This window comes from Eschscholzia californica, unplaced genomic scaffold (assembly GCF_041429995.1).
Source record: "Eschscholzia californica isolate CP2 unplaced genomic scaffold, dmEscCali1.0.p SCAF_1, whole genome shotgun sequence".
NCBI classification, from domain to species: domain Eukaryota; kingdom Viridiplantae; phylum Streptophyta; class Magnoliopsida; order Ranunculales; family Papaveraceae; genus Eschscholzia; species Eschscholzia californica.
In genome coordinates this window covers 20,612,307-20,663,515 of record NW_028238198.1, presented here as the reverse complement: position 1 = coordinate 20,663,515, position 51,209 = coordinate 20,612,307, and the positions used below count along the sequence as shown (strand labels likewise).

Genomic DNA, 51,209 nt, shown 5'->3' with positions numbered 1-51,209 from the left:
GGGAGGATAAGAGAAAGAATATAGAGAGATGAGAGATAGAGAGTTTTTTTTTTTGAGAATAAGAGAGAAATGTGATAAAGAGAGAGAGAGAGTTTTTTTTTTTGAGAATTAGTATGCATGCCCATGCATAGCGCTCGAGACCCATGATTCAAGACATTAGGGTTTTCAAACAACCCATTGTGTTAAAAGCATTGAGGGCTTTGTATATCCATCAACAATTAGCATATAGAGTTGATCAATCATGTTTGACTTAGGAAATGTTTTGAGTAAAAAATCAACTTGTTTATTTTACATCTCATAAAATTCATCTTCACCCCTTACCTTTGACCACCACTGTAACTTCTAACTACACCATTTTCTTTATCTTTCACTTTACTTCTATTCCCACACATACTCTCTCTCTACTTGTTGAGGGGAGGGTGCTGTCCACTGGAAGAACCGATTTGGTTTGGGAAGAAAACTCCAAATCTATATCAACTTTTAGTTTGTTGGGTTTCCACAAAATCGATGAAACTCCCCTCCCTTCACTACAAGTGAGAGCGAGAAAAGGAGGAGAGAGAGAGAGGGGGGAGGGGGAGGGGGGGGGGGGGGGGGTAAAATCGCTAGTGGTGATTAGAGGTGGTGGGTGATGTTCAGCAGTAGTGGTAGTGATGGATATATTGTTGAAATCGGAGCTGATTTAGGATTGGTTCAAATCGTCAAACTCAGAAACAGAGCATTCCATTCTGTTCTCTCGTCGAGCTCTTAATCTTAGAGCTAATAATCATTCAAATCCAATTCCGGATGAATGAGATATTCAAGTCTGAAGTGTGGACGAAAAATTGTTAAGTTAGGGACCAAATAACAATAAGGAAATATTGGGTTGGGGGCCATTTGCGCAAAGAGAATAAGCCCAGATCGGACGAATCACGTCCTGTCTGCGCAAAAGGCTATCCAATGGATGTCGTTAAGCCCACGTTAGGCACAGAGTGGGATCATCCCGAAACCCATCTAACGGTCATCTGAACTTCTGGTGGGCCAATTTCGACCGATATTAAGCTAGATCTAACGTAGGGCGTTCTTCCCGAGATTTTGGGTTAGATGTAAAGGCCCAAATAGAAACCGACAAGTAATTGTTGGAACTAAGTGATCCGTCACTTTTTTTCCCTCAATAGAAGTGTCGCTAAATCCAACAGACATGTCCCTAATGAATGTGTCTATTCGAAACCTATTTATAGAACCCAAATGAACTCAAAAATTCATTCTGTTTTTGCCAGAGTATCAAGCATTATTAGAAGATCATATTAGAGTGTCTAAGAAGAAGATTTAGCAAAGTTTTCAAGGAGTTTCATAAAAAAGAAGTTTGGTCCATTTGCATTAGGTCAGAGGTTAGTATACTTTCAAGTTCGAATGCTTTCTGATTCGAAGTACCATTGAATCGAAAGGTTAATTGTTGTATCATGGAAGACAAATGATGATAACTGTGTGGTACTACTATACATGGCGTCAATTGTCTTAAGGAAAGAGGAATACCTCGCCATGATTAAAAATATTCTTCCTCTTATCCTTCGATTTGTTTTTTTTAGTTTATCTGATTTCTTACTCAAAGACATTATGATTTTTTTTACATCAGAAGTGTGTTGATTTTAAAGTAATAAATAAGAAAACACTAAAGGAATACAATTCTTCTTTCCGATCTTAAATAGATAGTGAGCTTCGACGACGAATTATATATTCGGGATAATAGAAATGATCGTTTAGAAATACTAAATATATTGAGTTGTTCTCTTCCTTAGGCTTTGTCCTTAATTTTGGAATGAAAGTGTATTGATTGATTTACAAATAAAATTAAAGTAGTAACTACTTTCACGAGTGAGGTTAGAGGCTCGCTGAGTCAACTCGTTAAATCGATACACCAAGATCCAACATGTACAACATGATTTCAGATGCTTGCTTCTCTATTCTTGTCAATGGAAAGGGTTCGGGCTTTTTTCTTAATGATAGGGGTCTTTGTGAAGGAGTCCCCCTATCCCCTTTTCTCGTTCTCGTCACTGGGGAAGATTTCTCTATCCTTCTGAAGCAAGATGCATCATTAAATCTTATTTCAGGTTTCTCAATGGGCATGAATTGTGATCAAATGACTCATTTACAATTTGCAGATGATACTGTAGTTTTTCTAAAAGTTGAACTTACTCAAGTCCAAAAACTTTTTAAAGTGTTGGATTCATTTTCCTTTTTTTTACAGGTCTCAAAATTAATGTTACAAAGTGTTCCATTATTGACATTTTAGATGTGGAGAATGTGGCTACTCAAGCAGCTCATCCGATGCTCTACTTCCTCTTTGGCTCTCTTACCTAGGTTTAATTGCAAGGTACGCGTCTTTTTGGACCCCGACCCGTGAGAAAATTACTAGGAGACTAACTCCCTCGAAGAAGAATGTTTTATCTAAAAGTGGCACTCTCATCTTGATTAAGAGTATCCTTGCTTCTATTCCTCTCTATCTTCTTTTCTATCTTGTCAATTCTTGTTAGTATTGCAAAGGAAATGGAAAAATTATTTTGTGATTTCTTTGGGGGATGGTCCTAATAGAAAGAAACTTCATTGGAGAAGATGGAGTAAAGTGTCTGTAGCTACTAAGGCTTTGATATCGTTAAACAAGTGAATGTGGCTTTCCTTAGTAAACGACTTTGGCGTTATGGTAATGAGCCGAAGGCTTTATGGACTAAGATTACGTTGAAGTCTTCCTTTCTAGATTTGTGGAAGAAATAAAAATCCAAGAATATTTTTCTTGGGGAGGTAATACTTAAACATCCTACTTATTTTGATTGGAACTTAGATGATGACAAACAATCTTTCGCCCACTTAAGCCATATCAGCTTCTGATCTGCTTCTACATTTAAATGCTTTAAGCTCCCCACTATTCAATTCGGCTAGCACAAGAGTATGGACTTCATCGGACAATGATCTCTTTTCCTCTAACTCGTTGTATAAACACTTAATTATAACAACAAATTTCTCCTTCTAACTCCTCTACAATATTTCCGAAAGGTTAAATTGGGAACAAACTATTTTTTAGAATGCCCATATACACAGAAAATGTGATCCAGTCTTTGTGGTAATCTCACAAACTATTAGATCATCACTTGGCACGGTCCCTATGTCCCAGGGATCTTACAGTCATATATGCTCTGTTTCTTTCGAGGATTAAGCCCAATAATGTTTGTTGATGCCCATAAAATAAGTACGAGTAATGGTCTGACTTCTGACCAAAAATCCCACCTTGTTTATCCCGCGACTCGCGATTTCAACCTATTGCCTTCACCGTCGTCAACTTTCATGAACCTCCACTAGTAGAGGTTCAATACAAATGTTAAAAAGTAAACGAAAAAATAAAATCTAATCAACTACACTAGGAATTAGGAAGTGGTCCTAATCCTCATTAGGTGCACAACTTTTCATCTTTTTCGTAAACGTTCAGCGTGCCTCGAACTTTTGACCTCTAAGATAGAAGTCTATACCTCTTACCGCTCCAATCAAGGGTTGTTGGCACAACTTTTTGTCTTCTACGACACCACGTTTCCAAAAACCACACATAACTAGTACTATTGTGAGGATTATATAACCCGCCTCCCATGTTGCTATCTGTATTGCCTACTTTATCCATTTTAAAGGTGGCCAATACATGGACAACCAATTATCTTACGTGGATAACTATTTTATGTGGACAACTTGAAAAATTAAAATTTTTATACGAACAATAATTTTTAAGGGGACATAACTCAATTATATCTTTCTCAACAAAAAAAAAAACAAAAGAAAAAACTCAATTATTTCTCACTCATGTCCTCTAAGAATTAAAAGTTGGGAGATTTTAAAAGGCCTCCCCGTTTTTGTTAAAAGGCCTCCCCATGGTTTCGTTGACTTAGTAAAAAACCTTTGACTTAGCTTGGTTAAAGGCCCCCTCTTTGAATGGGTGAATAAAACCCCCTTTAAAGGTGTATTTCACCCACATCATTTGACCACGCCACATCATCATCTTCTCCGGCAGGGTCGCCGGCCGGCCAAACTTCCGGCCGGCGACCTTCAAAAATATATTTTTTTTTATTCTCTCTTCTCTCTCTATCTCTAAAAACAAAAAAGAAATTTTTTTTTTTAAACTCTCTCTCTCTACAGATCTAGAGAGGGAGAGCAGATCCATAGGGTCTGCGAACAGACCCTTTCAAGGTCTGTTCGCAGACCTCTAATGGGTCTGCGAACAGACCTTCAAAGGGTCTGTTCGCAGACCCTTTGGATCTGCTCTCTCTCTCTCTAGATCTGTAGAGAGAGAGAGAGTTTAAAAAAAAAGAAAATTTTTTTTTTTGAAGGTCGCCGGCCGGAAGTTTGGCTGGCCGGCGACCCTGCCGGAGAAGATGATGATGTGGCGTGGTCAACATGACCGGTCTTGGGTTAAGTTTGACCTAACGGCGTTAACTTTGCCGTTAGGTCAAATATCGATGAAGGAGGTGCTCTTTTGTAGAGAGGGCCCTATAACCAAATGTGTTATAATGAGGGGCGCTTTTAGCGGGGAGGCCTTTTAACAAAAAATGGGGGGGCCTTTTAAAATTTCCCTTAAAAGTTTTATTTTAAGTTCTCCCTCTTTCTTCAATAAACCCTAGACTTTATTCCACTTCTTCCATAAACCCTAGAAAATTGAGTTTGGTACCAAAATATCAAGCAAAACACTTCTTTGGTTCGTCAGTTTAAACTCACGAACAGTAGCAATCTACTGTTCGTGATTGCTAACATTGACTTCTTTGCCCTAGACGTTGAAATCCGTGGTAAAATTCAGGAGCCATGAAAATCACCAATATCATTCCATGGTTGTAAGTGTACAGAAAGATCAAACCCATCGCAAAAATGGCACCAGTTAATGCAACAGAGCCCGAATTTCTTCTGCAGATAAGAATTTAGGAAAAACCCATCTTCTCCTATTCAAATTAATGTGTTCAATCACATTGATTTTGGAAGTTACATTGAAAACAAAACAGAAAGCTTCTTCCTTTATTCCCCAATTTTCATCCATTAATTATTTCAACCCTCCATAGAATTAATGGATTAGTTTTCACTAATTAATTTTACCTTATTCAACTATTAAACGCTGAACACTTCAATTTGTCATACACTTCAACTTGGCGTTTTTTCATGATTGAGGGAATTATCTTTTCTTTACCCACATCATATTAAAATCATCAACAAAAAGAGAGACAAAGGTATTGTTCTTATAAATGGGTGGATAGAGAGAGAAATAAAGTCAATAAGTCATGTTTCTATATTGAGCGAAGAGATAAGTAGTAGAAGGTTTCTTAAGGTAGAGAAAGAGAAAAGTAAAAGATTGAACTGAATTAGATAGACAGAGAAGATGAAGAAGAAGAATGGTCCTTAGGTTGACAATATATGAAGATAAAGAAGAAGATAAAGAATGTGAAGAAGAAGAATGGTCTTTAGGTTTTCAATATAATCTATTATATTTGTTTGTGGTCCTCCGATCATTAGTGTTTTAATATTTAAAGCCTTTTGGAGTTGTCCCCTTATTAAATTAAAGTCAACAAAGTCAAACACAATTGACTTATACCGGATCCAAAAATAGTTGTCATAATTGGTTGTCCATATATTGGCCACCATTTTAAAACCAGGAAATTGGGCTGGAGACCCAATTTTTTGTTTTTTTTGTCAAAAAGACAAGTTATCTTTTTTTCCTTCTAGGCACCATGAAAAGTTTGGAAATAGGCTTGAAGGACAATTCTAAAAATCCCTTAATTTTGTATACCTGAATTGACCTTTGTATAAAGGAAAATTTTAGAAACACCCTCAGATTTTCCAAAAACCCTCACATTTTATATAATCTTACTTCTTAGTTACTTATTTTGTTAGGGTTTGATTTTGCGAAGCTTTGCAAACTAGTTTGCAAACTGATTTGCAAACTGGTTTGCACTACTTTGCAAATTGGTTTGCAATCTGGTTTGCCTTGCAGAGCTTTGCAAACTGATTTGCAAACTGGTTTGCAATCTGGTTTGCCTTGCAAAGCTTTGCAAACTGATTTGCAAACTGGTTTGCAAACTGGTTTGCACTAGTTTGCAATCTGGTTTGCCTTGCAAACTAGTTTGCACTGCTTTGCAAATTGGTTTGCAAACTGGTTTGCAAACTAGTTTGCAATAAGGTCAGTTTTGTCTTTTCCCTATATTAGATAATTTACAAAAATGCCACAGGGAGCTGAAGCCCATAAAAAATTGTCCAATCCTTTTTAACCAAAGGCCAAAGTTTTTAGGGAGTTTTGGCCAAATTTCCCTTTTAAAACATGCCACTGCATTAGGTGTCAAACGAGAGTTCGCATATTTATTGAAGTCTTATTGAGACTGAGGGCCTAAAGTCCATCAAGCTACTTTATTACACCCAAGTTCAATAATTTTGTAGTTGGAATTCAATAATTTTGTAGTTGATGAACTACCAACTGAGCTACCAAAATTTGAGGGTCTCAAAATTTGGGCATTTTCCATGTAAAGGCAAACTAAAATGATCACCAAGGATGAAATCTCCTTACCTTCACTTTTCTTATAAATTATATGAAAAAATAATAATCATAAAATACTTATTGTGAGGACTCCAAATTTGTAATTAGCTTTAGACCTTGTGAAATGTACGACCCCTGATTACCAACTGACTACCCGTTTATATTGGTTAACAACAAAAACATAAATATTTTGGATCGGGACAAGCAGTCTAACCAAAGATTTAAAATCCTCGTCCTCTTTCGGGTGTTTTCCGCTCTCGGTCTTTCATATACAATGATAGAGAGCGCGACATCCCAAATAGACCCTGGCGAGATTTCTGAATTGGGGAACTGAAATCTCTCGGGGCGGCACCTGCCAAGTCAAATAAGTCATTGAATTATAGATTAGAGGATTAGGTTTGGCCAGCGCTTTGGGGAAAGCTAAATAGTTTTCGGGGTGTGAAATTTTAAAGGGAATATGTATAATTTTAGAGATTTTCCGGGAAAATAAATTTTAAGGGGAAATAAAAAAAAACACTCCACCTCACCTCAATCTATCTCCACCTCACCTCACTCTATCTCCACCTCACCTCACTCTCTCTCCACCTCACCTCACTCTCTCTCCACCTCACCTCTTTGTCTTCTCCGATTTGGTCGCCGGCCGGAAAATTTTCCGGCCGGCGACCATTAAAAAAAAAAAAAAATAATTTTTTTTTCACTCTCTCTCTCTCTCTAGAAACTCCGGCGAAGGGGTTTCCCTTCGCCGGAGTTCCGGTCTGTTGAAGAACAGACCGGGACTCCGGCGAAGGGAAACCCCTTCGCCGGAGTTTAGAGAGAGAGAGTGGATTTTTTTTTTTAATGGTCGCCGGCCGGAAAATTGTCAAACAAATTTGACCAATTTTTGACCAAGTCTTCACACCCCGGAAACTTTTTAGCTTTCCCCAAAGCGCTGGCCTTAGGTTTTAGGGGTTAGTTTTTTTTTTTTTTTTTTGAAAGCCATTAAAACCAATAAGGTACCATTACAATGTTCAGTCCCCAATATTAACTATAAGTTAAAATAGGGACGAGATTGAAACTGATTTAACAACATAAGGGCTAAATGTTAATAATTTAAAAGACGTTGGATAGAACCGAAGCAGCCAATAAGTGGGCGTCCTCATTCTGAATTCTTGGACAATACTTTACATCCAACGGTCTATTAGCTATTCTTGCTCGGATGCCATTGATCTGAGCTGATATCCTCCATGGGATCTCTGGATTGACGGCCACGATTAGTTCTAGCAAAACCCTAGCGTCCCCCTCGATTATAAAAGAGGAAAGTTGCATCTCCTCTGCTAGGGTTAACCCAAGCTCCAAGCCGGCGATTTCACTTCTGATCGGAGAGATGGGTTCCGTTAAGGTTGCTCGAGATGCTATCGTTACTCCATCTGAGTTACGAATTAAAGCTGCACATGAGGCTTGTGTATCCCGAAAGGATCCATCGAAATTAATCTTCAGGACTCCTTCCGGTGGTGGACACCATCGATTTTCCTGCATTTGAAGGTTAGTTGTTAATGGAGGGTTTGAAAATACTACATACCTGAGGGCTTCTGTTATATTCCAGTAACATCTGTTCAGATCCGGTTGTCTCTCTTGAAAATGGAATTCATTCCTGGTTTTCCACCAAAACCACATGAGATAAGTAACTCTATACCAATATGCTTCCCTATTTTGTTTATCCTTTATCACCGAGTCCAGAGCTTTAATTGGATCTGTTTGAATGTGTTGTAGATGGGCTAATCCAGCCTTTTGAAGGAGACTTTTGTACAAAGAACATGATCCGAATAGATGAGTTATACTTTCCAACTCCTCTGTACCACACAAATTACAAGTCTGATCGATGTAAGAAACCCTAGCTCCGATATTGGTAAGTACTGGAATCCCGTTTTGAATTAGTTTCCATATAAAATTTTGAATCTTCGGTTGAGCTTGATTCATCTTCCAAAATTGAGTCCATGCAAATTCTTGAACTTGGATTGGTAGCTCTGGGTTAACCTTAATTTCTGCATAAAATGATTTTGATGTGAATTTCCCGTTTTCGTTGGGACACCAAATTAATTCATCCTTACTGTTAGTGGTGTGAATTGTTATATTAAGTATGTTATGAGCATCTTCTTCATTGAACCATCCTCGAACTAATTCCTCATTCCAAGTTAAATTTTCCTGCATAATTAGTTCCGACACAAAAACTATTTCTTGTGGTAAATTAGTAATATCTGCAGGAATATTGTGATAGCTATTGTTAGGAATCCATGGGTCTGATCGAATTTTAATAGAAACACCATTATGGATGTGCCAAATGCTTTTCTCCCTAATTATGTTCTTAGTATTGTTAATAGCTTTCCAAAGATGGGAAGAGCTACTAGAAGAAGTATGAGACCAAAATTCACCATCTTTGACATATTTAGCCTGAAGGAGTCTGACCCATATATCATTCTTTTTGGTGATAAAGTTCCAAGTCATCTTGGCAATTAGAGATGAATTAATCTCAACAATGGACCTAATGCCTAAACCCCCTTTATGCTTAGGGGCAGTAATAATGTTCGAATTAATAAAGTGTATTTTTCTCTCTAAAGGGGAGTGACCCCACCAAAAACTTCTCTCGATCTTTTCTAGACTATTGGCCACTGCCTTAGGCATTACTTGATAACTACAAGCATAAGTGCAAAATGAAGATAGTATGGATTTAATAAGAATTGACCTACCTGCTTGGGTGGTGAATTTGTGTTTCCATCCAGCTAATGATTTATTAAATTTCTCAATGAGCCAGTTATAACTCTCGATTCTGTGATCTTTTTTGAGCACTAATGCTCCCAGATATTTATCTCTATCAGTCATCAAGGGGGCGTTGAGGGTTTGAACAAATTGCATAGTTATGTTTGAAGGAACTCTTTTACTAAAGTACAGAGAAGATTTGGAGTAATTTACATATTGCCCCGAGAATCTTCCGTATTCCTCCATTATCTGCATCACTGTATTTAAATTCTCTTGTGTTGCCTTTCCAAATACAATCAGATCATCAGCAAATAGGAGATGTGTAATGTTATGTTAGGGGCTGCTTGATTGATCTGATATCCTATAAATGTACCTTGATTCTCATAATAATTGAAAAGGAGAGAGAGAGAGACTGTGAGGTAAGGATAAAAAGATAGGGCGATAACGGACAGCCCTGTCTAAGACCTCTAGTAGCTGTGAAATCACCCACAGTACCCCCATTAAGTTGAATATTAAATCTGGAAGTGGTGATGCAAGACATGATAAGAGAAAGAATACGGCCAGATAGGCCTGTTGCTTTTAGAACACTTTCTAGAAATTCCCAACTGACTCGGTCATAGGCTTTAGCCATGTCCATTTTCAAAGAAAAAATACCCTTTTTTGCTTTAGAGCCATGCATTGAGTGAAGCAGCTCCTTTGTGATAACAATGTTATCCATTATTGCCTATTAGGTACAAAGGCGTTTTGGGTCCACATGATGCCATCTTCCAAATAAGGCCTAATTCTGTTTGCTATTAGTTTTGTGATGAATTTATAGACCGAGTTGCAAAGGGCAATCGGTCTAAACTGCAAGGCCGTACTCGGATTCCGAGTCTTAGGAATTAAAGCGATAGTAGTATAATTTAAATGGGGTTCGATTAAACCTGAAGAAAAAGCTGATTGAATATGTCCCAGTTGTGTTGGAAGAAATAACATGGTAGCCCATCTGGTCCCGGACTCTTAATCGACCCCATTTTCATAACTACATCTTTAATTTCCTCGGGAGACGGAATTCTGGAGATATCGGCCAGCTGTTCGATCGAAAAAACCTTGTATGCATTAATTATCTCGGTCGGCGGATCACTCACCGGTTCTGCCTTGAATAGACTCTGAAAATGCTCAATAAACTCTTGCGAAATACTGTTCATATCTGAAGTTGTCTGGCCATTTGATAATGTAATTTGATGAATTTTGTTCTTCTGTCTCCTGGTAGTCATAGCAATATGAAAAGCCTTCGTATTTCGATCCCCATTTTGTACCCATTTTACTCTTGATCTCTGTTCTGCTTTTGTTCGTTCAATGTTTTCCAAAAATAACAGTTCCTCTTGTATTTTGCTCTCCATTTCCAAAAGTGTTGTTGTAGACTGTAATTTTTGCAGATCACCTAGTCTTTTTCTTAAGATAGTCAATCGGTTTTTAATAATTCCAAATGCTCTTCTACTCCAACCTTTAATAGAGTCTTTTACTTGGTTTAATCTCTCTAAGAAACTACCTTCTGACTGAACCCATTTGTCTTCGAAAATCCGTTTATACTCTCCATGTTTAGTCCAGAATATCTCGAATTTTGTAATTGTTTTAATTGGTTGACCTTCTACCTTTAGTTTCAGCAAAATGGGAGCGTGATCGCTATTATATCGTGGTAGATGAAAAATCCCTGCTTCTGGGAACCGCATTAGCCAAGTCGCATCACTAAGACCTCTGTCGAGTCGTTCTTTGGTTAAGTGATGTATCGCTTTATTATTAGTCCATGTGAAGGCCGGACCGTTGAAACCCAAGTCAACCAAGTTAGCATCTCGAACAAACTGTTTAAAAGAAGACATAAATGGTATATTAGATTGGCCTCCCCATTTATCTTTTTGGTCTAACAGAGCATTCATATCTCCTATACAACAGTAAGGATTCGTAACATTATTAATACGGGATAATAAACTAGTCCAGAATCTAGGTCTATCCCTAACATTAGGCGGACCATAAATAAAAAAGATATCCCAAGGTTCGGCAAAAGGAAAAGTAACAGTAGCATGAATAAGATTAGAGGAATAAAAGTGAATATTCATATTTATATCAGCATTCCAGTACAAAAGGAGTCCACCGCTACGACCTATGGAGGGAACAGTAATAAACTCCGTAAGATAGTTTTTATTAAAACACATAAGAGGCATATAATTAATTAATTTGGTTTCAGAGAGAAAAACCACAGCCGGTTTAGTCGCTCTTAGGAACTGAGACAAAGTTTCTTTTGTCGGGGCGTTCCCTAACCCACGACAATTCCACGCCAGAATACTCATGGCGATTTCGGCATTGGGGATGCCGGCACCCTTTCATTACATAATACAATCGAGTGAGAGGATCGTTTATAATATTTAGGAGATCTATCATTGACAATATGCATTTCTTCATCGACATATCCTTGAACTCCTTGTTCTGCAGTCTGTTTTGGAACTGATGACGACGTTTCTCCCGAATACAGAGCATTTGAATATAATCCAGTAGATCCATACATGGTGTGAACTCCTCTCTTTTTGGTTTGACACAATCAGGACAACAAATCTCCGAAATTAACACTAATAGAAAAGTCAGGAATATTTTCATTCATAACATTGTCAGATTCAGAATTAATGAAATTATCATTGCCTAAATTAACCCGATTAACATGACAAAATGAATCAAGATCCTTGATTTTATTCTTAGCCGAGAACGGTACTTTGAAATCCTCCGAAAATTTAGGAGTCATGATTTTAGAAATTTTAGTCCTTTGTTCATCAGTGAGATTCTGTTTAAGAAGATCATTGCATGCTAACATGGTAGGGCAGTATTTAATGGTGTGTCCTGTAAAGCCACAAGCTATACAGAATCTCGGCAATTTTTCGATTTTAAGATGAACCGCAATGATTTTTGTATTAGACAATTTCAAGTAAACTCTAGGAACAAACGGTTTCTTCAAATTGAGTTATATCCTGACTCTCCCGAATAAAGTCCATTTGATAGCGTCTTCATTAGTGGTCGGAACGATAGTACCCAACGGTTCTGCTAGTCTATTAACAGTAGTACTATTGAGATGACTAGGAGGAAGACCATGCATCTGAACCCAAAACCATGCAGATTCGAAAATATGATCGCTCGGCATAATGTCCTGTTGACATTGTTGAAGAACAATCAACTCCTCCTGAATAACCCAAGGAGAGCTCTCTAAAGCAATTTCGAGTTCTGTAGCCGTATTGAATTTGATTAAGAACACGTTATCTTTAACCTCCGAAATATTGAATCGATTTGGTCCATGAATCACTCTTGATAACTTGGACATAGCCTGATTTAAATCTATTTGCTCGTCGCTTTGAAACCAAATTACTCCATTTTTCACTATATCTGATGAATTTTGAGTAACATCGTCTCCTTCAATCACAATTGGGGGAGGATCATCGGTTGTTAAAGCCGCAAATTGTTGAATAAACTGATTGCTTGGTTCAGCCATAGTAAAGAGATAAAACTAAGAAGAAAATTATATGAAACTCAAATGGAATTGACTGGCAGAAGAAAACAAGAGACTCCTATAGAGCGACTGAGATGGAATTCCCGGCTATAACAGCCTGAATTCGAGAAAAAGAGCAAATACAATGTTCGAGAAATCGATTAGAGGAATCTGGACCGTTGATAAAATCAATGTTCGAGATTAAAAGGTATAATGGAGGAACCCTTGTTTTTTTTTTTGGAAAAGAGGAACCCTTGTTTAATCCATTGGAAATCTGCCGACTATTGGTCATAAATAGAAGTATTTCAATCGTTTCCATAATCCCACCAGTAAAAAAGAACGTACGTCAATTTATTACCCTAAATCCAATAGGAGAAGATTTTCATCTGTTAGACTTTGGGTTTCTAGTTTAATATTTATATACTAGGGTTTTAGGTTTTAATACAATATACTCCTACAAGAAGAAAGACTTGATTAATAGTATAAAGATGGAATGTTCTTCTTCTTCTTCAATGCCCAATGGGTTACAAGAATCTTCATCCAAGTCAATTTCTGAAATAGTTAAAGGTTCTCATGAATTCATCATAAAAGAGTACTCTTATCTAAAGAAGATGCCTTGTCAGAAATTTATATCAAGTGATAAATTTCAATTCGGAGGCTACGATTGGGTAATGAGATTTTACCCAGCCGGTGACCTAATCACAGCCAACCCTATGTATGGATCAGTGTACGTAAGGTTGGACAGCGAAGTTGATGGGGTTGAGGTTTTTGTTGAGTTCACACTGATAAATCAAAGTGTGAAGGGAAAAAATAAAGTTTCAAGTTGTTTTCAAACTTTCAAATCAAAGACAGTGAGGTATGAATTTCTCTAACCAACAACTTATTTTGAGATTTCCCATTGCCCATTGGAGTTACTATTATCTTTTTTTGTTAAAGGAAGTTACTATTATCTTATTTGTTGATTGGAATTATGTGTCATGTCTTACAAAAGTCTCATGCCTCGTCCTTGTGTGGTTCGTGCAGAAGATTAAGTCTCTTTAACATCGAATTTGTTCTTGTGTTAAACAAATAATAGACGGGGCTTGAGTCAAGATATTACGTATTTTTTTCTTTTGTTCTTGTTACTCTAACTTTGATTAAATCCGCTATCACATGTTCACTATTGCAAAGTTTTTTATTATTATTAGGTTTAAATTTTAGTTGCTCCATTGTAGCACTCTACATTTTCATCTATTTAGTTAGAGACCATCTTTCATAGTTGTAAACTTGTAATGGTGAATAATGTTGACTAGATAATACACTTGTTTATTAATGAATGCTTTTCTTCTCGTACTGCTTTTCAGTGGATATAGAAATTTCATTCAAAGGGCAACTATCGAGAACTCAGGTTTTGTCAGAGATGATTGTCTTGTAATTAGGTGCACTCTGGGAGAAGTCAAATGTCATAGTCAGAAGCCTAAAATAGTTCAAATACCTCCACTCGCTATGGGCCAAAGTCTCAAAGAGTTGATGGAATCAGATATTGGTACTGATATTGCTTTTGAGGTTGGGGAAGAAACATTCAAAGCTCATAAATTGATACTTGCTGCTCAATCACCAGTATTTAAAGCCCAATTCTTTGGACTAATTGGAAATAAAGACATAGATAAGGTTTTAATAAAGGAGGTCGAACCCTCTGTTTTCAAGGTAATATTTTTCTTTTTTGACAAACTTTGGTACGCTCACGATCCTCTGCTACATTATCTGTTGCTTCAATATGCATGATTTATTGCATGAACCGGCCAACCATTACTATATACTTTACATATCCCCGTCGCGTGCAGGTAGCCGATTCTTCGAACCCTTTTCGGGTTGATTCCCATTAGAGTAGTCTAAATTTGTCGTACCAGAATTTTTTTGTCTCAATCAACCCAATTACTTTGTAAAAGTCTATAGGAGTAGTTAACTACAAGATTTTCTTATTTTGACGGTTGAGAATTAAGTTGTAAAGAAATAATGTTTGGAAGTTGGTGGTGTATCTATTATTATATATGTTTGTAAAGAAATATGTGTGTGTAACTGTGTATCAAACAGATCATATTTTGATTTGCAAAGTAGTTAAAAACGTATTTCCACATAAAATAACGTATGAAAGAGGTATGACCCATACCAGTACCTCATAACGTCGCAATCCATTTACTAGGTAACATTCGAACTGGCTAGATTATCTGACATTGGGAATGAACAATGAAACGTCATCTCTTCATCATTGCATACACAATTCGCTACCTTTGTCAACATGTCGTATGTTGACAGGGTACATCTTTGGTCAGCTGTCTTTGGTTATAGTTAGTTTTGTACTATTTCGTAGACAATATGTTTATTCTTTTGATGCATATTGAAATGATATTTACATGTCGTATTGTAGGCCATGCTCATATTTATGTACTCGGACGAGCTTCCACCTTCCGCTCCACCAAAAATGGTGTATAATCTTTTAGCGGCTGCAGATCGGTTTGGCTTAAATAGGTTGAAACTCTTATGCGAGTTGAGAGTATGTGAAGAGATGACCACAAGCACAGTGGCAACATCACTATTGTTAGCAGAAAATCATCATTGTTCTAATCTTAAGACTTTCTGTCTACAATTTGTTGCTGAATCAGGAAATTTGGGAGGTAGGTTTCATGTACTAAGTAATGTTGGTAAATGATAAGATTAGCCTTCACATCTTAAGTTTTGGTGAAATTGAGTTTTTAAGTTTCTATTTGTTAATTGTCATATATTTTATGTGCAGAGGTGATGAAATCTGAAGGGTTTGAATATTTGAAAGCGTGTTGTCCCTCATTGGCATTGGAGCTTTTCCAATTTGTTTGTAGACTTAAATGTTGACTCCTACATTGACGACTCATGGGAAAAGCATACTGAAAAATAGTAGAATTGAATTATAAAGGGTGAATTTTATTCCTAAGTGATATATTTTATCGAGTTAGGACAAGGTGTTAACATGTCCATAGTTTAAATATCTAAATACAATATGAAACTTTAACAAAAAAAAATACAATATGGAAATGATAAACCACTCATTTTTCTCTCATAGGCATAGTTATATTTTTTTTTTCTTGAAATACATTATCTTTTTTTTTGTTAAAGAGTACTTAATATTAATTAAACTAAAACACTATTACAATACTGTTTAATTAAAAAGAAAGGAACATTCTTCCATATATGGCGTTTGTTCTTCTTTCGTGCCTATTTAGGCAGCTTGTCTGCTTGAGAGTTTAATTTCCTTTTAGTATATATGAAGATGGTGTTGTCGAAACTTTTTCCTATATCTCGTAATTTGTTGATGTGCACTTTGGATTGCCACTGGATTTTGTGTCTGTTATCTTGAAGATGCTTGATGAGGTTGCAGTTATCGCTTTCAATGATAATGTATTTGTGTTCATTATCTTTCGCCTAAGTCATACCTTTGAGAATGGCAATCGCTTCACTCTCTTCACTAATTTTGAAATACATTATCATTATATTTGGCTACTTCTGTACAATTCGGAATACCGTAAGATAAAAATGTCTAATTAAGTGCAGTGTAACGAAGATAAAAATGTCTTATTATCTAGTTAATATTTATGATTTAATAAAATATATAGTTGTATATTAGTTTCTCTTCTAATAACTATAAGCGCGTGCACACACATATATATATACACACCGAGTATGTAATTTCTGCTCTCTATTATTAGTTTACAGCTATATATAATTCTTGCAACTACAAAGTCTATAATTCTTGGTTCTTTTGTTGGCATAAACACAAGGCCACCCAATTTGGGTGAGTAAAATCAGTATCATATGTGAATGAACTTCAAGAGATGGTACCCGAAGTACACTTTTACTTCCATGACACAATTAGTGGCAAGATTATTTCCAACGGCTAGTAAGCTGGTAGAAGCACCTAGTACAAAAAAAAAAAAATTCTTCAACTCCAATTGGGTGCGGTTTACATAATAGAAGACCCACTAACAGAAGGAACCGACCGGAGTACTAAAACTGTGGGTGGTGCTGGAGGTCTATATGGTCATTCGGAAAATAAAGAATTAGTGCTTATAATGAAAATGAGTCTTGTAATTACAAGCGACGTAAGTTCAATGGGAGTAGTACGTATTAGTATTTTGAGATGCAACCTGACTATTTAAAGGTTACGTGAATTTTCACTTGATGGGGGAACTGGTTTTCAGTCGCCCCGTGGGTTTATAGATGCCAAGACCTGTTGGGTGAACTCTACCGTGCGTGATGCTATCATTGAATACACATGTTCCGTGATTCACTATTAATTCAAAGAGTGATGAAAGTGAAATTCAAAATTTGCTCGATTATTTGTTATCTTTTAAATTCGTTCAAACTTTTTTTGTTGCAATGAATTTAGTTTAAACTAACTTCTTGGTTTTGTACTTTTAGCCTAATTTTACCCATCAACTCCACTACTTTGTCCGACTAATATCCTGGTTAAATTCCGACTGGGATTGTGGCTGGAGAAAATTTAAAGAGAGATTTTCACTCTCTAAATCTTGTCCGACCACATATTTCGCCTGAATTAAAACTATCGTTGAATACTCACATATGGTAATTCATTATTAATCCGAGGAGTTATGAGCACAAATTCCCTCTCTAAATCTTGTTTGACGACGTACTCTAGTTGGAATGCAGCCCCAATATTGGTGGGACAAATGAACATTTGTCTTCACCCATAATAAGAGTCTATGATATGATTGGCAATCATTGATTCAGGGGCGGCAGCTCAAATTTGTGTTAAATTTTTTTTTTAAAGAACCATTTATTTTGGCTAACTTCCTCTAATTCTCTAAGGAGGAATAACCGGGCTCAATAAAAACGAACTAAAAGCATCTCTATGTTAAATTAACTAACGAAGGATTTCTAGATTGGAGAAATCTTACAAGCATGTGATAACTATTGTGAAGCCTTAATGAAATGACATGAGTTGGAAGTGAGGTTGAAAAGTGTTGAAATAATTGACAAACATTTAGAAGAACAACCTATAGGAGTATAGATGGTGGTACAGTTATACTAGGTGGTGATAGTATATGTAAAACTGTGGGACTCGGAACAATACGTATCAAGATGCACGATGGAGTGGTGAGAACATTGACGGATGTAAGACACATACCCGATTTGCGAAAAAATCTAATTTCGCTCGGGTGTGTTAGAGCGGAACGACTGTAAGATAATTATAGAAAATGGCTCCATAAAAGTCGTTAAGGGTTCTTTGGTGGTAATTGATAGGCCTAAAAAAAGTCTATTCCCCAAGTGTAGGGATCAAGTTATAGTAAAGTTTGTAAATCGGGAAATCGTTCAAAGGGACAAGTAATTTTATCTAAATCTTAAATTAACACAACCTTTCCTTGACTTGATTGATTTTGAAAATAATAAAATAATGACAAACTAAATAGGAAGGGGGTAAGATGAGAAAGAAAAATCTAGGATTTAGAATCCACCATATTAGTTCACTTTTTAACACATATAATTAATCAACTAAGCCTCTTTCTTTATAACTCAAAATTTAATATAATGAACTATATAAATTTCTGGAGATATTCTTGATAAAAGCATTTCATATTCATGTATTTAAAGACATTAAAGCACAATAAAAAAGTTTAATTAATCAAATCACATATCTTAAAAAGATCCATAATAGGTTTCATCATAACCCCTAAATATAAGATTAGCTATTCATTGGATCTAGAGAAATATTCATTAAACTACAATTAAATGGAATTAAATGGAAAATGAAAAGAAATCACCAAAGAAGATCTAGATCCATAGCTCCATGTGCCTCCATGTTGATGTTCAATATTAGCTCCAAATTTGTTCAATAATATTACACCAAAGATTCCAAATAGTAGCTTTTTTAGAAGATGATAGAAGAGAAATTTAAAAGAGAAATAGATTTAGAGAAGAAGTTATGGAGAAATTAGAAGTTTAGATGAAGAAATTAGAAAAGAAAGATATTGGAAAGAAATTATGATGGAATGGGTAGTAAAAGAATGGAGGCTAAAAGAGGAGAGGGAATGAGAGGGTTTTCAAGTCTAGAGAGAAATGAAAGAGGTAGACATTTACTTATAGATGGGTTGATGGCTAGGGTTTTAGGAGTTAATTGGCAGAAAATGGGAGAAAGAGGGTTAAAATAGGAAGTTAGGGTTGCTTTCTACTCAAGAAATGATTTCTTATTGGTTGAACATAAAGTGAGACAAAAAGGAGGGGTATAAAAGTAATTTCCAGAGGGCTTAAAAGGAGAAAAGAGGGGACCACCCGTTTTGTGCATTCAGGACGTGCCACGTCACCTTGTTGTGTCCCACCAGCCAGAATGGTGCCCAACAGTGTCCCACTGGTCCACTTCCTTTGACTTCAACTTTGACTTAGCATATTTCACTCATCCGGACTCCGATTTGACTTCCGTTTTCTCCTACGAGCTCGTATCGGACTCTACTTCTCACCCATGCACTGAACTTGGTCAAATTTACCAGAATACCCTTGTGTCCAAAAGACCAAAATGCCCTTCAAGTAACTTCCTCCCGTTTTTAATCGCTTTTCACACATAACTCTACAAAAGACACATAATCAAGAAAACCAACCATTTTATTACAATAAAGGCTCGAAACAAACTAACTCGACTAAATTAAACGACTCAGATGGGACATTTTCATGACCCATCAGTAATGAGAGGTACTCGTTACGGTAATTTATACAAACTTTTGGGGACAACAATTACGGGAGATGTAGCAGTAGGAATCAGTGGAAGGGATCCAACGGCTAGTACGAGGCTTTGGCATCTGCGCCTTGGGCATATGTGCGAAAAGGGTCTATTTTTGATGTGCGGGAAGGCTTGTTAAAGGACATGGAGAAGCCTTGCATGGAGTTTTGTAAGCATTGTGTGTTCGGGAAGGCACACAGGGTGACGTTCTCTACAAGCAAGCACAGGAACAAAGAGGTATTAGACTACGTACATACCGATGTCTGGGGACCGGCAAAGTTACCTTCCAAGGGTAGTTCCAGGTTTTTTGTTACATTCGTTGATGATCATTCGAGATTTGTCTGGCTTTATTTTCTAAAGCATAAGAATGAGGTATTCAACACGTTCCTGGTGTGGAAAGCAATGGTTGAAAACAAAACTGGTCGAAGACATTAAGATCGGATAATGGGACCGAGTACACGGATGGGGCATTCAAGGAGTTTTGTAACCAGGAAAGCATTGTGAGGCATTGAACAGTAGTAAACACACCTCAACAGAATGGAGTCGCAGAGAGATTGAACCGTACACTACTTGAGAAGGGTAGATGTATGCGCTCCAATTCGGGATTAGGCGTAGAATGGTGGGCATAATCTGTTGCTACAGCTTGTTATATTGTGAACAAGTCTCCACATTCAACTTTAGATGGCGACATACCTTACGAGGTGTGGTCCGGTGAACATGCAGATTACGGGAGACTTAGGATTTTCGGTTGTACGACCTATTACCATGTTAAAGGTAACAAACTTGATAATAGAGCAAAGAAGACAATTTTCTTAGGATATGCTACAGGACTCAAGGGTTATCGGCTATGGTCTACGGAATACAAGAAGTTTATAATCAGCAGAGATGTGGTGTTTGATGAGTCATCTATTGTAGCTATGGCGAAAGCTACGGTGCCTAGTTGTGGTGATGTTGGGTCTACTAAAGCTCAAGTAGTGGAAGTAGAAGCCGAAGACCAACGGGTTTCTAGGAATCATGATCAGGTGAAGCATCAGGATAATACTCAGGATGAGGAAATTGATGAACCCGATCATGAGGAGGTTCAAGGGGAAGGTACACAAGTTTTACAACAACAACAACAGGATGTTTCGGTACACACTAGGCCGAAACGGTTATATAAGCCGGTACAGAGGTTAGGGTCAAACAAACCTCTTAGGCATTATGGGCAGGCAAATGTGGTTGAATATGCACTCTCGGTGGAAGATGACAAGCCGGTCACTTTCAAACAAGCTATTACCGTAGAGGAAAGAGAGAGTTGGTTGTTTGCTATGCAAGAAGTGATGGAGTCTCTTCACAAGAACAAGACATGGGAAGTTGTCCCATTGCCCGAAGGTAAGTCTGTTATTGGTTGTAAATGGGTGTACAAGAAGAAAGAGGATTCTTCCGAAATCAAGGGTACAAGGTATAAGGCAAGACTAGTGGGCAAGGGTTATCCACAGAAAGAAGGGGTCGACTACAATGAGATTTTCTCACCGGTCGTGAAACATACTTCTATTCGGGTGCTATTGAGTATTGTTGCTCACAGGGATCTTAAGCTGGAACAACTCGATGTTAAAACTGCCTTCTTGCACGGAGATTTGGAAGAAGAAATTTATATGGCTCAACCTGAGAGATACAAGGTTGAGGGTAAAGAAAATCAAGTATGTCGTTTGAGGAAGTCTCTTTACGGATTGAAACAATCCCCTCGCCAATGGTACAAACGATTTGATTTTTTCATGCTAAAGCATGATTTTCGCAGAAGTGACTATGATTGTTGTGTATACATCAAGAAGCTTCGCGAAGGTGACTTTATTTATCTCCTTTGGTATGTGGATGACATGCTTATTGCTTCTCGAAGCATGGTGGAGATAGATAAGTTGAAATCTCAACTCAGTCAAGAGTTTGAGATGAAAGACATGGGCACTGCAAAGAAGATACTGGGAATGAAGATTAAGAGAGAGCGGTCAAGTAAGAAACTGTGCTTGAGTCAGAAAGGTTACATCGAACGAGTAGTTTCTCGGTTCGGGATGCAGAATGCGAAGGCGGTGTCAACACCTTTGGCACCAGACTTCAGGCTCTCGGGAAGACAATCTCCCACTACTACGGTGGAGAAGGATCATATGGATCGTGTACCGTATGCTAGTGCAGTTGGCACTTTGATGTACGCTATGGTGTGTACTCGTCCGGATATTTCACAGGCGGTCAGTGTGGTTAGTAGGTTTATGGAAAACCCGGGGAAGACACATTGGGAGCTGTGAAGTGGGTGTTGAGGTAATTGAAGGGTACTGTTGCTACGGGTTTGTGCTTTGGTGGAGACACATGTCAAGTAAGCGGTTATGTTGACTCGGATTATGCTGGTGATCTAGACAGAAGACGATCTACTACTGGTTATGTATTTAAGGTACATGGTGCTCCAGTTAGTTGGCGATCGATGTTACAATCTACAGTTGCGTTATCTACTACGGAGGCCGAGTATATGGCTATTGCCGAGGGTGTGAAGGAAGCATTGTGGTTGTGGGGTCTTCTGGATGATCTAGGGATTAAGCAGGAGCGCGCAGAGGTATGGTGTGATAGTCAAAGTGCGATTCCCTTGGCGAAGAATCAGGTTCATCATGCTCGTACTAAGCATATCAATGTCAGGTATCACTTCGTACAGGATGTCGTAGAGGAAGGTGATGTTTCTCTCATGAAGGTTCACACAGATGAGAATCCCGGGGACATGTTGAGTAAAGTGGTGACATGTAGCAAGTTTCAGCATTGCCTGGAATTGCTACAAATCGACTCGTGTTAAGTTGCCCGAAAGGGCGTAATGGCGACAAGATAAACTTTATGTGAAGGATTGGTAAAACTACGGTAGGCTTGATCCTGTAAAAGGGTACGTAGGCAACCATGGTCATATGGCGCAGTCGGATGAAGTTACAAGAAGCAGATATATCTTACAAGGAGTATCCTGGTGTTCGTCCAAAATTTGAAGTGTATCAAATTGTGTACGAGGTGGAGAATTGTAAGAGGCTGTTTTTATTGGAGGCGGTTTAACATCTTCATAGGCAGTTTCCAAATTTTGGTTTCAAATTGGTTTTGAATTATGGCGGTTTCAAAAGAGGAGGTTTGGTGAGGTCGGTTCCGCCGACTCCAATTGGCATCAATTTTTTGGAAGTTTTTTGATATATATATGGGGTTTGAGAGCCTCTACTATTATCACCAACAACTCTTCTTTAAAGAGAGCTGGAGAGAGAGAGCAAGTGAGAGAGAAATTTTGTTCATAGTTTTGAGCGATGTTTAATTTCTCGGTCGTCGTAGATTTAATATAGAAGGTTAATTTCTATACGGTACCATCTTGGGACGAACTTGCGGGTTGTGTGAGTCCTCTTCATCTATCCTTCAATAAAGGTTCTTGTTCGCCCGAGGACGTAGGCTTTAAGCCGAACCTCGTTAATTCTGCTTGCATATTTAGTTTTGGCATAACTTTTCGATTAATCTTCATAATCGGATCAATTTCTAGGATAGGTTCGATAGCTTCCACGAATGTTTAGTACTAACATTTCCTGTTTGCCCTCTTGGGTTGCATATCCGTTTTTCCCTCTTAATATTAAATCAAATTATTCAAAAAAAAACTAATATTTCGAGTTAATAATGAGTTCAGAAAATAAACAAAAAAAATTACAACGGGGAATATTAAACTTGTAACTCATGCTTGTTATACAAGATGTTTACAAACTAAAATACATTTCTTTTATCAAATAATTTTAGACAGTCAAATTATTAAATTTTGTACTTACGAGCCCTCGCTCTTTGAGAAATATTGTGGTTTGAAGGGCTTTGTGTGACCGCACCGGTTGCACCCCTCAAACATGACCCTACTTAGAAGTTGTGATGATGGTCGGAAGTGTAAATGAAGATTAGAGTTAAAAAATAACTAAGTTGATTAAGTTGTGAATTCAAAACAAGATTGTCCCTAATCAGTTCTGATTGACGAATAGTTTGGATGCCCCCTACGGGCATCCTACATAAAGATTAATGGTTATTTCCCAATTGACCTCCTAGTTTATGACCAGCTTTTCATGTCTCTAGTTTATCCAAGATACCCAGATGAACCTTTTTTTGCATTTACCGTCGATAGATCGTTAAAGTCAGAATTTCTATTACAAAATTACCCTTCTTTTAACTATGTCACATAAATCTCTTTCTCTCTCTAAAATTTTTCTCTGTAAACTTTGTCTCTCATCATTTTTTCTCTTTAATATAAAATCCAATTTTTTGGCCACTGAATCCATGTTGGAATCGGAGTCGATTTTGGCTCGACCCGACTCGTCAAACTCAGAAACGGAACGCGCCATTGCGTTTGTCTCGTCGAGGTCTACAATTTAGAGCTAAGAATCACTCAAATCCGATTCCGGATGAATGAGAAATTCAAGGTTAAAGTTTGAACGAAGATCGGTTGAAATAGGTACTAAATCGTCAAAGAGGACAAGTTAAAATAGGGACCGTTCAAGCGAAGCGCGCACGTCCTAATCTGGACGGTAGGCGTTCAATGCGCGGGATTTTGCAAGATCCGACGGTCGCGCAAATGAGGGGGCGGGACAGCTTCGGGCCGAGCGCAGAAGCGTTGGATCCTCGCGGATCCAACGGTCCGCGCTAATCCCGTGTCGGGCAAGACGCGGGATCCCACCAGATCATCATCTAACGGCCGAGCTTCTTCTCTGTTGGGCATCTCTCGGGCACGCGCGAACCGCATCTGACGGCCAGCGTTCCGTCCGCGTTTTCAAGATCGATCTGATGGCCCAAGATGAACCGACTTTTAATATTCAGTTAAAGTCCCTAGTTTCGAACAACTATGTCTTTTGAACCCAAAAGGCAAATGCACCTATTCAATTCCTATATAAACCCACCAAACCCACTTCATTTTTCATCAATTCAATTCATTCTCTTCTTCTCTTCCCTTCTAACAATTAGAAGTTCTAGTTAGCCTAGAATATCTAATTAAGGAAGTATTTCTAGAAGTTCTGGTTAGACTAGAATATCTGGGAAAAGGAAGAAAGAAGTTTCGAGTGAAATTTGAATTTCCGAAGCATCTAGAAGATCATCCGCATTAGCCCAAGAGCTCATAATACTGACAAAGGTTCGTCCGCTTTCAGAATATAGAAGTACCATCTTAAAATTCTGAAAGGTTAGTCGTTGTATCCCGAAGGCATTCACCCTAACGTTTGGTACTGTTACGGGGGTGTAAAATGTCTTAAGGAAAGAGAATCTATTCTCGCCTCGACTACATTAACCGAAAGAAAGAATATTGATAAATCATAATTATTCTTTAAATCGTCTATCTCTCTATAAGTTAGAGAAAGGAAACTCTGTCTAAATCAAGCCAAGACAGAGAGAAATCGACTTATCGATTAATAACCAGAGGAACAACAATCTTAAGACATTTTACAACGATTATTTCTCTGGTTATAAGATATTAATTTGGTTTACTTTCTTTGTGTTTCAGAAAACGAAATGGCACGAACAAGAACTTCTCTACGAGTCATTCCGCCTAACACCAACAATGGGGAAAAACCAGAGAAGTTCAAGGGAACTGACTTCAACCGATGGAAGTTGAAGATGATGTTCAACCTAACGACATTGGGTCTGGTTAAATACTTAATCGAAGAGAGACCCGCCCATGCAGAAATAGAGGATGAGGCGCAACGTATCGCTGAAATAGATGCATGGAAACAAGAAGACTTCTTGTGCAAGAACTATATCCTGAACAGTTTAGATGACGGACTCTATAATCTATATTCGGTTATAGAAACATCTAAACAACTGTGAGGACACCCTTATCAATAAGTATAAAACTGAAAAGGCGGGTGTCAAAAAGTTCATCGTAGGACGATTCTTGGACTACAAGATGACTGATTCAAAACCAGTTATGACCCAAGTCCAAGAACTGTAGAGTCTCCTACATGAACTACAGGCAGAGAACATGATAACGAATGAACCTTTCCAGGTCCAAGCTCTGATTGAAAAATTACCCACAGGGTGGAAAGACTTCAAAAATTATCTCCGCCACAAGAATAAGGATATGAGCCTTGAAGAACTCATCCTAAAGCTTCGAATCGAAGAGGTCAGTCGCATTGCCGAGAAGAACTCTAAAAGACTCTCGAATGTGAACGTTGTAGAGATTAGTCCAAGTAAGAAGCGTAAGCATCCGTCTAAAGACGGAGGAAAGACGAAGAAAAAGACCAGGTTCGGCCAATGTTACAACTGTGGCAAAAGAGGTCATCTAGCTAAGGATTGTCGTTCCAAAACCGGCAAAAGACATAAGAAGGCGAATGACCGAGCCTCGCTGGTAGAAGACACCGAAACTCAGAATCTATGTGCTATGATTACTGAAGCCGAAGAAGTGACTGAGAAACTTCAGAACTTGAACCTCTGTGCAGTGGTAGCTGAAGTTAACCTGGTTAACAACCAGAGAGAGTGGTGGGTCGACACCGGAGCAACTCGTCACATTTGTGGTGACAAAAGCCTCTTCTCTTCTTATAACGAAGTAGGTGAAGGAGAAACCCTGTTCATGGGAAACGACTCAACCACCCGGGTCAGAGGAAAAGGGAAGATCATACTAAAGTTCACTTCAGGAAAGGAAGTAACTTTGAACGATGTACTCCATGCTCCAGATATCCGAAAGAATCTGGTTTCTGATTCTCTTCTAAGTAAGAATGGGTTCAAACTAGTCTTTGAGTCAAACAACTTCGTCTTGTCTAAGAATGGGATGTATGTTGGGAAGGGCTACTTATGTGGGGGGTTATTTAAACTATATGTAACCTCTGTAACGCCAAAGGCGTCTATTATTAAAATTAATAATTCCGTTTATATTGCTGAGTCCTTTAATATTTGGCATGAAAGACTAGGACATGTGAATAACAAGTCATTAAAGAAATTAATGAACTTAGAGTTAATTCCGAAAGTCGAAATTGATTCAAAACGAACATGTCAAACATGTGTAGAATCAAAAATGACTAAGACATCGTTCAAATCAATAGAACGAGACACAGAACCTCTAGACTTAATTCACAGTGATATTTGTGACTTAAAGATGGTTCAAACCAGAGGTGGTAAAAAGTACTTCATCACTTTTATCGATGACTCCACTCGGTTTTGTTATGTTTACTTACTAAGGAGTAAGGATGAAGCAATCGATAAGTTCGAGCTTTATAAAACCGAAGTGGAAACTCAACTTAATAAAAAGATTAAGGCTTTGCGAAGCGATCGAGGTGGAGAGTATGATTCTCCTTTCGCCGAGATATGTGCGAAGAATGGAATACTTCATCAAACGACGGCTCCTTATACACCTCAACAAAATGGTGTAGCAGAGCGGAAAAACAGAACATTAAAAGAAATGATGAACGCTTTCTTAATAAGTTCTGGTTTACCTCAGAACTTGTGGGGGGAGGCGATATTATTGGCTAATCACTTATTAAATAAGTTACCCCGTAGAAAAACAGGTAAAATTCCATATGAATTATGAAAAGGAAGGATGCCATCCTTTAAATACACGAAAGTGTGGGGGTGCCTAGCGAAGCTATTAGTTCCTCCTCCTAAACGGGTCAAGATAGGACCTAAAACTGTGGACTGTGTATACATAGGGCCCGCAATAAATAGTGGCGCCTATAGATTTCTAGTGCAGAAGTCTGAAATTGAAGATATACACGTCAACACCATTCTGGAATCGAGAGATGCTAAGTTCTTTGAACACATCTTTCCTTTCAAATAGAATACAGAAGTCTCATCTGAAAGTAAAAAACGTGTAAGAGATGAGGAAGAGGAAAATCCAGAAACATCTAAAGAAGATGATATGGAAATCGAGGAAACAATACTCGAACCTCGAAGGGGCAAAAGGACAAAGAAAGCTAAGACATTTGGTCCTGATTTTCTAACCTATATGGTAGAAAATGAACCTCAAACTTTCACAGAAGCAATGGCTACTCCAGAAGCTCCATTCTGGAAAGAAGCTGTTAATAGTGAAATAGAATCCATCATGCAAAATCATACATGGGAGCTAGTAGACCTCCCACCGGGTTGTAAGCCTCTAGGCTGCAAATGGATTTTCAAAAGGAAATTGAAAACAGAACGCGCCATTGCGTTCGTCTCGTCGAGCTCTACAATTTAGAGCCAAGAATCACTCAAATCCGATTCCGGATGAATGAGAAATTCAAGGTTAAAGTTTGAACGAAGATCGGTTGAAATAGGTACTAAATCGTCAAAGAGGACAAGTTAAAATAGGGACCGTTCAAGCGAAGCGCGCACGTCCTAATCTGGACGGTAGGCGTTCAATGCGCGGGATTTTGCAAGATCCGACGGTCGCGCAAATGAGGGGGCGGGACAGCTTCGGGCCGAGCGCAGAAGCGTTGGATCCTCGCGGATCCAACGGTCCGCGCTAATCCCGTGTCGAGCAAGACGCGGGATCCCACCAGATCATCATCTAACGGCCGAGCTTCTTCTCTGTTGGGCATCTCTCGGGCACGCGCGAACCGCATCTGACGGCCAGCGTTCCGTCCGTGTTTTCAAGCTCGATCTGATGGCCCAAGATGAACCGACTCTTAATATTCAGTTAAAGTCCCTAGTTTCGAACAGCTATGTCTTTTGAACCCAAAAGGCAAATGCACCTATTCAATTCCTATATAAACCCACCAAACCCACTTCATTTTTCATCAATTCAATTCATTCTCTTCTTCTCTTCCCTTGTAACAATTAGAAGTTCTGGTTAGCCTAGAATATCTAATTAAGGAAGTATTTCTAGAAGTTCTGGTTAGACTAGAATATCTGGAAAAAGGAAGAAAGAAGTTTCGAGTGAAATTTGAATTTCCGAAGCATCTAGAAGATCATCCGCATTAGTCCAAGAGCTCATAATACTGACAAAGGTTCGTCTGCTTTCAGAATATAGAAGTACCATCTTAAAATTCTGAAAGGTTAGTCGTTGTATCCCGAAGGCATTTACCCTAACGTTTGGTACTGTTACGGGGGTGTAAAATGTCTTAAGGAAAGAGAATCTATTCTCGCCTCGACTACATTAACCGAAAGAAAGAATATTGATAAATCATTATTCTTTAAATCGTCTATCTCTCTATAAGTTAGAGAAAGGAAACTCTGTCTAAATGAAGCCAAGACAGAGAGAAATCGACTTATCGATTTGTAATCAGGAAGGCATTGTGAGGCACTGGACAGTAGTAAACACACCTCAGCAGAATGGAGTCGCAGAGAGATTGAACCGTACACTACTTGAGAAGGCTAGATGTATGCGCTCCAATTCGGGATTAGGCGTAGAATGGTGGGCGGAATTTGTTGCTACAGCTTGTTATATTGTGAACAGGTCTCCACATTCTTCTTTAGATGGCGGCATACCTTACGAGGTGTGGTCAGGTGAACATGCAGATTACGGGAGACTTAAGGTTTTCGGTTGTACGGCCTATTACCATGTTAAGGGTAACAAACTTGACAATAGAGCAAAGAAGGCAATTTTCTTAGGATATGCTACAGGAGTCAAGGGTTATCGGCTATGGTGTACGGAAGACAAGAAGTTTGTAATCAGCAGAGATGTGGTGTTTGATGAGTCATCAATTGTAGCTATGGCGAAAGCTACGGTGCCTAGTTGTGTTGATGTTGGGTCTACTAAAGCTCAAGTAGTGGAAGTAGAAGCCGAAGACCAACGGGTTTCTAGGAATCATGATCAGGTGGAGCATCAGGATAATACTCAGGATGAGGAAATTGATGAACCCGATCATGAGGAGGTTCAAGGGGAAGGTACACAAGTTTTACAACAACAACAGCAGGATGTTTCGGTACACACTAGGCCGAAACGGTTATATAAGCCGGTACAGAGGTTAGGGTCAGACAAACCTCTTAGGCATTACGGGCAGGAAAATGTGGTTGAGTATGCACTCTCGGTGGAAGACGACGAGCCGGTCACCTTCAAACAAGCTATTACCGCGGCGGAAAGAGAGAGTTGGTTGGTTGCTATTCAAGAAGAGATGGAGTCTCTTCACAAGAACAAGACATGGGAGGTTGTCCCATTGCCCGAAGGGAAGTCTGTTATTGGTTGTAAATGGGTGTACAAGAAGAAAGAGGATTCTTCCGTGATCAAGGGTACAAGGTATAAGGCAAGACTAGTGGCCAAGGGTTATGCACAGAAAGAAGGGGTCGACTACAATGAGATTTTTTCACCAGTCGTGAAACATACTTCTATTCGGGTGCTATTGAGTATTGTTGCTCATAGTGATCTTGAGCTGGAACAACTCGATGTTAAAACCGCCTTCTTGCACGGAGATTTGGAAGAAGAAGTTTATATGGCTCAACTTGAGGGATACAAGGTTGAGGGTAAAGAAAATCAAGTATGTCGTTTGAGGAAATCTCTTTACGGATTAAAACAATCCCCTCGCCAATGGTACAAACGATTTAATCTTTTCATGCTAAAGCATGGTTTTCACAGAACTGACTATGATTGTTGTGTATACATCAAGAAACTTCGCGGAGGTGACTTTATTTATCTCCTTTTGTATGTGGATGACATGCTTATTGCTTCTCGAAGCATGGTGGAGATAGATAAGTTGAAATCTCAACTCAGTCAAGAGTTTGAGATGAAAGACATGGGCGCTGCAAAGAAGATACTAGGAATGGAGATTAAGAGAGTGCGGTCAAGTAAGAAACTGTACTTGAAACAGAAAGGTTACATCGAACGAGTAGTTTCTCGATTCGGGATGCAGAATGCGAAGGCGGTGTCAACACCTTTGGCACCACACTTCAGGCTCTCGGGAAAACAATCTCCCACTACTACGGTGGAGAAGGATCATATGGATCGTGTACCGTATGCTTGTGCAGTTGGCAGTTTGATGTACGCTATGGTGTGCACTCGTCCAGATATTTCACAGGCGGTCAGTGTGGTTCGTAGGTTTATGGCAAACCCGGGGAATACACATTGAGAAGCTGTGAAGTGGGTCTTGAGGTACTTGAAAGGTACTGTTGATACGGGTTTGTGCTTTGATGGAGACACATGTCAGGTAAGCGGTTATGTTGACTCAGATTATGCTGGCGATCTAGATAGAAGACGATCTACTACTGGTTATGTATTTAGGGTACATGGTGCTCCAGTTAGTTGGCGATCGATGTTACAATCTACAGTTGCGTTATCTACTACCGAGGCCGAGTATATGGCTATGGCCGAGGGTGTGAAGGAAGCATTGTGGTTGTGGGGTCTTCTGGATGATCTAGGGATTAAGCAGGAGTGCGTAGATGTATGGTGTGATAGTCAAAGTGCAATCCATTTGGCGAAGAATCAGGTACATCATGCTCGTACTAAGCATATCGATGTCAGGTATCACTTTGTACGAGATGTCATAGAGGAAGGTGATGTTTCTCTCATGAAGGTTCACACGGATGAGAATCCCGCGGACATGTTAACTAAAGTGGTAACATGTAGCAAGTTTCAGCATTGTCTGGAATTGCTACAAATCGGCTCGTGTTAAGTTGCCCGAAAGGGCATAATGGCGACAAGGTTTTCTTTATGTGAAGGGTTGGTAGAACTACGGTAGGCTTGATCCTGTAAAAGGGTACGTAGGCAGCCATGGTCATGTGGCGCAATCGGATGAAGTTACAAGAAACAGATATATCTTACAAGGAGTATCCTGGTGTTCGTCCAAAATTTGAATGTATCAAATTGTGTACGAGATGGAGAATTGTAAGAGGGTAGTTTCTAAAAGTGGAGAGGCGGTTTAGTGCCAAATTGGCTTAGGCGGTTTAGTGCCAAATTAGCTTATGGCGGTTTAGTGCCAAATTGGGATGGTTTCAAATTTTTTGGCTCAATAGGCAGTTTCCAATTTTTTGTCTTATAATATATATAAATAGGGGTTGAGTGCTTTGTAATCTACACACCAACACAAGCAACAACAACTCTTCTTTAGAGAGCTAGAGAGAGAGCAAGAGTGAGAGAAATTTTCATAGTTTTTGAGCGGTGTTAAATTTCTCGGTCGTCGAAGATTTAGTATAGAAGGTTATTACTATACGGTACCATCTTGGGACGAACTTGCGGGTTGTGTGAGTCGTCTTCATCTATCCTTCAATAAAGATTTCTTGTTCGCCCGAGGACGTAGGCTTTAAAGCCGAACCTCCTTAATTCTGTTCGCATATTTAGATTTTGGCTTAGCTTTACGATTAATCTTCATAGTCGGATCAATTTCTAGGATAGGTTCGAGCTTCCGCGACTTTTAGTTATAACAAAAGGCTTTCTTGAAAAAAAAATTTCCTTTTATTAGGTTTCGGTTATAGTTGTTACATTGGAAAACTCAACATGTTCTTTTTATTTGGTTAGAGACAATCTTTGATAAAACAGTTGTTTATTTAAGTGTACATTTCTTGGATTGTTTTTCAGGGGATTTCCAACTTTCACACGGAGGAGAGCCCTCGAGTACGGAGGTTTTGTCAAGGATGATTGTCTTGTTAGTAGATGCACATTGGGAGTAGTCGGACACCATCCTCAAGAGCTTAAAACAGTTCACATATCTCCACTCGATATGGGCCAAAATCTCAAAGAGTTGATGGTTTCAGATATTGGTACTGATATTACTTTTGAGGTTGGGGAAGAAACATTCAAAGCCCATAAATTGATACTTGCTGCCCGCTCACCAGTATTTAGAGCTCAATTCTTTGGACTAATTGGATATCATGACATAATAAGGTTTCAATAAAGGAGGTTGACCCTCTGTTTTCAAGGTAATATTTTGTACTTTTCTCATAACTTTGAAATGTTCATATCTTCTGCTACATTATTTGTTGCTTCAATATTATGCATGATTGTTGAATGAATTGGCTTAATGTCACCATATACTCTGATCTATCCCCAGCCATGTGCCATGTGCGCGTACCTGATTCTATGTTTTCGTTTTGGGTGGATTTGCATTCCAATACTCCAAATTTGGGGTACCGGAATTTTGTCTCAATTAACAGAGTTACTTTTTACAAATCTATAAGAGTAGTTAACTACAAGAGTTTCTTATTTAGACGATCAAGATTTAAGCTTTATAGAGAATGTTTGGAAGTTGGTGGTGTATCTTATATATATGTATATATATATATATATAAAGAGGTATACCCCTCCCTAGCCTACCCAATAACATTGAACTGGCCAGATTGCCCAGCGTCGAGAATGGACATTGAGATGTCATCTTTTCATTGCACGCACAATTCGCTACCTTGTCTGTGAGAGGCAGTTTCCAAAATTCTTGTAGGCGGTTTGAAAAATTAGGATGGCATAAATTGGCAGTTTCACATTGGCATTGGCGGTTTGTAATGGTTGCAAATTGTGAAAGAGGCGGTTTGTACCATTGGCGGTTTGTAATGGTTTCTAAATCTTTTAGACCAATTCCTAAAACTAATTCCTAAACCGGCTTATACTAATATTTAAATAGAGGACTTGAGTGCTTTGTATCACAATCAACACAAGCAACAACAACACTTCTTTAGAGAGCTAGAGAGAGAGAGCAAGTAAGAGAGTTTTTTTTCATAGTTTTTGAGCGGTGTTAAATTTCTCGGTCGTCGAAGATTTAGTATAGAAGGTTAATTTCTATACGGTACCATCTTGGGACGAACTTGCGGGTTGTGTGAGTCGTCTTCATCTATCCTTCAATAAAGATTTCTTGTTCGCCCGAGGACGTAGGCTTTAAAGCCGAACCTCGTTAAATTCTGTTCGCATATTTGATTTTGACTTAGCTTTTCGATTAATCTTCATAATCGGATCAATTTCTAGGATAGGTTCGATAGCTTCCGCGTGTCCTTTAGTTACAACAATTGGTACCAGAGCCTTGTTGAGATTGAACGAAGAAGAAGATGGGATCGAGAAGTGGTACGGTCAAATCAGGGAAATATGAGATAGAGAAGTTCAATGGGAAAAACGATTTTTCTTATTGGCGGATGCAGATGAAGAATCTGCTAATCTCGCAGAAATTACACAAGACGTTGGCGGGAAAGAAACCAGGAGATATGTTAGATGAGGATTGGGAGGAGTTAGATCTCGAAGCACGAGCAACCATTATGTTGTGTCTTGAGAGGGACGTGGCGTTCCTAGTAGACGGAGAAACAACGGCGGCGAGTGTGTGGTTAAAGCTAGAAAGCAGTTTCATGACGAAAACTTTAACGAATCGGGTCTACTTAAAATCTAAATTATTCACATGTAGAATGGAAGAGGGTTCTTCTATTCAGGAATATGTGAATAGGTTTGACAGGATTATCTCAGATTTGAAGGATATTGATGTTAAGGTTGAGGATGAGGACCAAGCCCTCATATTGTTACTTTCATTGCCAAAATCCTATGAAAACCTTGTTCAAACTTTGATGCTTGTTGGTGATAGTCTAAGCATGGAAGAGACGAGAAATTCGCTATTAACGGATGACCTTCGTAAGGTTGCTACTAGCAGTATGGCGTCGGGTGGAGTAGACAAGGATCAAGCACAAGGGTTGTTTGTAACGAGGGGGAGGAGTAATGAAAGGGAAAAGGGAAAGGAATCTAGATCCAAATCTAGAGGCTCTTTCAAGAAAACGTGCTTTAGTTGTGGTGAGCTTGACCACTTTAAAGCGGCTTGTCCAAAGAGAAAGTTGAAGCAAAAGAACGAAGACTACAAGGGGAAACAAGAGATGCAAGAGGCGGGATATGTGTCAGAAGACCCTGACGAATGTTTCTCGGTGACAGAGGTGTCTGAGAAGATCTCCGATAAGTGGATGCTTGATTCAGGGGCGTCACATCATATGTGTCCAAATAGGGAGTGGTTTACTACCTATAGGAGTATAGATGGTGGTACAGTTATACTGGGTGATGATAGTATATGTAAAACTGTGGGACTCGGAACAATACGTATCAAGATGCACGATGTAGTGGTGAGAACATTGACGTACGTAAGACACATACCCGATTTGCGGAAAAATCTAATTTCCCTTGGTGTGTTGGAGAGGAACGGTTGTAAGATAATTATAGAGAATGGCTCCATAAAAGTCGTTAAGGGTTCTTTGGTGGTAATGAGAGGTACTCGTTACGGAAATTTATACAAACTTTTGGGGACAACAATTACGGGAGATGTAGCAGTAGGAATCAGTGGAAGGGATCCAACGGCTAGTACGAGGCTTTGGCATATGCGCCTTGGGCATACGTCAGAAAAGGGTCTATCTTTGATGTGCGGGAAAGGCTTGTTGAAGGACATGAAGAAGCCTTGCATGGAGTTTTGTGAGCATTGTGTGTTCGGGAAGGCACACAGGGTGACGTTCTCTACAAGCAAGCACAGGAGCAAAGAGGTGTTAGACTACGTACACACCGATGTCTGGGGACCGGCAAAGTTACCTTCCAAGGGTGGTTCCAGGTATTTTGTTACATTCGTTGATGATCATTCGAGATTTGTCTGACTTTATTTTTTGAAGCATAAGAATGAGGTATTCAACACATTCCTGGTGTGGAAAGCAATGGTTGAGAACAAAACTGGTCGAAAGCTGAAGACGTTAAGGTCGGATAATGGGACCGAGTACACGGATGGGGCATTCAAGGAGTTTTGTAATCAGGAAGGCATTGTGAGGCACTGGACAGTAGTAAACACACCTCAGCAGAATGGAGTCGCAGAGAGATTGAACCGTACACTACTTGAGAATGCTAGATGTATGCGCTCCAATTCGGGATTAGGCGTAGAATGGTGGGCGGAATCTGTTGCTACAACTTGTTATATTGTGAACAGGTCTCCACATTCTTCTTTAGATGGCGGCATACCTTACGAGGTGTGGTCAGGTAAACATGCAGATTACGGGAGACTTAAGGTTTTCGGTTGTACAGCCTATTACCATGTTAAAGGTAACAAACTTGACCATAGAGCAAAGAAGGCAATTTTCTTAGGATATGCTACAGGAGTCAAGGGTTATCGGCTATGGTGTACGGAAGACAAGAAGTTTGTAATCAGCAGAGATGTGGTGTTTGATGAGTAATCTATTGTAGCTATGGCGAAAGCTACGGTGCCTAGTTGTGGTGATGTTGGGTTTACTAAAGCTCAAGTAGTGGAAGTAGAAGCCGAAGACCAACGGGTTTCTAGGAATCATGATCAGGTGAAGCATCAGGATAATACTCAGGATGAGGAAATTGATGAACCCGATCATGAGGAGGTTCAAGGGGAAGGTACACAAGTTTTACAACAACAACAACAGGATGTTTCGGTACACACTAGGCCGAAACGGTTATATAAGCCGGTACAGAGGTTAGGGTCAGACAAACCTCTTAGGCATTACGGGCAGGCAAATGTGGTTGAGTATGCACTCTCGGTGGAAGACGACGAGCCGGTCACCTTCGAACAAGCTATTACCGTGGCGGAAAGAGAGAGTTAGTTGGTTGCTATGCAAGAAGAGATGGAGTCTCTTCACAAGAACAAGACATGGGAGGTTGTCCCATTGCCCGAAAGGAAGTCTGTTATTGGTTGTAAATGGGTGTACAAGAAGAAAGAGGATTCTTCCGAGATCAAGGGTACAAGGTATAAGGCAAGACTAGTGGTTAAGGTCTATGCACAGAAAGAAGGGGTCGACTACAATGAGATTTTCTCATCAGTCGTGAAACATACTTCTATTCGGGTGCTATTGAGTATTGTTGCTCATAGTGATCTTGAGCTGGAACAACTCGATGTTAAAAACGCCTTCTTGCACGGAGATTTGGAAGAAGAAATTTATATGGCTCAACCTGAGGGATACAAGGTTGAGGGTAAAGAAAATCAAGTATGTCGTTTGAGGAAGTCTCTTTACGGATTGAAACAATCCCCTCGCCAATGGTACAAACGATTTGATTTTTTCATGCTAAAGCATGGTTTTCGCAGAAGTGACTATGATTGTTGTGTATACATCAAGAAACTTCACGAAGGTGACTTCATTTATCTCCTTTTGTATGTGGATGACATGCTTATTGCTTCTCGAAGCATGGTGGAGATAGATAAGTTGAAATCTCAACTCAGTCAAGAGTTTGAGATGAAAGACATGGGCGCTGCAAAGAAGATACTGGGAATGGAGATTAAGAGAGAGCGGTCAAGTAAGAAACTGTACTTGAAACAGAAAGGTTACATCGAAAGAGTAGTTTTTCGATTCGGGATGCAGAATGCGAAGGCGGTGTCAACACCTTTGGCACCACACTTCAGGCTCTCGGGAAAACAATCTCCCACTACTACGGTGGAGAAGGATCATATGGATCGTGTACCGTATGCTAGTGCAGTTGGCAGTTTGATGTACGCTATGGTGTGTACTCGTCCGGATATTTCACAAGCGGTCAGTGTGGTTAGTAGGTTTATGGCAAACCCGGGGAAGACACATTGGGAAGTTGTGAAGTGGATTTTGAGGTACTTGAAGGGTACCACTGATACGGGTTTGTGCTTTGGTGGAGACACATGTCAGGTAAGCGGTTATGTTGACTCAGATTATGCTGGCGATCTAGATAGAAGACGATCTACTACTGGTTATGTATTTAGGGTACATGGTGCTCCAGTTAGTTGGCGATCGATGTTACAATCTACAGTTGCGTTATCTACTACGGAGGCCGAGTATATGGCTATGGCGGAGGGTGTGAAGGAAGCATTGTGGTTGTGGGGTCTTCTGGATGATCTAGGGATTAAGCAGGAGTGCGTGGATGTATGGTGTGATAGTCAAAGTGCAATCCACTTGGCGAAGAATCAGGTTCATCATGCTCGCACTAAGCATATCGATGTCAGGTATCACTTTGTACGAGATGTCATAGAGGAAGGTGATGTTTCTCTCATGAAGGTACACACAGATGAGAATCCCGCGGACATGTTGACTAAAGTGGTGACATGTAGCAAGTTTCAGCATTGCCTGGAATTGCTACAAATCGGCTCGTGTTAAGTTGCCCGAAAGGGCGTAATGGCGACAAGGTAAACTTTATGTGAAGGGTTGGTAGAACTACGGTAGGCTTGATCCTATAAAAGGGTACGTAGGCAGCCATGGTTATATGGTGCAGTCAGATGAAGTTATAAGAAGCAGATATATCTTACAAGGAGTATCCTGGTGTTCGTCCAAAATTTGAAGAGTATCAAATTGTGTACGAGGTGGAGAATTGTGAGAGGCAGTTTCCAAAATTCATGTAGGCGGTTTGAAAGATTAGGATGACATAAATTGGCAGTTTCACATTGGCATTGGCGGTTTGTAATGGTTGCAAATTGTGAAAGAGGCGGTTTGTACCATTGGCGGTTTGTAATGGTTTCTAAATCTTTTAGACCAATTCCTAAAACTAATTCCTAAACCGGCTTATACTAATAGTTAAATAGAGGACTTGAGTGCTTTGTATCACAATCAACACAAGCAACAACAACTCTTCTTTGGAGAGCTAGAGAGAGAGAGCAAGTAAGAGAGTTTTTTGTTCATAGTTTTTTAGCGGTGTTAAATTTCTCGGTCGTCGAAGATTTAGTATAGAAGGTTAATTTCTATACGGTACCATCTTGGGACGAACTTGCGGGTTGTGTGAGTCGTCTTCATCTATCCTTCAATAAAGATTTCTTGTTCGCCCGAGGACGTAGGCTTTAAAGCCGAACCTCGTTAAATTCTGTTCGCATATTTGATTTTGACTTAGCTTTTCGATTAATCTTCATAATTGGATCAATTTCTAGGATAGGTTCGATAGCTTCCGCGTGTCCTTTAGTTACAACATTGTCAAAATATGATATGCTCACGGTTTACCGGTTTGTACGCTATTTTTGGTTATAGTAAGCTGGACTATTCGGTAGACATTATATATTGTGTGATGCATATAGAATAAGACATACTTCTTTAAGAAGTTCTACGATTTATAGAACTTAGATTCCTAACGAGATTTACATGTTGTATTGTAGGCCATGCTCATGTTTATGTACTCGGACGAGCTTCCTCTTTCCACTCCGACAAACATGGTGTTGAATCTCGTAGTTGTTGCAGATCGATTTGGCTTGGATAGATTGAAACTCTTTTGTGAGTCGAGATTATGTGAAGAAGTTATAACTAGCACAGTTAGAACAACACTAGTATTAGCAGAAAAACACCATTGTTCCCATCTTAAGACTTTCTGTCTTAAATTTGTTGCTGAACCCGGTCACCTGGAAGGTGAGCTTTGTTCGGTCAAAACTAAGTAATGTTGATAAAAGATAAGATTAGCCTTCAGATATTAAGGTTTGTTCAAATTGAGTTTTAAGTTCTTATTTGTGGATTGTGATGTATTTTATGTGCAGAGGTAATGAAATCTGAAGGATATGAATATTTGAAAGCGAATTGGCCCTCATTGACGTTGGAGCTTTTGGGGGCAGTTGAAGGGAGGTGCCTGGAATCAAACTTATTATTGAGTAAGAAAAATAAATTCTTTTGGGATTGTTTGCTCCCAGAAATCCAGAATGACTGGGAAAGTGTAAGGGGAAACAACTTGCTTAAAATGGCATATTTTATTATAAGTTTTTTTTTCTCCAAGCTATTATTGTTATAAACCACTTGCACAAGTTGCAAATTTATGATTAACCAACAAGATGTTTGGTTGGTGTTCTTTGGACAAGTGACTATGAGATTTTGAAGTTCAAAATTGATTGATTAAAATTTTGTGCTTTTTTCATCAAGCGAAATGTTAAATTCGCTTGCCATTTTTACCTGATACCCTCAAGTGAATGTGTAAAAATTTTCCCTTTGATCAATTATTTTGAGTAAAAGAGCAAACCCATTTGGGATAATTACTATCTCTCCAAGTAAAAAGGACATAGTTGGAGCAACCTTACATAATAGATGTCCTGACCCAAATTCGTGAGTTCCATGGGAGTAGGATTAGTGTCATGAGGCAAAAAGACCATTTATTTGCAAAAAGAACATACTAGATCATAGTTTGGAAATACATATATCTTATAGGTTTAAGTTTACTTTCTAAAATTTTACACTAGCCCTTGTTGGATTGAAATCTTTCTTCAACCTTTGTCCATCAACTCTGATACTTTGACCGAACAATATCCCGTCTTAACAGAGCCGGCAGTAAGGTTTCAGAGGTTCGAAGCGAGTTTTAAGAATGTGACACTACTGTGAGTTTTCTTGTTATAATTATTTTAGGGTTAAGTTTTTACTGTTCAACCTATTAAGTTTTGGGATACCTTAATTTGGCGACAAAGAGTACGGTGAAAGAGATAACGAAGGATTCGGGAGGAGCTTTTGCAGACAATTGAAGTGAGATATGTGGAATCAAACCTATCATTGAGCGAGAAAAAGGAGTCTACAAGCAAATCCTTTTGGAAGTATTGGCTCCCTAAATTAGGACCGCGGAAAAGCGTAACTGAAACTAGTTGGTGGCTCGAACAGTCAGTCTATAAAACTTTGATGTTTTGATCTAATTCTAGCAACAAAATGTAGCGTAGAGGGTGTTTGATTTTTTTAGCACTTATATATGCTACCACTTAAGTTATAATCCACTAGAAATGTTAGGGGTTAAATTCGAAGAAGCCAACATGTGAGGTGTCGAACTGGAATGTCTAGAATAGTGGGACGACATGATCTCACGACCTCTTAGTCTTCCACCAAGCTCCTCTGTATCATGTCTTAATCTCCACGGGGCTTCATGATCACCCTCCGATAATAGGGTTACCACTTGAGTCTCCCAAGTCGAAGGAGTATAAATTCATTTTTCATCTAAATCTAATCCCAATCCAAAACCTTGAATCTCGCTCTGTAGAGCGCGCTGAGATCGTCGAGAATCTGCATGTAATTGAATCAATGATATCATGAATGACTAATTTTAGAGATAGGTCAACACTTGGTTGCCCAAGTGGTTTAAAGTGTTGACATAAACTCCAAAGGTCCTTGGACGTCCTGAGTTCGATTCCCAGAAGAAGTGGAATTTCTGGGTTATTAAATTTGGGGTTATTAGAGCATAAATAATGTAGTTGGGTTATAAGTTGGGCTTCAGGCTCGTTCTTATTTAACTCGGAAGCTAATGTGCTTATCACATCAACTATCGGTCATCGTAGTAAAAAAAATTAGGGAGGTTTGTCTTGGGCCGCCTGCTAATAGCATCACCCACTAATAGCCTTTAGGGCGGGTGCTTTTAGCAGCGCCCTTGTACTAATGTCCTACTTTATTTCCGACCAAATCTGTCAGTATTCAATTGTTTCTCATCTTTAAATTCTATTAATCTGTTGGCCATAATTAGGAGTATTTCAATCTGTTTCCATAATTCCAAATTTGAGTTTCCCACGAGAAAGAACCACATCAATTTATTACTCCCTATAAATCCAATAGGAAACTTTCATCCCGTTATTTGACAAGATTTAGGGTTTCTAGTTTCCTATTTATATAATAGGGTTTTAGATTCCAATACATAAAGATGGAATCTTCTTCTTCTTCTTCTTCTTCAATGTCAATTTGTGAACTGGATAAAAGTTCCCGTGAATTCATTATAAAAGGGTATTCTCATCTTAAAAGCAGAATGGCTCCTCAGGATTCAATATCAAGTGATAAATTCCAAGTTGGAGGCTACGATTGGAGGATGAAATTTTACCCAGCAGGTACTGATGACGACCCATCGTATGTATCGGTGTTCATAAAGTTGGAGAACGACCTCGATGGTGTCGAAGCTTTTGTTAAGTTCACACTAATAGATCATAGTGAGAAAGAAAAACATAAAGTTAGAAGTTTTGTTAGTTCTTTCGGCGCAAGGTCTTGGTATGATTTTCTCTAACAAACAACTTAGTTTGAGATATATATATATATACCATTGTCGATTTGAGACATGAGTTATGCTCTTACTATTTCGTCATTTGTTGATAGGAATTATGTTTGTCATGTTTTAGAAAAGTCATATATATGTACCATCTGTTGTGTCGTTGGATTTTGATGACGATGATACAATACGTATTTGATTTTTCTTTTCTTTTTTTTTATTGTTGAACATTTGTTTTTTCTTCCACCATCACATCTTCACTACTATTGTAGAGTTTCTTATGGTTTTAGTTGGTATATTGGTAAACTCTACATTTTTATTTATTAGGTTTTTTAATTAACGAATACATTTCTTCTCGGACTGCTTTTCAGGGGATATCCAACTTTCATTAAAAGGACAGCTCTAGAGAACTCACATTTTCTCGAGAATGATTGTCTTGTTATTATATGCACTGTGGGAGTAGTCAGACACCACACTCAGCAGCCTAAAACAGTTCCAATACCCCCACTCCATATGGTCCAGAGTCTCAAAGAGTTGATGGAATCAGATATTGGTACTGATATTGCTTTTGAGGTTGGAGAAGAAACATTCAAAGCCCATAAATTGATACTTGCTGCTCACTCACCAGTATTTAGAGCCCAATTCTTTGGACTAGTTGCAAATAAAGACATGGATAAAGTTTTAATAAAGGAGGTTGAACCCTCTGTTTTCAAGGTAATATTTTATATTACTTTTTGTTTTCAAGGTAATATTTTATATGTTCATATCCTATACTACATTATTTGTTGCTTCAATGTGCATGATTAATTGAATGAACTGACCAAATAATCTATCTATGCTCGTACTCAATTCTTTGAACCCTTTTCGAGTGGGTTCACATTTCAGTACTCTAAGTTTGTCGCACCAAATTTTTTGTCTCAATTAATCCAATTACTTTGTAAAAGTCTATACGAGTAGTTAACTATAAGATTTTCTTATTTTGACGGTTCAGGTTTAACATTTATAAAGAAATAATGTTTGGATGTTGGTGGTGTGTGTGTGTGTATGTGTATGTGTATGTGTATGTGTATGTGTATGTGTATGTGTCAAAGAGATCATATTTTGGTTCGAAAAATAGTCCAAAATGTATTGCAATAGGAAATAACATATCCCTGGGGTAACTGCCACTTACTAGTACCATGTATCAGAGTGATCCGGTTAGCAGGTAACGCATTGGACCGGCTAGATTATCTAACATTCGCTGCCTTGTCAACATGTGATATGTTGACAGGGTACTTCTTTGGTCAGCCGTTCTTTTTTGTTGTAGTTAGTTTCGGACTATTTGGTTGACTATATATATACTCTTTTGATGCATCTAGAAAATGAAATTTACATGTTGTATTACAGGCCATGCTCATGTTTATGTACTCGGATGAGCTTTCCCTTTCCACTCCGTCACAAATGGTGCATGATCTTTTATCTGCTGCAGACCGGTTTGGCTTGGATAGATTGAAACTCTTATGCGAGTCGAGATTATGTGAAGAAATTACAACAAGCACAGTGACAACAACACTATTTTTTGCAGAAAGTCATCATTGTTCCAATCTTAAGACTTTTTGTCTACAATTTGTTGCTAAACCAGAAAACTTAGGAGGTGGGTTTCGTTGGTAGAAGCTAAGTAATGTTGATAAATGATAAGATTAGCCTTCAGATATATTAAGTTTTGGTCAAATTGAGTTTTTAATTTATTATTTGTTAATTCGGATATTTTATGTGCAGAGGTCATGAAATCTGAAGGATTTGAACATTTGAAAGCGAGTTGCCCCTCATTGGCGATGGAGCTTTTGGAATTTGTTTGTAGACATAAGTGTTGACTCTCACAATGCCTCGTCGGAAAAGCTAGCGTAACTGAAAGTAGTAGAATTGAATTGTAAAGGGTGAATTCTGTAAATTCAGAATATTATAAGTTAGTATCCAAATGTCGGATTAAGTGCAATTTAACGAAGATAACCACGCTTACAATTTTCTTACCTAGTCAATATTTATAATTTAATAAAATAAATAGTTGTATATTAGTTGGAAAATGTCAACATCCTTGAAAGTTAAATATGTCCCTAATTGAAGTAAAATTAATAAATCATGATGTTTCTTATTTCATAATTGATGTTCTCTTCTAATAACTATTTAAGCATCTATATTATACTTTCTGCTCTCTCTATTATTAGTTCACTGCTACTACAATTCTTGGTTCTTTTATTGGCACAAAAACAATGCCACACGAATTGGGCTAGCTATAAAACACTACCACATGTGAATAAAGTTCAAAGAAGGTAACCAAACTACACTTCTACTTCCACGACAAAGTTAAGGGCCAGAATCCAGCCGCCATTAAGGTGGTAGAAGTACTAGAAATTCTTCTTCTTCAACTCAATCAGATGCCTTTCAACTAAAAAAAACTCAATCAGATGCAGTTTAAGAAATCACTTGACTTCCATTATGTTATGCATTTTTTCCCTCCGGCTTGTCTGGTGTGGTTTGAACTATATTAAGATTTTAAGGGGTGGATTCGGTTGAGGTTGTGTTTCGACAACTGCTCAACTATAGACATGTCTATTTCTTTCGAGCGATCGTGGATATGATCCCAGGTTGACTGAGAGACTGCTAGTTTTGACAAAATCTGCGTGGCGGCTTTCTTCATAGCCGTGAAAGTTACAAATTGGAGGGTTTGCTTGGTTGGAGCTATATTTTTCAGAGTTTTTAGTCTGATGCTGTAACTTTACTTCTGTTATAACTAAAAGTCGCGGAAGCTATCGAACCTATCCTAGAAATTGATCCGATTATGAAGATTAATCGAAAAGCTAAGTCAAAATCAATATGCGAACAAAAATTAACGAGGTTCGGCCTAAAGCCTACGTCCTCGGGCGAACAAGAAATCTTTATTGAAGGATAGATGAAGACGACTCACACAACCCGCAAGTTCGTCCCAAGATGGTACCGTATAGAATTTAACTTCTATACTAAATCTTCGACGACCGAGAAATTTAACACCGCTCAAAAACTATGAAAAATTTCTCTCACTCTTGCTCTCTCTCTCTCTTGCTCTCTAAAGAAGAGTTGTTGTTGAGTAGTTGTGTTGGTGTTTTTGTTGATGTTTAATACCCCTATTTATATAGTAATATAAGCCGGTGGGGGAACCAAAATTTGGAAACCTTTCAATTTTGGAAACCAAAAATTGAAACCGCCATCAAGCAATTGCCAACTTAAACCGCCTATGTGCATCCACTCAAATTCAAACCGCCTCCAATTCCCATTCCAATTCAAATTTGGAAACTTGGAAACCGCCTCTTACAACTTCACATTCTGTAAACTTTGTTCTATAAATAATACAATATTTATAGTAAAAAAATTAGTGTAGTTTACATGATAGATGACCCATTAACAGAAGAACCCGACTCGAATTCTAATATTGTGGGTCAGGCTCAAGGTCTATATGGTCTTCGGGAAATAAAGAATTAGCCTTTACAATGGGAATGAGTCTTGTGTTTAAAAGCGAGTGTAAGTTAAATGGGAGTAGTATTAGTGTTTTGAGTCACAACCCGGCTACTCAAAGAAGATCGAGAAGATTATTAGAGACTTCCTATGGGAGAGAAGAAGAAGAAAAAGAATCACTGGGTTGCATGGACAAAAAATTGTAAAACTAAGAAGATTGGTGGCTTGGGCATAAAGATTTTAGAACTGATGGACAAAACTCTAATTGGGAAATAGGTTTGGAGATTCGGAGAGGAAACTGAAACTGGAAAAGGGTAATCTCAAAAATTATGAACACGTTAAAACAAGTGGTTTCCTCGTAATCAAATTCATAGTAAAAGTAAAGGCCCTTGGAGAAAAATATCTTCTCTCACTTGTGCTATTCAAGAGCTTACCACATTAACTATCAAACATGGCAACCGCTCTGGTTTCTGGGACAAGTGGACTAAATCAAGTATTTTCTTCTCCAAATTTCATTTGATTTGAAAACTTCGAAGGAAAAAAAAACCTCTGCGCAGGAATGTATGGAAGGTGAATTCAGAGAAGATAGATGGAACGTCCCCCTTTCTAGACCGATAAGAAACTCTAAAATGCAGGAGCTAACGAAATTCCTACTACAACTATGGCTACAAGCAATCTTGCAACTCCTCATGATTCAAGAAATTGGTCTCCCTCTAATACATTTTTCTCTGTTAATTGTCTGTATAAAATTTTAGAGGAACAATCAAATGTTAATGGCGATATCTTCCTGGCATATTTATTGAACAAGACAATACCATCTAAAATATCCATCCTCCTTTGGTCGATCTTGCGCAAATCTCAGCCCATTAATGATAGACTCACCAAACAGGACTCCTTCAAACCCAATAGATGCTCTATGTGTAAAAGAGACGAAGAATCCTCAAACCACTTGCTTTTGCGTTGCTTTTGTCTCTGAAGTTTGGAAAGGATTGATTTAAGTCATTTGGATATTACCCAACTAATCAAAGAAGGGAAACACAAAGAAAGGACTCGATGGTAAAAGTTTCTTCAGGTTGTGCATTTTAGCTGCAAGCATATGCAGTATATGGATTGAAAGGAATAAGAGGATGATGGATGTTTTGTATGACAAAGAAGCTACAGTAGAAGAAACAGTTGTCCAAGCGAACGCTTCCATTTCCTAATGGACACAACAACCAACCATGTGTTCAAAAAATTATGATAAAACAGCCCGCGATGGAGAAAACACTTGATTTTCTCGAACCTAATTACAAATTGGGATGCTTTAAGTATGCTTTCAGTGTGCTTTAAGCCATTTGTAATCTTTCCTATTCTAATTTTTTATATGTTTTGTTAAGTTAGTCTTCTCATCTAACCTCTGTTAACATTTTTATCTATGAAACTAGAGGTAATTTCTAGAAAGGTCAAAATAATATTGAAAATGAGTAGAAAAACACAAAACATTTGAAAATTATTATTCAGGTCAAAAAGTATGCAAATACTAAAATACCCCTTTTGTCATTTTGTGTAACTAAATTTTTTATTTTTCTTTAAACTTTAAATCGATATCACTTTTGTTTCAGATGTCGGATTTCTATAAAAATTATATATTTAGAAATAATTTTTCATTAGCTTTCTAACAAGATCCACTTTCAATATATTTTTTCAAAAAAATAAATCCAGAAAAAAACGGCGTTTTTTTCCTTTACGTTTTTCTGCAAACGTGTTTGCAACAATCTGTTATGCAAACGTGTTTGCAACAATCTGTTCTGTTCTTCAAACGTGTTTGCATTAATCTGCTATGCAAACGTGTTTGCAACAATCTGTTCTGCAAACGTGTTTACGTGTTTGCAACAATCTATTCTGTTCTGCAAACGTGTTTACGTGTTTGCAATAATCTGCTATGCAAACGTGTTTGCAACAATCTGTTCTGCAAACGTGTTTGCAACAATCTGTAACTGCAAACGTGTTTGCAACAATCTGTAACTGCACCCATGTGTTTGCATAATATAAACTGCAAACTGTGTTTGCAAAATATAGATTGCAAACATGTTTGCAATTTGCAGAATATAATCTTGAATTGCATATCTTGCAAACTCGATTTGCAAATTGAAATTATCGGGAAAATAACTAAATAGGTCAAAATAATAAGTTCATCAAATTCCGAACCCTCTTAGAAGCACAATCCACACCTTAACCAACTTAATTGTCCCATATTTCCATCAAAACCAATATGAGTCCAACCTGAACTTGTTTTTCTCTCTCAGTCATTTTATCAAACATCTATACTGCATCAAAAAGTAAAGAAGAATATGAGATATAACACATTATTCTAACAAATCATAAGAAATGCATTGAATTCTTAATGAACACATTTTTACATAAAACCAAATTCAAGTGTGATACAAGAGTTGAAACCACAATATATTAGAAAAGAACACTCAATATCTTTCGTTTTCTTTTTTCGGGTAACCCTATTTCATTCATAACGAAACCAATTTACAACCTTGGACGATATTGTTGGTTTGTTTACATCACTAGAACCACCACCACGAATATGCCCACGAACATACTTCTTGAGATGAAATGCCAAACTTTGAACTACCTTGAACCATCGAGTTACAACCTTCAGCCGCACATGATGCTACTATCTGCAGAGCATGTTTCATCTTCATATCTAAACAATATAAAAATTTCAGTAATATCGACATGAACTACACTTACCCAATACCGAAAATTGAACAACTATTTATACCTGGTTAAACTGTGATGAGTTTCTCATGCAATCAAATTGAACAACTTTTATTGCATCAAGAAAAGAAGAAGAAGAAAAAAGGACAACATTAACTGTTGTATATTACAAACATAGTTGTCATCCTTTTTGATACGCTTTTGGTTCATAAATATTTCAGAATACTAAATAACCTAGATAACAGATAAAAAGGAAATGAAGTATTGATAGCATGATTCCCTTCCTCTAGCACACTAAGCATAAAGACTAAACGAACTTCTCCTTTCTTTGTCAATCTTGCTGCTAAATTCAGAGGCAGTTACAAGAAGTTAAGGGTTCGAAGCAATTGCCAATATAACGAAAGAATTCTTCCTCTGTTCTCGCCATGTCTTCCACCGTTGCCCATATCAAACCCTTCGACATTCCTATAATCAACAATGATATAATTCATCTTATTGTACTATAAATCACTAATGTTATACAATCTAATAAGTCTATATAGCATGAACAACACCCTAAACCCTTAACGTAACAAGAATTTACAATCCAAAACCAGTAGATTGAACATGTATAGCAATTCTTATTAAATTTTTTGTTATTTATATAGTGTTCTAGCAGTAACAAAACCAAAAAACATAGTCTAAAAGTATCAGACCTGCACAAATATGGAAGCTCTAACTCTAATTTGTGTAAAATTATAGAAGTAACAAAACCTTAAATCCTAAATCTCTAACAAACCCAGAATTTATAACTCAAAGTATTAGATTGCACAAATAATGAAAATCCTACTAAGTGGATGAATATGAAGACCTAACTGATTACTATTCTCACCTTTGATTCAATACCCACCAAATAAGAAACAATCAAATGCCTCTTGATCCTTTATAACTTAAAAATTCTAAATTGAGTGATGTACAATATTATGAAAAAAAACAAGGTGATAACATTGTTATGGCCACAAGTTGATCTCCGATACAGTTTCAAATTCTAAAACAATGAAGAACTATTGAGTTTGCTAGCATGCTCCTTCCAAATTATAAATACTCAAAATTTACTTACAGTAATATGAAGCATCCATCTGATGTCCTAATGGAAGTATGTACCATCACATTTTGTTCGACTAAGAGGAAGATGAAACGATGGTTTATCGAGTAAATCGGTCACCATCTGGATCGCTTCTTGTGATTTCAAATTCATGAAGCATGTCCTTCAAAACGTCTATTGATTGCTAAAGAAAACAGATCTTGGAGAAGATTCGAAAAGAAGAAGAAGAGTTGAAGAAGAAACATCGAAGAAGAAGAAGGATTCGGAGAACAGTCGATAACGAAGCATGAAGAAGTTGAAGAGAGAGAAACCCTAAAAGAAATCGTGGGTGTGTTTTGTTTGGAAAAGAATGAGAATTTTAATGGGTAGGGTATTTTGGGAACAAAAAATATAAAAAAATGACCTTAATGATAATTACTAATATTATTTTAGACTTTATCTATCATTAATTATAATATTTGCACACCTTTTAGTCAATAGAAAAGAATGTAAGCTTTTTTGGTTAATATGATAATTTTTTTGATCCCAAACAGTCATTTTCTCATGAAACTATTTTATTTCTTTCAAAAAGATTATATAACGTTACTCCAACCAGGGACGGATCCAGGATTTTCACCTAGGGGGTGCGGATCTATATACTTAAATAATTTTTTTTTTTTTTGCAAACAGAGTAATTAACAAAATATTTATATTCATTAATTATATTAATAAGTCAACGATTACAAATGCAATTGACATCAGAGAGTTCATATTTTGAAATGTTTTCATAATCGACTCATTGCCAATTTCATCTCATTCCAAGGTCCCTCTCTCGTTCTCTCTCTCTGTATTGTTTCTATTTTAAGGTCATATGTATTAAGGATTCTTCTAATTCTAACAGATTTAGATAAAGGTTTTAACAGATTAGGCAAATACAGAGAGAGAGAGAGTTCAATTTGCTTCCTGGTTTCATCAATCTTCAAGCAATTTCGTAAATTTTCAAGCGATTTTATCGAAATCTTCAAGCAATTTCGTCGATATTCAATCGATTTCGTCAATCTTCAAGCAATTCCATCGATTCTAAGCGATTTTAGCAAGCTTCAATTTAAGTTTTCCAAGATTTGTATTTTCAATTTACCATCTAAAAGGTGGCAAAAAAATTGGACTATTTCACACCTTTTCTTCTCGTACGAACTCGATTTTTACATACAAATGACCAATCAAAGGAAAATTCATTTTTTTTACTAGATTGTCCCTCAAACTCGATTTTTACATATAAATGGCTAATCAAACGAAAATCCATTTTTTTATTAGATTTTGCCTCTAACGGACCCTTATAGGAATTTAGGAAAGTGAAAACTTGAAATATTAAAACTTAAAAATAGTTCAACGAGACTCGAACTATGTACCTAACGCTCCAACTCACTCCATTTAAAGCCTTCACCATTGAACCAATTACTACTTGATGATATCTATAAACACAATTGGGTATATATAGGCTTAGACACATAAATGTGAAAAAAAACACTATAAATGCTTGCTAAAGAATTTGAACCCGCGTCCTCACAATCCCGCCATCAACTTAACCACAATTTAACCACTAAGCCAAGGATTTCCTTGTGTCACCTTATTGCATTAGAAATTATATATTCATATGTACTTACATATATATTAAAAAAAAGTCTACTACTACTAAATTTCTTTTTCGGGAGGATCCACGGGGTGCGGCCGCACCCCCTCGCACCCCCATGGATCCGCCCCTGACTCCAACTATGTCCTCTTTACTTGGCAAGACTAGTTATTCCCAAATGATGAAAAAAAGGATAGTTGATGAAAAAATCACAAAATTTAATAAGTATTGAACTTCAAAATCTCATAATCACTACTCCAAAGAATACCAACCAAACTTCTTATTCATTAATCATAAACTTGCTACTTTTACAGGTAGTTCGTAACAATAATAGCTTGGGGAAAAAGAAACAAAAATTAGGACAAAAGAAAATCAAATTCATGAACACTAACATTTTAAGCGAGATGTTTATATGTTAATCTACATTCTATTTCTAGAGATTGTTCAAAACATCAAAGTTTTATATAGACTGACTCTTTCAGCGAGCCTATTATTTTTGTTTTGACATTACCCATGGACCATCATTGTGGGAGCCAACACCCCCAAAAGAATTTGTTTGTAGACTTCCTCAATAATTGGTTTGATTCCACACACCTCACTTCAATTGTCTGCAAAATCTCTGACATCAATGAGGGCCAACTCTCTTTCAAATATTCATATCCTTCCGATTTCATCACCTCTGCACATAAAACATACGGCAATTAACAAACAGAAACTAAAATACTTAATTTGAACAAAACTTGATATGTGAAGGCTAATCTTTTCATTTATCAACATTACTTAGATTCCACTAGACGAAACCCACCTCCAAAATGACCTGGTTCAGCAACAAATTTTAGACAGAAAGTTTTAAGTTGAGAACAATGGTATTTTTCTGCTAATATTAGTGTCGTTGCCACTGTGCTTGTCCTAACTTCTTCACATAATCTTGACTCACATAACAGTTTCAACCTATCCAAGCAATACCGATCTGCAACAACTAAAAGATTTTGCGCCATTTTTGTTGGAGCAGAAAGAGAAAGCTCGTCCGAGTACATATATAAGAGCATGGCCTACAATACAACATGTAAATTTCGTCATGTTCACCGGACTACTTTTTTCATAAAAATCTACAA

General features: G+C 37.9%; 4 protein-coding genes across 4 annotated transcripts in view; 3 read left to right on the top strand and 1 right to left on the bottom strand.

Annotated features, from left to right (window-relative positions):
* The first annotated feature begins 13,216 nt into the window (after positions 1 to 13,216).
* Positions 13,217 to 15,895, top strand: LOC147565031 (BTB/POZ and MATH domain-containing protein 3-like). The gene is made up of 4 exons (XM_086666353.1): positions 13,217 to 13,623; positions 14,111 to 14,453; positions 15,175 to 15,421; positions 15,541 to 15,895. Exons 1-4 carry the CDS (start codon positions 13,256 to 13,258, stop codon positions 15,633 to 15,635), a joined length of 1,053 nt encoding a protein of 350 aa, XP_086522479.1. The 5' UTR covers positions 13,217 to 13,255; the 3' UTR covers positions 15,636 to 15,895.
* Positions 15,896 to 22,612: 6,717 nt separating this feature from the next.
* On the top strand, positions 22,613 to 38,931 carry LOC147565030 (BTB/POZ and MATH domain-containing protein 3-like). Its single transcript, XM_086644900.1, has 6 exons — positions 22,613 to 22,638; positions 31,925 to 32,230; positions 38,175 to 38,238; positions 38,397 to 38,643; positions 38,769 to 38,853; positions 38,919 to 38,931. Exons 1-6 carry the CDS (start codon positions 22,613 to 22,615, stop codon positions 38,929 to 38,931), a joined length of 741 nt encoding a protein of 246 aa, XP_086501026.1.
* Positions 38,932 to 40,748: 1,817 nt separating this feature from the next.
* On the top strand, positions 40,749 to 43,380 carry LOC147565029 (BTB/POZ and MATH domain-containing protein 3-like). Its single transcript, XM_086666342.1, has 4 exons — positions 40,749 to 41,226; positions 41,596 to 41,938; positions 42,611 to 42,857; positions 42,983 to 43,380. The coding sequence occupies exons 1-4, from the start codon at positions 40,889 to 40,891 to the stop codon at positions 43,075 to 43,077; spliced, it is 1,023 nt and encodes a 340-aa protein (XP_086522468.1). The 5' UTR covers positions 40,749 to 40,888; the 3' UTR covers positions 43,078 to 43,380.
* Positions 43,381 to 50,359: 6,979 nt separating this feature from the next.
* The window catches only part of LOC147565028 (BTB/POZ and MATH domain-containing protein 3-like), a 2,879-nt gene continuing 2,029 nt past the window's right edge, over positions 50,360 to 51,209 (bottom strand). The window contains exons 3-4 of the mRNA XM_086666332.1: positions 50,900 to 51,146; positions 50,360 to 50,773 (exon numbers count right to left, since the gene is read on the bottom strand). Of these exons, the coding sequence (XP_086522458.1) occupies positions 50,616 to 50,773; positions 50,900 to 51,146 (405 nt within the window). The 3' untranslated portion in view covers positions 50,360 to 50,615. The remainder of the gene's footprint in view (positions 50,774 to 50,899; positions 51,147 to 51,209) is intronic.

Coding starts and splice junctions, on each gene's coding strand:
- LOC147565031 (XM_086666353.1), top strand. CDS start 13,256: ATGGAATGTTCTTCTTCTTCTTCAATGCCCAATGGGTTACAAGAATCT. Junction 14,454..15,174: donor TCGAACCCTCTGTTTTCAAG/GTAATATTTTTC, acceptor GTCGTATTGTAG/GCCATGCTCATATTTATGTA. Junction 15,422..15,540: donor TGAATCAGGAAATTTGGGAG/GTAGGTTTCATG, acceptor TTTTATGTGCAG/AGGTGATGAAATCTGAAGGG.
- LOC147565030 (XM_086644900.1), top strand. CDS start 22,613: ATGGCGGTTTCAAAAGAGGAGGTTTG. Junction 22,639..31,924: donor GTTTCAAAAGAGGAGGTTTG/GTGAGGTCGGTT, acceptor ATTGTTTTTCAG/GGGATTTCCAACTTTCACAC. Junction 38,644..38,768: donor TGAACCCGGTCACCTGGAAG/GTGAGCTTTGTT, acceptor TTTTATGTGCAG/AGGTAATGAAATCTGAAGGA.
- LOC147565029 (XM_086666342.1), top strand. CDS start 40,889: ATGGAATCTTCTTCTTCTTCTTCTTCTTCAATGTCAATTTGTGAACTG. Junction 41,227..41,595: donor TCTTTCGGCGCAAGGTCTTG/GTATGATTTTCT, acceptor ACTGCTTTTCAG/GGGATATCCAACTTTCATTA. Junction 42,858..42,982: donor TAAACCAGAAAACTTAGGAG/GTGGGTTTCGTT, acceptor TTTTATGTGCAG/AGGTCATGAAATCTGAAGGA.